General features: G+C 37.6%; 1 protein-coding gene across 4 annotated transcripts; it reads left to right on the top strand.

Moving 5' to 3' along the window:
* The first annotated feature begins 23,191 nt into the window (after positions 1-23,191).
* On the top strand, positions 23,192-69,277 carry GALNT3 (polypeptide N-acetylgalactosaminyltransferase 3). 4 transcript variants are annotated; one of them, XM_087861153.1, is made up of 12 exons: positions 23,192-23,920; positions 41,790-41,833; positions 45,197-45,817; positions 49,716-49,888; positions 54,157-54,306; positions 56,167-56,401; positions 57,104-57,221; positions 58,717-58,917; positions 61,590-61,721; positions 61,930-62,031; positions 66,440-66,592; positions 67,479-69,277. In XM_087861153.1, the coding sequence occupies exons 3-12, from the start codon at positions 45,306-45,308 to the stop codon at positions 67,599-67,601; spliced, it is 1,899 nt and encodes a 632-aa protein (XP_087717279.1). In that variant the 5' UTR covers positions 23,192-23,920; positions 41,790-41,833; positions 45,197-45,305; the 3' UTR covers positions 67,602-69,277. The 4 variants fall into 4 exon arrangements, with proteins under 4 accessions (XP_087717279.1, XP_087717276.1, XP_045636523.1 ...); XM_087861150.1 differs by lacking the exon at positions 41,790-41,833 and adding an exon at positions 35,950-36,075 and having other exon boundaries at positions 23,193-23,920; XM_045780567.2 differs by lacking the exon at positions 41,790-41,833 and having other exon boundaries at positions 23,193-23,604.
* The last annotated feature ends 2,812 nt before the right edge of the window (positions 69,278-72,089 follow it).

Genomic DNA, 72,089 nt, shown 5'->3' with positions numbered 1-72,089 from the left:
GAAAGAAAAAGAAAGAAAGAAAGAAAGAAAGAAAGAAAGAAAGAAAGAAAGAAAGAAAGAAGAAAGGAAGGAAGAAAGAAAGAAAGAAAAAGAAAGAAAGAAAGAAAGAAAGAAAGAAAGAAAGAAAGAGGGAAAGAAAGAGAAAGAAAGGAGGAAAGATCAGCAGAGAAAAACAAATACCATATGATTTCACTCATGTGGAATTTAAGAAACAAAACAAATGATCATGGGGGGGAAAAGAGAGGAAAACCAAGAAGCAGACTTGTAACTTAGAGAACACACTCTATACCAGAGGGGAGGTGGGGATTGGGTGAAATAGGTAATGGGGATTGAGGAGTGTACTTGTCCTGTTGAGCATCAGGTGTTGTATGGAAATGTTGAATCAGGGGGCGCCTGGGTGGCTCAGTCAGTTAAGCGTCTGCCTTCGGCTCAGGTCATGATCCCAGGGTTCTGGGATGGAGTCCCACATCGGGCTCCCAGCTCAGCAGGGAGTCTGCTTCTCTCTTTCTCTCTGCCTGCTGCTCCTTCCTGCTTGGGCTCTCTCTCTCTGTGACAAATAAATAAATAAAATCTTAAAAAAAAAAAAAGGAAATGTTGAATCACTATATCATACACCTGAAACTAATATTACACTGTATATTAACTAACTGGAATTTAAATAAAAACTTAAAAAAAAAAAAAGCAAGGCCTTTAAAATACTATAACCCCAAGGGAAATCAAGCGAAACCAGAGAAAGTAGGTTATAAATGAAAAAGATGGGCAAAAGTGAATAGCTGTAGAAGCTGGGTGATGGGTATGTGAGGATTCATTGTACTTGTTTCTTTGTGTGTACATTTGAGAAAATTCTATAATAAAAGTGAAAACAAAAACAAAAAACAGAGGAAAGAAAGAAAGAAAGAAAGAAAGAAAGAAAGAAAGAAAGAAAGAAAGATTAAGAAAAAAAGAAATTAAGAAAGAAAGAAAGGCAGACAAACACAGAGGAAACAGCTAAAGCCCAAGCCAAAGCTACACACAGACTAGCATGAGAGAAATAAGCACATGGATTCTTCTCTGGCTACTGGATTGTTTACTTTTGCTGTTGTGGCTGCTGGAACAAAAGCTAACCTATTCTGAAAAAGAGAAAACTGCACCCTTGCTCTTCTGCGTATTTGTTTTGGGGACCCATGAGATATCTAGGTTATTTCTGTAGCTTGGGTTTTTTTTTTTCTTTCTTTTTTTTCCTTGAGTGGAAACTCATGAAGTTGAATTTGACATTTTTGCCAAATCTCTTATATCAGTGGTTCTCAAATTTAATAGGCATCAGAATCCCCGGGATAGGTTTGCCAGATTTAGCAATTAAAAATGCAGGATACAGGGGCACCTGGGTGGCTCAGTCGTTAAGCGTCTGCCTTTGGCTCAGGGCGTGATCCCTGTGTTCTGGGATCGAGCCCCACATCGGGCTCCTCCGCTGGGAGCCTGCTTCTTCCTCTCCCACTCCCTCTGCCTGTGTTCCCTCTCTCACTGGCTGTCTCTCTCTCAAATAAATAAATAAAATCTTTAAAAAAAATCTTTAAAAAAATAAATACACAACACACAGTTAAATTTAAAATTTAAGACAACAAATTATTTTTCTGCATAAGTATGTCCCAAATATTGCATGGTACATACTTATACTAAAAATATGTTTTATGTGAAATTCAAAGTTAACTGGAAGTCCTGTGTTTTACCTGGTAACCCTACACAGAGAGTCTGTTACAATGCAGACTAACCAGTTCCATACTCAGTAAGTCTGAAATAGGGCCAACTGGTCCACCAGCTGATTTCAATGTGTCCTGTTCTTTTATTTTTTTTTTTAAGATTGATTTATTTATTTGAGAGGGAGGGAGAAAGGGAGTGTGCATGCACATGCAGGGGGGAGGGGCAAAGGGAAAGGGAGAGAGAGAATCTCAAGCAGACTCCCAGCTGAGCTCAGAAGCAGATGTGGGGCTCAATCTCACAACCCCGAGATCATGACCTGAGCCGAAATCAAGAGTTGGACCCTTAACTGACTGAGCCACCCAGGTGCCCCTCAATGCAGCTTGTTCTTAGACAACACTTTGAGAGATCCTGGTTGAGCTTGGATAATGCCAACTTAGTGTTAAAGAGTAGAAATTCAGCTGAGTAAATTTGAAGATCTAATTGGCTTTATTAAGCAGTTCATGAGTCAGGCAGCATCCCACCTAACAAATAGAAGGGAGCTCTGAGGAACTGTACAAAATGGAAGGTCTTTATAAGAAAAAGGGTGGGACAGGGAAATTAAAAACAAAAGAAAAGAAAGGATTCTTTCAGGCAAGGTCATCTTCCCCTAGGGGGAACGGCAGGGGATCTCATTAGGTGGATCGCCTCATCTTCCTTTGGGGGATGGAAATGCTGATGTGATAGATTACCTCATTGGTGCTGACCAGAACACTCCAGAACGACAGTCTTAAATTCCATTCTTGGAGAGGTTGAAACTGCAATTAGGTCTTGCTACTGTCCTGGGGGTAAGTGACTCTACCTTGGCCTCTAGTTTTCTTCTTAACACTGGGAATGAAAGATTTCATAAGGCCAGAAGGACACAGTGGGGAGAGAAGGTGTGCACAGCTATGGAGAGCCTAGGGAATGCTGGAGGACCTGTTCCTTAAGTGACAGCAGAGACAAGTTTGAGTGTTAGGACCCCAATATAGTAACAGGAGAATACATTCACTGAGCTCCACTGTCGTGTCAAGTCCTCTCAAAAACCACCTGAAGAAAATAACTATTATTATCCCAATCTCATTAGATGAGGAAATAAAAGCTCAGGGTTAAGTAACTTGCCCAAGGTCACACAGGTAGTATTTAGTGGAGTCAGGTTTGATCTGAGACCAATTGTTTGCAGAGTCCACACCGTGCACAGGACGCTTGGGCAATTTTGCCAGTACAACTACTTTTTTCCATTCACGGCCCTTTTCAAATTGCTAAATTAACTAAAGTATAGTCAGGGATGTGACATCTGCTCTCAGAAATCCTCACAAGATTTCCACATTCTGATGTGTAATAGCCAAGGGACCTGGAAGTTTGTGAAAAGCTGAAGGGTCTGAGCTGATGAAAAGTACGGAGAGCTATCAGATAAGGTATTTTTAAGGAAAGCTTTTTTTTTTTTATGGTCTTTTACTCTCAGTATCAGCCAAAACCATCATCCAAAAGGGGAGTGTGTCAGGGGATTCCCTCCTCTGGAGAATAAACCAATAATTTTCTCACCAGGGGACCTAAGATGGCTGAACGGGCTCTAAAAGAGGATGCTAGGTGAGAGCACTAAATATAGGGAACAGATGATGAAAGAATTGGAGCTGATTAGACTAGAAAGGAGACAGCTCAAAGAGACATGACTGCAGTTTTCTAATACTTACAGAACTGGTAGAAAGAAAAGATGATGAGCAAGAACCACAGGTGGGATGTTTGCGGGAAAAGGATTTTGACTCAATAAATACGTGGTAGATTGTATTATCGGTCAAAATATTTGCTCTTTTTCTGTGGGGTGTTTCTCCCCTTTCCTTGTCCCACCCTGGGTTAGGATTTCATGTGACTTTTGTTGCCTAATGAAATGTAGACACCTAGAGTACGGCATGGGATTTGCCATGAACTCTTCCTCTTTTCCTCCTTTCCCAGAGGGAAGTCAAAGTGGGGCGGGGCCAAGCGGACCTGGGGCGGCACATAATGTAAGTAAGAAATAAGCTTCTTTTTTTAAAAAGTCGCTGACGTTTTCAGGCCTTTGTTATTGTGGAATATCTCAGTTATCCTGACCGGCAAAAAAAAAAAGCCTTCTCTAAAAAGAGTTGTCCAAAGATGGAAAAGACTATCTGCAGAAGTGGTAAGCTGCCTGGACAGGAAGCACTCAAATATAGCTGAAAGACCACTTTGCAGGATGTTAAGGAGGGGCGAGTAGATTGCAATACTGGCTGAGTGGTTAGGACCTTAAGCTCCTTTCCATATACAAGATTCTATGCTACATTAATAGTGAAGGAAAAGGAGTGGCAAATTGAGCAAGGCTTTTCCCACATCGTTCTTTAAATTCACTTGAAGAGGAGGAACACAGTGACATTAGGGCAGATTAATCTCAGCTTGTGGTTACTGAAATTTAGAGTATTAACTTATGCTTGTTTGAGAACAGGCTTCTGGAATGTAACTAAGAGGAGAGTTAAATATGTATGTGGTTTGAGATTAACCATAAACGACCTTCAAGGGAGAATTGGAATACAAGAATAGCTAGGGAAAGTGTAATTCAGTCACTACCACGAGCCTCTCCCAGAATCCTGCTGTTAGAGGTACGACGCCAAGCCACATGCATGGCCCGAGATCAGAGAGAGCAGGGACATGGAGTGGGATACTGCCATTCCGATGACCCACAGCCGGAGAAATACCCCGTTGGTATTCATTCCCTTCTCTCCCCTTCCCTGTTTGTTCCCTTCACAATCCTACGGGTTTTCTCTTGGCTCTTCTTCCACCCTTTCATTCACCTCTCACTCTTAGCATTGTCTCTCTGTATAATCTCATCCCTCATCATTTTATCATCTCCATAATCTGATCTTGTTTCCCTCTGCCCACTGACCTAAATCACCCATGAAAGAACTAGGAATGAAAAAGGGTAAAACAAAGCAACATTATGAGGAAAGCTTCTATTCACAAGATGAAGTAAGCAGCCTGTGGTGGTATGTGTGTGCTATGTGCAAGCGCGGCTTTGGGAAGAAAGAGAGCTGTTCCAAACTTCAGATCCGTTGCTTATGACTTGGAGGACCTGGAACAAGTTGCTTAAACTCCCAGTGTTCTCAGTTTCCTAATCCCTTTTTTCCAAGTGTTTTATTTATTTATTTATTTATTTATTTATTTATTTATTTATTTATTTATTATTTAAGCAATTTCTACACCCAACATGGGGCTCAAACTCATGACCCCGGGACCAAGAGTCACATGCTCTTCTGACTCAGCCAGCTGAGGTGCCCCTCAGTTTCCTAATCCTTAAGATGAGGTCAATGACTACCTCGAAGCATTGCTGGGAAATTCTAATAAAATAAATATATGTTATATTGTTAATACATAATGGCCATCAGGTAGAAAGGCTGATATTATTATATAGATTACATAACATTTTAGTTCAGCTTGTATTTATATTTATAGCTTTTATGACTTGGCTTTAATGCCCTAAAAGCTAGAACTATTTTCTGTTTATATTTTTCAGTGTCTACAATTTTTTGGTCACAGGAATGCATAATAAGTGTTCCAAGATTGGAATCAGAATCTGCACATATATATGTTATTATATATATTTATATATGTAATATCGGATATTACATATCTATGTAATGGGTTGGCTGTTTTTTTCCCTCCCAAAATTCTTACGTTGAACTCTAACTCCTAATGCGATGGTATTTGAAAGTAGGGCCCTTAAGAGGTAATTATGTTTAGATAAGGTCATGAGTTGGGGCCCTCATGTTGGGATTTGTGTCCTTTTAAGAAGAGTGCTGTCTTTCCATCGTATGAGGACACAGCAAGAAGGTGGTCAGCTATCTGTAAGCCAGGATATGTGCTTTTCCATCAGACACTGGATCTGGTGGAATCCTGAGCTTGGACTTCTGACCTTCAGAACTGTGAGGAATAAATATCTGCTATTTAAGCCACCCAGTGCATGGGATTTTGTTATAGCAGTTTTGTATAATACCTCTCCTAGTGGTACCACTGAGTGAAATTCAGTGATATTGCCTTAATATATAGAATATAGTCCAGGGGCACTTGGGTGGCTCAGCTGATTGAGTGGCTGACTCTTGGGTTTGGCTCAGATCATGAACTCAGGGTCCTAAGATAGAGCCCTGTGTCGGGCTCCATGCTCAGCATGGAGTCTGCTTGTCCCTTTCCTTCTGCTCCTCCAATCTCTCTCTCTTTCTCTCCTAAATAAATAAATGAAATCTTTTTCTTAAAAGAAGAATATAGTCCACATATCTATATCTAATACAGGATTTGTACTGTCAACAATTTTTGTCATGACCTAAGTCCTATATGTAAGGAAAGGACTAGACACAATTCCAGTCTTTAAGAATTTTACATTCTAAATGATTAGGGCATTTAAACAGACCCTTTTTTGCTCCCTACCAAATATCTGTTCCCCCACTTTCTTCACTGAGAATTTATAGTTCTGTTTGAAATGTCAATATACCCATCCCTGGGCAATGTCTCACAATAATCTAAATCATGAAAATCTTGCTTCCTGCTCTCCCAGCCTTCTTTGAAACTTGTGGTGGTCCTAAGATGTCAGAAGTTGCTCAGGGGCTTCTGGGAAAGCTTTTGCCTTTCTTTTTTTTTTTTTTTTTTTTAAGATTTTATTTATTTATTCGACAGAGATAGAGACAGCCAGCGAGAGAGGGAACACAAGCAGGGGGAGTGGGAGAGGAAGAAGCAGGCTCATAGTGGAGGAGCCCGATGTGGGGCTCGATCCCATAACGCCGGGATCACGCCCTGAGCCGAAGGCAGACGCCCAACCACTATGCCACCCAGGCGCCCCAGCTTTTGCCTTTCTGACAAAAAGAGACAGAAGTAGCTGGGAGCCCCTCCCTCCATAGTATCTTAGCTCGAGCATGCATGTGTTGCTGGCCAGGGGCCCTGAGATGGTAACCAGTGGGGCAGAAAAATAACTGTTACTGATTATATTACTGAGTAAACCAAAGGCAGCAACCACCTACTTCTAGACTTGTTATGTGAGAAAACAAACCTCTGTTTGTTTTTTCTTCCAAGTCTTTATTTAAATTCTAGTTAGTTAACGTACAGTGTAATATTGGTTTCAAGAGAATTTAGTGATCCAAAACTTGCATATAACACTTAGTGCTCATCATAACAAGTGCCCTCCTAATCCCCATCAGCCATTTAGCCCGGCCCCTCACCCATCTCCCTCCATCAACCCTGTTTGTTCTCTATTGTTAAGAGTTTCTTATGATTTGCTTCCCTCACTCTTTTTCCCTTCCCATATATTCATCTGTTTTATTTCCTAAATTCCACATATAAGCGAAATCATATGGTATTTATCTTTATCTGACTGACTTATTTCACTTAGCCTAGTACACTCTAGCTTCATCCACATCATTGCATACAGTAAGATTCCATTATTTTTGATGGCTGAGTAATATATGTATATATACCACACCTTCTTTATCCATTCATCAGTTGATGGACACTTGGGCTCTTTCCATAGTTGGGCTATTGTTGATAATGTTGCTGTAAACATCAGGGTGCATGTACCCCCTTGAAACAGGATTTTTGTATCCTTTGGGTAAATACCTAGCACTGCGATTGCTGGGTCATTGGGTAGTTCTATTTCTAACTTTTTAAGGAATCTCCATTCTGTTTTCCAGAGAGGCTGCACCAGTTTTCATTCCCACCAACAACATAAGAGGCTTCCCCTTTCTCTGCATCCTCACCAACATCTGTTGTTTCCTGTGCTATTAGTTTTAGCCATTCTCACAGGTATGAGATGGTATCTCATCACGGTTTTGACTTCTCTCTCTCTGATGATGAGTAATGTTGAGCATCTTTTCATGTGTCTGTGAGCCATCTGGATGTCTTCTTTGCAAAAATGTCTATTCATGTTTTCTGCCCATTTCCTAACTGAGTTATTTGTTTCTTGGGTGTTGAGTTTGGTAGTTCTTTATGGATTTTGGCTACTAGCCCTTTATCAGACATGCCATTTGCAAATACCCTCTCCCGTTCCGTAGGCTGCCTTTTAGTTTTGTTGATTGTTTTCTTCACTGTGTAGCTTTTTATCTTGATGAAGTCCCCATAGTTCACTTTTGCTTTTGTTTCCCTCTCTTCCAGCTATGTGTCTAGTAAGAAATTGCCATAGCCAGGGTCAAAGAGGTTGTTGCCTGTGTTCTCCTCTAGGATTTTGATGGTTTCTCATATTTAGGTCTTTCATCCGTTTTGAATTCATTTTTGTGTATGGTGTAAGAAAGTGGTCCAGGTTCATTCTTCTGCATGTTGCTGTCCAGTTTTCCAGAAAATAAACTTCTATTTGTTAAGTCACTGCTAGTCAGATTTTTTTCCCATAAATCGTAGCCAAACACATTCTTAATAGATAAGAGATAAAAACATAATATATAGTAGAATTTCTGTTGCTGTGAAATTTCAGAACAAGTAAACACTGGAGTGAAATATCGCTGGTATGGAAACAGTGAGGAGCTCTTTCTGTCATAGCAATACAATTTATTTGAGCAAATAAAATCTTCATTATTTAGAATATTCTTAAAGTAGATATAGTAGAGAACATAAAACTTTGTTTTAATCCTGAAAGGAGAAAGAAAAATATAATATATATGATTTCAAAGCATTAACAAAGAATGCTAAATGTATATGGATATCTGATAATGACAGAAAATTATTTGGAAGAAATATTTTAGAGTAAATATTAGTTATGTGATGTTGGCAATTAACACACTGTTTTACCAGTTGTATCCACATTTGTCAACATCAGGTATTGAACGGTTTAAAGGAAACTAAACATCAGCGTATTTAAATTCTTTTTTAAAGTTTGGTCACCATCTGGTTTCTTATTTCTAACTAATCCTCGCTCACCACTACCTACCATTTTGTGTCTCCACGTGGATTACATTGTTTTGCAGTGCTTACCTTAAACTGCAATGTTCTATTGAGACGCTATTATCCTAGAATAAATTCAGTAATCTTCTTTAGTTTTTCATTTTCAAAAACCTCTGAGTTTTATGTTCTTAAGCCTATGAAAACTTTTAATACAAGCAGATCTTACCACAAAATTTTTTTCATAAAGGTGATTGATTATAGTTGGGCAATTAGCTTCTATGCCTTTCCTGTGGACCTCTTTTGAAACTGGCTTTCCCATATTTGTGATACTTATCTGGTCACTACAAAATTCTCCAACTCAAACAGAACCTTGTGATTTGCTATATTTAGAGGAAGTAGAGTCAAATTCAGAAGTTCCAAAGACATCCCTTCAACGTGGGTATCTATTTAGTCCTAGGAGCAGTTTGTGTTGTGCCAGGAACCAACCTGTAAAAAGTAACCTTTGTCTTTTTGGGATTTATCCCACAGAGTTCTGACATGGAATAATAGGCCTTAAATGTTCAAATAGCAATTTTAATAGTGATTGAGATGAATTTTGTAAATCACCTGTGCTAGAAACTACTATCAAGAAAATGTTTTGCAGGTCTATAAACATAATCAGTGAAGTTCAAATTCATTATGTACTCTATTTAAATAGGAAAAGGTCATTATTTAATACTATCTTAGAACAAATTTTAATAGAATCTCAAATTATTCTAAAGCAAAATGTTTATTTCTGAAAAAAAATCAGAGAAAATAAACCAAATCATGGAAGTTCTTTTCTACAGAGTTTTTGTGCCTATTCTGTGCACAATCATCACTTTAACACTGGTGATGAAGATTGGCCTCTTTCTCTGCCATCAGCCTGTAAGAGTGATGAGGACAGGGAATGGACTGGCCTTGCTCAGCCCAGCATCTAGCACAGTGCCTGGCACATACTGACACCCCATAAATATTTGATGAATGGTCTCACTCTGTACCTCAAAACCTTCAGTGGCTCCCCTTTGTCTAATAATTTAACACAAATTCTTCATCCCTGGCATCCAGGTCTTCTTTGTACGTAATCTGTCCTGTCTCAACCAGGTTGAAATAGAACATAGAGCTTTTGGCTCCAGGGCATGCTTTGTGCAAAATCCTGACTTTCCCTTTTACCCTCCTCAAAAGATTCATATCACCTGCTTTACAAAGAAAGACTCTTCATGTCCCTCTAGCCAAAAGAACTTCTTTCCTTCATGTATCAGCACAGTATGTTTTATATGGCACTTGTCACATTTTGCTTTTGATGACATGTGTTTGTGTTTTATTCTTACCCTCCATCTACACTGTAAACTTCTTGGGGAGAGGGACTGTAAATGAGTCCTTGTATTACTCCCCATAGCACGATGTACACAATAGTCATTTCATTCACACGTAAGTGTATATACCCGGTTTTTGGACCATCAGAATTCTTAGATGTGATAAGGAAGCTACCAATAGAAAACCCATACTATTATTTAGAATTGCATGGTGTGATTAAGGACACAAGCTTCTGTATCAGCCTGCATGGGCTGAATCCTCATTTTGCTGCACAATAGCTTTCTAGTCTGGAGTAATTTACATAATCTTCTAAATCTCACTTTCCTCGTCTATAACGTGGTAATACTGTGACCGACCTCATAGAGCTTTTGTGCAAATTAAATGAAATAAGGTATGTAAAATGCTTAGTACACATAATAAGCATTCATTAACATTCACTCTTTTTTTGAAAAAAAGATTAATGTATTTATTTGAGAGAGGAGAGAGACTATGTGTGTGGGCATGGTGGGGAGAGATAAAGGGAGAGGAAGGGAGAGAGCCAGAGTCCCAAGCAGACTCCTAGCAGAGTGTGGAGCCTGCCTCGGGGCTTCACCTCAGGACCCTGAGGTCACAAGCTGACCTGAAACCAAGAGCCAGATGCTTAACTGACTGGGCCACTGGGAGCCCCTCATTAATATTCACTCTTAATATCATTATTATTTGAGCTTAAGATGTTTGAGTTTTTAGTGGCTGATACATTTGCTTTGCAATATTGGATTATAGATTAGAAAGCATCTTTGCACTGAGTAGCCCTCTATCAATGAAACAATAACAATGAGCAAATGATTTAGGGACCATATATTTTTTTCTTGGCTATCTTAGAAAATTTCTGCAATTCTCCATTTAACTTTTAGCAGAGACCTGTGATATATTTCTTACCATAGTATTTAATGCCAATAATTCCTCATGAGGTTAATAGCAATGATTTCTTATAATTAACTCAAGTTACTCATTTAGTATTTACAAAACATTATCAGTGAATGCACTACCCTACTGGAATGAACACATCATGAAATATCTAAGCCACTGTGCCACTAATTGCAAGATAAGATTTTATAGCTTTCTGGTCCTAGTGCAAAAGATCATCAGGGTACACACACTAATCAGTTGAACACATGAGCTGGGAGGATACCACTCAAGGAACTTTCAAGATAATATCATCATCTGCTTGGCTCTAATTTAAATAATTTGGAATTCTTACAGCATTAGGAAGCTTTGAAAAGTAGGATGTTTACACAAAGGCAGTTAAAAAAAAACCCTTTTTTGGCATTTTACAAAATGTTTCTTCTGAAGAACAACACATTTTTATAGGCCTACACTGATTAAAGAAATCTTATTAGATATAAATGAGAAGCATGTGCTTCTGGTGGTATTGTACCCAGAGGATTTTAGTTAAGTAAAGTCTAAAGTTTTAGAGTATTTGAAATATACCCAGTTGGGCAGTTAATGAACCCCCTTCAACTTAAAGTGGAGGATTGTTACAAGAGAAAATAAAATTTAAAAAAATACAAAAAAATTATGGAGGAGACGAAAAGACATTGAAATCTTTTCCAGTATTCCCATTCTGATGATTTTTAGGAGTTATAGCTAAAGAAGAGCAGCTTTCCCTTCATCCCTGAAATTGGTTTCTTGCATAACACATTATTCTGAATGTCAGCAATCAGCCCTTGGACTTCTTTAGAAGACCAAAGACCAAGATTGAGAATGGAGCAAATGTCTATTTCGGTCCTAGAAATGAAGACATCAGTAGTGTAATGGGAGGCAAGTGAAAGATAAATACATTTGTTTTTCCATCTGTTAAGACATAACTAAAACATTCTTCCAATTTTTTCGTTAATATTTTGTTTCCTGGCAACAAATAACAAAAATTCCCAATCAACCACATCTTTCACAATTCTTGGTTCTTTGAAAAAGCAACACTAGTACTATTATTTATATTTCTAGTATATAAAATTATTTTCAGAAAAGAAATATTTCAAAAAGAGTAACATATAATTATATGTCTGTATATATATATATGTATGTCTATATATATACATATATAGATACACATATATGGTATAGTTCAGTAAAGGAGCATGCCATCAAAACCATAAGGATGCGTTATATAACTATAACCACTCTGGAAAATAACTGGGCATTATCTGGTAAATTTGCTATAACCTAGCAATTTCACTCTTAGGTATTTATCCAAGAGAAGCTCTTTCACGTGTAACACAAGGCAAGCATAAGAATGTTCTTAACAGTATTGTTTGTAATCTCTTTCTCTCTCATACATGCACCTGGAAAATTTTCAAATGTTGATCAAGAGCAGAATGGATAAAACCAATACAGTGTGAAATTAAATAGTAACAGCTACATGGGAAAACATGTATAGATCCCATCTAAATAGTGAGCAAAAAAAATCAAGTAGCAGAATTTTATACATACATTCCTATATATATACATTTCTATAATATATAAAATGTAAAAATGTTCCAGGGACACCTGGGTGGCTGAGTTGGTTAAGCATCTGGCTCTGGATTTCAGCTCAGGTCATGATCTCAGGGTCATGAGATCAAGTGCTCAGTGCAGAGTCTGCTTCAGATTCTTTCCCTCTCCCTCTGCCCCTACCCTACTCATCTGAAACTAATGTAACACTGTAGGTTAATCATATTTCAATTAAAAAAGAAAGGAACTGACCTAGGGGGAAAAATGTACACAATTAACCAGTAGTTTGTCTAGGCATACAAATATGAGTGGCAAACTCTAAAGAAAAGCAAAGGAACGATTAATAAAAAATTCAAAGTTAGGAAAGGGTAGGATCCAAGGGGGTCCCACAGAAGGTATCAGAATAATATTCTTTCTCTTTAAGTAGGTGGTACGTATACAGTTGTTTGTTGCATTATCATTCTTTGTATATTATACGTATTTAATAAATGTTCTTTTGAAACTGCTAAGTAAGTATTTGGTAAAAACAATAAAAAGCAAAGACTGCTGTACAACCATTACCATTATTATATTTAAGAAAAATATTTTGAAAATATAATTTTCAGTCCTTTATAACTCATCTACTTGTGCGTAGTCTGGGACATTATTTTCTGATTTTTGTGAGATTATGATAAGGTTTAATTGCTATTTAAAAAAATGGCAAAACTAGTCGGTCCAGTTCATTATGGCCTGTGATGTTACCAAAGGTCAAATTCCATAAAACAAATTGACAGGCTGTCTCAGATCTTTCGTGTTTGACAATCTTGAGAAATGAAGAGTTATTTTAAAAACTCTCTCATTGAGATGTTGTAAGACATACTTAATGCACGATGATTCTTACTTTAGTCTACCTTTTCACTGATAGCTTTATATTATATGCTCTAGAATGATTTCTTTAGTACAGCCCACACACTGCAATTCCATACATCCGCCTATTGTGTTTATATGGGCTCTAATACAATTAAATTACACAACTCACAATTCCGTTTTTTATATTAATGAATTTTATTGTATCTTCTCAATTCACATTTTTGCTTCTGTCAAGAGATTGATTTAATTAAGGATTATTGGCTCAAAATTCTTCACAAGTGTTTCACTTTCAACTGAAGTTTGTGTATCACTTAAAAGTAAGAGAGACTTATATTTTTATGTCAAAATATCAATTCAGAATATTTTATTTACATTTTTCTAGTTATAACTAGATGGTCAAAATTACACTGTTAAAGAGTACAAAGCATTACTTCAGAGGATTTTATGTTTTTAAATATAACATTACCAGTTATTAAACAATTATACCAGAATTTTAACCACTTTGAGGGGAATCTTTGTTAAAGTTTTACTTGAAGTGTCCAAATGAACAACTCGTGTATCTGTTGCTGAATTGTGGAAGGAGCTGAGATGCCCTTCAACAGATGACTGGATTAAGAAGATGTGTTTGATATATACAATAGAATATTACTCAGCCATCAAAAAGAATGATTTCATAACATTTGCAGCAACATGGACAGGACTGGAGGAGATAATGCTAAGTGAAATAAGTCAAGCAGAGAAAGACAATTATCATATGGTTTCACTCATTTATGGAACATAAGAAGTAGGAAGATTGATAGGAGAAGAAAGGGAAGAAGAAAGGGGGGGTAAAGAGAAGGGGGAATGAACCATCAGGGACTATGGACTCTGGGAAACAAACTGAGGGCTTCAGAGGGGAGGGGGGTGGGGGAATGGGATAGGCCAGTGATGGGTATTAAGGAGGGCACGTATTGCTTGGTGCACTGGGTGTTATATGCAAGTAATGAATTATGGAACTTTACATCAAAAACTAGGGATGTACTGTATGGTGACTAACATAATAAAAAATTATTATTAAAAAAATACAAATAAAATGGAAAACTGTATTAAGATAGCTTTGGGCCCTCTTTTATCCTCCTGTGTTACCTAGAGATTCCTGTGATCCTCAGTGTTCTGATTGTAGAAATTGGTGTATTTGTTTTTTGGTATGACATTGTTTCATAGCATCTTATATTTAAAGGAATCTCTATATGAAACAAAATTAACAATGTTGGATTTAACATATTTGAAGATATTGTAAGATATATATGTGGGAAAAAAAGTATATTGCTTAACTCTTCCATATGTTATCATTTACAAATGAAATAGAAACTGTGAAAGTAGAATTTGTCAATGAATGCCTTAAAGAGAAGCTGAAGATACAAAATCATTCACCCTTGGAAACAGGGCAAAATAATCTTATAACTTTATGACATGACGGGCTTCATAGAGCATGGGTTTTGGGTCTGACAGACCTGCTTTCTCAGTCCAACTCAGCCATGCATCTTTGACTTTGAGATCCTCTTGAGGTCTCCTCACCCAAGAGATTATACAGGGGTTTTGTGGAGGCTAAATGAGATAATGTAGGGAGAATTGCTGGGACAAAGTGAGTACCCAGTAAACGTTCTCCCTGCCCCACATCCCAGCTCAAAGCAGGAAGTAAAATTTTCTCAGTACAAGAACATAAAGCCATCTCAACAGATAATAAGCAACTTCCTTTTCATCCAAAGCTCTCACCAGTGTTTTTTTGTGACATAAACCACAGACCTCAGGATGCCTGCCCCACCGTCTCCTTCCACTCATTTCATACATGTTCCCCAACCACCATTCTCCTTTACTTTTGAGGTTTGGAACAAGAGAATGGTTGTCTCAGGGAATTAAAAAAAAAAAAAGACGGGAAAAAAAACAACTTACAATGGAGGGAAGGAATGGAACTAAAAAGGAATGTGCATCACCATCATTAGAGAAAGCTTATACAGGACATGAATTGTGAATACATACTTCCTATACAAAAAGGCAATACCATCATGCAGTTTTGTAAGGTAAGAGACCAAAGGAAATCCTACTGAGGTTGACCATTCAACATAGATTTCTTTTGCATCAATTCTGTGCTTATACCTATGGAAGGCCTTGTAGTGGGTGCTAGTTTCTGAAGACAGAATCAAATATGTAGGTAGTAAGGAGGGCATGTATTGCATGGAGCACTGGGTGTTATATGCAAGTAATGAATCATGGAACACTACATCAAAAACTAAGGATGTACTGTATGGTGACTAACATAACATAAAAAATTATTATTAAAAAAACAACAAAAAAGAATCAGATATATAAGAAACTATATAAGTTTAATTTCTCTTTCAAATCCCTATCACACCCAGCAGTAATGACTGTCAGTAAGTCTGGGGCTTCCCCTGTTTCATGAAGACCACAACGGCATTCTATAGGTTCTTCCTAGGATATTCCAAGGGATGGGATGGGAGTCAGAAAACGTACGTGTGTGAGACAACTGGCATTAGGCCATCACAGGTATTCAGGCTGTCATCTGCTGATACTACATCCTGGTCCCAATGCACCTTTTAGTCATGGTGAGCATTTCATTTTTGCTATGTGTTATTGCAGAAAATTTAAGTTTTCCCAGCTCTCCGTCCTTCATCTAAAACAAGGATTGGCAATTTTTTTTTCTATCAAAGGCCAGAAATAAGTATCTTGGGCTTTACAGACCACACGGTTTCTGTCACAACCACTCAACTCTGCCTTGATAGCATCAAAGCAGCCACAGAAAATAAGTAAAGGAGTGGGCATGCCTCCCTTCTGATAAAATTTAATTTACAAAAACATCCAGATCTAAATCATTCTCTCCTGCATTGGGAAACACTTTGGGGGCTCTGAATCTTCCTGGGGCACAACAGGCCTTGGGGCTGTCCAATACCCCATTTAGAAATGTTTTCCATTCTTACCATTCTTCAACTTTGGGCAAGAAATAAACCCTGGGGTCTTACTGTGCTCCAGGGTACTTCTTTTTTGTTCTCAGAGTCCCCTCATGGCCTGTTTCTTAGGGTCAAGTGTGCATTCCTGCACATTCTCTTCTATGAATGGTGGCCCAAGTAGTTACGCAATATGGCATTCCTACATGGTGATTTTCCAGAGCTTCTGCTCAGGCATGCTGCGAATGCCCCCTATCTCCAATCCCCCCTGACTCTCTTCTCTCTAGCCATTCTGCACAAATTTTATCAAGATTTGGGGTAGAGATAGAAAGCTGATTCAGACTGAGCACATATTCTTTAAAATATATGGTTTATAGCACATATTTTGTGCAGAGTCATTCAAGGCTTAGACTTTCAAAATTCTAAAAAATCCAATCTTTTGCATCGCAAAACCTTTCTCTGGAGAGTACAGAGGGTGCACAAATGTGAAAGGTGCTTATGTTCTTGTTCTTGTTGAGATAAAAAGTTTAAATGAAATAGTTAAGTAAATTTTTAAAAAATTCCTCCTTAACTTAGTGCCTTAAAACAGCAACGAATTAATATTTCTCATGGTTTTGTGGTTGACCAGGTGGTCCTTCTGCTGGTATTTGCCTGGGATCAGTCACAAAGTTGCATTTAGCTGGTGGTTGGCTGGGGTCTAAGCTCAGCTTGAACATCTGGGACAGCTGGGCCTCTGTCTCTACATGGTCTTTCAATCCAGGCTTCTTCATAGCATGGCAACATTCTAAGAGAGGAGAAGCAGAGGGTAAAAAAATCACTTAAAGCGTAGCTTTGGAAGTGATATAACATCACTTCTACTGTATTCTATTGGTCAATGTAAGTGGCACAGACACTCCAGATACAAAGGGTGAGGAAACAGATTTCACCTGTTTGGACACCAGGTTGTTATGCTGTGCCCTGCATAAAAGTATCCTGCCAAAGGGCAAGTAGGGTTGACGTGCATCCTGAGTTCCATTCAGCCCACTGGATGCCCTGGAGTAGTTTGCATCTACTTCGAGGAAGGGGTCATCCACTTGCGAGCCATGTACTCATGGACTCTCTCTGCTCATGGATGGCATTTTCTAATTCACACAGAACCCTATTTAGGCTAGTAGAGGTCCTGCTAGATATCATCCTACTGTGAATCAAATACACTATCTCGATGAATGCTAAGATCTTTACACAGAGTTTAGCTAATCATTCCAAAGCTGTACAGAGTTTGCTGGGGGGTGGGGAGGGGAGAAGGAAAGAAACCAGATGTTATTCCTCATTTACCTCCTCTCCCTATTGACTCCCAGGAGGGAACCCACATTACCTGGCCTTGGGAGGTTGTGTCCCCAGAGGTTCTCCTTAAGCCTTGAGAGGATGTCCCACATGGGTGATTCCTCTGCCCTCTACTCTTCTCCTCCTCTGTCATTTCTAAACCATTTAACCTCTTTCTATAATATCTCCATTCCCACTCCCCTTTTCTCTATTATTCACCAACTGCTCCAATTGAAATAAACAAACTTCCTTCCCTAACAGTGATCTTTTTCCCCTAGCAGTGATTTTTTTTGTGTGCAGCCCCAAATGTCAGTTGCATGTCAGGAATCCCTGTACCTGAAGCTTTGCAGAAGTGAGGAATGCACTGTGGTGCATTGTTTTCGGCTCAGGTCATGATCTAGGGTAGTGGGATCAAGCCCCGAGTCGGGCTCCACAGTCAGCTGGGAGTCTTCTGGGGATTCTCTCCCTTTCCCCTTACTCATGTGCAGTGCACATGCATGCTCTCTCTCTCTCTCAAATTAAAAAAAAAAGGAGTAGAGAAGGAGGTATGATGATGAGATACAATCTTGGGCAGCAAATTACTTTTCTGTTAATAAATCAAAAATCAAAGATTTAACTAAGGGGCACCTGGGTGGCTTAGTCAGTTAAGCTCCTGACTCTTGATTTCAGCTCAGGTCATGATCTCAGGGTCATGAGATCAAGCCCGGCATCAGGCTCCACACTCAGCCAGGAGTCTGCTTGAGATTCTCTTCCCCTCCCTCTGCCTCTCCACCTGCTCTCTCTCTCTCTCTCAAATAAATAAATAAATAAATATTTTTAAAAAATCAAAGACACTGAAAAAATATAATTTCTTTTAAAATCCCCTTTTCTAATATGCATGAAAAATCAATATTTCTCTCTTTAGTCACAATGATGCTATTTCTTTTGGTCTAATACCTTAGAGCTATTATGCTAAAAGAACATCCCTATCTTCTATGACTTGAGTAATTTAACAAATTATCATAACTTGTTTGGCAACAAATGATATCATGTCCAGGTAGAGTCTCTCCACAATTCTCCCTTTTTGCTACTGGAGTAAGGAGAGGGGGGCAAGGACCAAGGAAGGAGGGAAGTTTACTTCATGCCACTGCACTGAAATTAAGAAATACCAAGGTGATTTGGGCTGGTCCACAAGGTTCCATAGGAGACTCGGGCCTTCAGTGGGCCTGAAGGGGATTTGGAGAAGTGAAGAGAGACATGTAGATTTTCAGACGTGGGAAGGTGAGTGTGCTATGATCAGGAGAAGCTAAGAGATCTTACTTTTCCATATTAAGGGCACACTCTACTTTCCTATTTCTAAAATGATTTTTTAAAAATATTTATTTACTTAAGTAATCTCTATACCCAATGTGGGGCTGGAACTCATGACCCCAAGATCAAGAGTCTCACGTTCTTCCAACTAAGCCAGCTAGACATCCTTCTGATAAGGTTTTAATTTTAATAAGCATGCTTTACATAAAGTTTTGGTAACTAGGATTAATGTTTTTACAAATAGGAAGTGCTAAATCACTAACGTATTTTCTATGATTTGTTTTTGTGATGTGATTATTCTAAATCATCATTGCTTTAGGATCTTGGGTGGCTGATACAAAGTGGCTTAACAAAGTCAGAAGAAAAGCAGTGTAAATGTGAGAAGATAGTGAGCACTAAAGAATGTGAGCGCACGGCACTGTTTGCAATAGCAATATTTGAAAACAACCTTCATTGTCCAATAAGTGACCGATTAAATACATTCATACAAAAAGAAACCATGCAATAATTAAAAACAATGCTGTAAAAAAGTGAATTCATTGACATGGAAAGATATGTTAAGTAGAAAACTCTAGCTGCAAAACAAGATCCCAATACGACCTAGTTTTTATTTTAAAAACATGTCTCTGTCTCCTTCTATATCTTCCATTCCACTCTCCCTAGTTTTTCAAAAGTATCTGGAGAGATAAACAGTAGAAACAGGTCTGGCAGTTAGCACTGATTCATCTACATGGGAGGAATTAGGGTGTTTCCAACGGGTTCCTTCTAGTTTATCTGTATTTTCTGATTTTTCTAAAATAAATATGAATTGACTTATAATTTAAAAAGCCATTTTACAGAAAAAAAGAGATCAATCTAGGAAAGGGTGAGTCAGGGACACCTAGAGTACGTATCTGAGGTCAACATCATGCAGGACTATCACTATCTTTTCCCAGAAGAAATCCTTTGATGCCACCGTCAGAATTTAAAGCTAGCTAGATTGAATATTAGCCTGACTCAGCATGGTATTTCTTTTTGCTCTTATGCTAATGCTTAAAAGCTTGAAACTCTGCACTCTACTCCATCCATTTCATCAAATATTTATTGAGCACCTACTATGCGCCAAGCATTAAGGATTAACAAGACATAGTTCTGTTGCATTTTAAGTCAATAAGTGTACTCATAGAAAATCTGTACCTCTTTTAAAGTCCCAGATGGTTGTTCTGTTGATATTCTTAAGGAGGGGAAAAAACCCTCATAAGCAATCTTCATACAAGACACTGTCCAAAAAAGTTCATACTAAAAATAATCTATTCATGTTTTTACTGTTTTAACTCTTACAATATTTTAAACACAATGTAGCATTATGCCGAATAGTTTAAAAAAAAATACCCACATATTTGTGGCTCTTCACTATGATACCAACACTATTCTCCTTTTAAATCAATAGCCTTTCAATTCTTTTAGTAGAAATTATTTCAATCTGTTTAGTCTTTGAGCCAAACTCTCAATTTGACTTTGAGATCTGACTGGAGACTCCAGTTTCCATATAAGGCAAAGTTGTTTTTAAAGGCTAAGCCAGGCAGGCAGTATGTCCAAGCTAAAGTTGCTAAGCCCTGGGTAATCAACAATTAAACAATTAACAAACTAAAAACATTTAAATGTGCACTTACTGAATCTGAATATTTTACTAGTTACATTATATATTATAATTAATTTTATAATTAAAATTTTTATCTCAGTTAAGTAATTCTTATTCCTTCATCTTTGTTTTCCATTAATTGCTATTCCTATATCCAGAAGATTTTTTTTGCATGACCATTATCTTACCATGGAATTTACATGAATCAGTGTGTAAAGGAACTTGGTGATCACCATGTACCAGTATTTTATTTTGAGGAAGAGGAAATTTCAGCCCAGAAGTAAAGCAACTTGTAGGAGTATAAGTTGCCTTGCATAGTGCTTTTTGAAACATCAGTACATGATAACTGATAGCTATTGTTATTAGATGCTTGTCCCTCCAATTCTTAGTCCATTACTCTTACTTGCCTTAGATTATTTCTCCATACTATTTGGTTAAACCATTCTTTGGACTTGCATTCTGCATAAGACATTATGCATAATGTTTTTGTCATGGTATTTAATGGATCAATTTATTAATTTAACAAATATTTATTGAGTACCTACTAAGTATTAGATACTGGTCTTGGCATTAATTTAAATGTTAACGAAAATTATTAAACAGTGAGTATTATTTTAAATCTATACAAATAAGCATTTTTATGGCTAGTTCTCTCTCTCTGTCCTTCCCCCCCCCGTGTGTAGATAAATATGTTTCTTCTTTCCTGTGTGAAATCCTCTTAATTTTTTATTTTAACTGCCATTACATGCCAAACATACAGTATTGAAATAAGCTTGTTTCTGAGAAGCTTACACTGTCTACACTAAGTCTCCTGGGTTTTATTTTATAAAGAAATACTAATTTCCCAATTATAACACAAATTCTTTATTTCATAATCTTGAATAGGATGATACTTTCGAAAATTCTTTATCTCATTGGATTTAGGGCATTAAAGATTGCAGCATAATACTTTTCTTCTGGGCCTGCAGCATTTTGATTTTATTGTTAAGTAAAAAAGTTTTATTAATTTTAAGACTTTGCTTTCAGAATGAAACAAAATATTGCATATAATGCTGGTAGGTATGCCAGACCCGAAAATACTATTTTCCTTGTTTAAATTATCTGTCTCTATTGTAAAACTGGCAGTCAATTTTTAGTAACTTCTGATTTTTATATTTTTTCTGTTCTTTTTTCACCCCTCATGCAGCATTTTGATCCTATTTTCTTGCTCTCTTTTTTAGGTCTGCCCTAGCTTCTTTTTCCAGCTATTATTTGACTTTACGGGTCTTACTGTCAATGAATCTCAGTCCTTGGATTCCAAATTGCTATTCTATATCCATTTGCTCTGTTTTGCTCTTGTCAGCGAAAATTGTTGTTCTTTGCCTAGTGGGACCTCAAACCTCTGATAATCTTTGGCTCTTGCCTCATTCAGAGATGGGTGATGCAAGACAAGGGATACAGACTCTGTGGTTATACATTCAGGATCTCTCCCAAATTTCCCAAAGACTGAGACTCTAATCTCCATCTACAGGCAAACAACAAAGAAAGTTGCAGAACCTCAAAAAAAGGGGTGGGGGAGGTGGATTTGTGTAGGTAGTATTTTCAGCTCTGGACCTAAGGACAAATATTATCAAGTTAGTATGGTCATACATATAAGTAGCTCCTGAACTTTTTGCAGGGGAGAGAGAGAAAGCTTAAAAATTGTTTGTAGGTAGTGATATTAAAATGTCACAAACACAAAAAGGTTCCATGATGCTTGCAAAATAACTACAATACAAACAACTAACCAAAGTTTTATATCTGATTCATAGACGGGGTATGAAATAGTACTGTGGATGGGGTCACCTGGGTGGCTCAGTCAGTTAAGTGTCTGACTTCGGCTCAGGTCATGATCTCAGAGTACTGGGATGGAGCCCTGCATCAGGCTCCCTGCTCAGCACAAGTCTGCTTATCCCTCTCCCTCTGCCTCTCCCCTCCACTTGTGCTCTCTCTCTCTCTCTCTGTCTCTCTCTCTCAAATAAATAAATAAAATCTTTTAAAAAAAGGAATAGTACTGTGGATGCTAAAACCAATGTCAGACTAGCCAAGTTCTAAAGTTACACCTATTGATACTATACTAACCAGTATTTCTAAATTTTAGTTTTAGGTCACACATAGCACTAATATACCAATAAATAGAAACCATACGTGTATGTGTCAAAATGCAGGAGGAAGATCACAGCTAAACTTTATAGAAAAACCTACCACCACGTAATTAAGCATGCTACAAAAACATTTTAGGCTATTTTTCTATTTATATTCCTATGTACATTGAAGATAGAGCCAAATAGTGAATGAGTTTATGGGACGGTATAAAGGTCATTTTTAAGTCCTGCTTTTGGGTGTGTCAATGTTTTGTCATAACAGCAGAAGGAAGGTTGAAACAAAGTTGTAAATATCATAAAAGGAAAAAAATACTGTTGAAAAAATTCTGTCTTTAAAAGCAGTGGCAAACCCCCCTGTCTCCCTAGAGTCTGCATTGTCACCCTCCCAATAGATGGTGAGCTTTCAAGCAAACCTCTCCAGGAAGCCAGTATCTTTCTAAACAAGGACAGCAGGTTTCTCTCTATTGTCGCTGCTTTCTCTCTCGCCTGGGAATTGGTTTGCCTTTCGACAGCAACCCAGGAAGGGGTGGTGCGCCCCAAGTTAGCATGTCTCTGCCAAATACCAGAGGCTCTTCTTTGGAGGAGGGAGGCTCCTCCTTTGGACGTGAGGCGCCCCTACCAGAGCGCGCGCTTACAGAAACGGAAACCACTAGCTGTGCCTAAGTGAGTCAAGTGATGAAATCAAGACTAGCACATGGGAAGGAAGCTCACCCAATAGCTCACGAACCTAACTGGTGACAGAAGCTGCTGAACCTTGCTCGAGGAAACCATACGAGCCAACAGTTGCAGCCGTCATGAGGTGGTTCTCGGGGGCACTGGGTCCCCCAGGCTCCGGGCAGTGCAGCCCTTCATTTTGGCGAACCGTAGAGAAGGGAAGAAGTGTGTGAGGGAAATATAGACCTTCTGGTTCCCCAAGGACCCAGACTGAGTTCTGGTTACAAGGTGACCACTGCCACCAGGTCAGGGCAGGACTCCTCGAATGTAGACGGGCGGAGGCGTGCCTCGCTTGGAGAACTAGCCTCACGTCCGCGGCGAGAGAAGGGGCGCGGCGGCTGCGCTCCGCCCGGACGGCGCCCCCACCCAGCGCGCGCGGCGCTCGGTCCTCACCTGGAGCGCTCAGGTAGGGCTTGGGCGGGGCAGGAGGCTGGCGCGCAGGCGCGGGACGGGGGCCTCGCCCCTGCCGACGTCGCAGGCTGGAGCTCACCTGGGAGACTCCAAGAGGAAGCGGAGCCTCGGTTCGGCCTCTCCTGGCAACGCAGGAGGCCCAGCGGGAAGGCAGGAGGCGGCGGCGGCGGAGGAGGAGCTGGACTGAGCGGCAACTGTAGCGACAGCAACCAGAGGCGCCGCCGCCGCCACCACCTGCACCTGGCGCCCGGCCCAAGTCCAGCGCCCGCCCGGCCGCTGCTTCCCGCCGCCCTGCCGTGCCCACCCGCCAGGTAAGCGGGCGGGCCGGCGCTCGGGCCGGGGGCGGGGGACCAGTAGACCCTGGGCAGCGTCGGAGGGGGCGGTGGGACGGACTCGGAGGTTCACGTGGTAGGGAGAGGGGTACGGTCCCAGTAGCCGGTTGGAGGTGGTCTCGAGAGCAGTGTTTCAGTTGCCCCTCCCGAGACGCCGAAAGGGGCGCCCGAGGCCGGGGCAGGTGGCGCTCCGGGGGTAGCCCAGTCGCCCCTGGCAGCCTCTGTAGGGAGGCTCCCGAGGAGCCGGACCCAGGCAGAAGTCCTGGTGGTCCGCAGCTTGACCCTGGAAGAGTCTCAGAGTGGGGGTCTGAGGGACTGGGCTAGCCGCGAGACGGCCGCGTTTCCACGCGTGCTAACAGGTTGCTGGGCTCCTCTTGTCCCTGTACGGGGACGGAGGGGTGGGGAACAAGTCCGCGACGGGAAAGGGCATGGCTTTGCCCGGCAACTTTCCCAGCCGGACCCCAGACAGTCCTAGGCTGGAAACCGCGGCCGCCCGAGCCATTTAAATGGTTTCCGAGTGGTTTGGAAAGCGCTCTGTGGTCGGGACGCGGACATCCCTCTCTCTCTCCCTCTCTCTGGTCTCTACACTTTTCCGGGTGCACTCCCTAAGCCAGAGCTGCGCCCACTTTCCGGTTTTTTCGAGAAGAGTTATTTTCTTCGTGGCAGGAAGAAATCCAACTGCCACTCACTAACCGCACACCATCTCGTTAAAGGACCTGTTGACTTAAAGACCTGTATATCGTGGCTCTGGTTTGCCTGTGGCATATGACTCAAAGGTTCAGAAAAACTTTGTTTCAGGATCCTGCCACGACTGAACCTGGGTGTGCCAGGCCCAAATTCCTTTCCCTGCCTAATTAGGCTTTTCTGAAGCTTAAGAATTGAGGGTGAAACTGGTGCTTACCTTAGCCTTTTATTTCCTTCTCGAAACTCATCAAAAACACTTCACTTCAAACTCATCAAATAACTATTTCTGTTTTTAGAACCCCATAGAGTTAACAGAAAATGTTATTAAGCCAGTGTAACTTGCTATAAAAGTTATACTACATAATGAAGACATTTACATTCAAATTCCATGGCTAAAAAATAAGAAAGTTGCTGCATTTTCATTTGAGAATTTCTGGTTGTGAGAAAATCTGTTGCTTCTTTTACTGTATACATTTTCTTTCAGTCTGTGGCTAAAAGACATGAAGTTAAAGTCATACACTACAATTAGAATTCTTTTTTTTTTTTTAAGATTTTATTTATTTATTTGACAGAGATAGAGACAGCCAGTGACAGAGGGAACACAAGCAGGGGGAGTCGGAGAGGAAGAGCAGGCTCCCAGCAGAGGAGCCTGATGTGGGGCTCGATCCCATAACGCTGGGATCACGCCCCGAGCCGAAGGCAGACGCTTAACCGCTGTGCCACCCAGGCGCCCCTACAATTAGAATTCTTTAAATTTAACTTTTACTTTTAATATCTGAAGTCTAGCATACATATTAGTTTAAACATTCTGAACAGTTTATTTGTACCAAGCATCTTTCTTTTTAATATCGCTTTAACTATAGCATTTTTACATAGAGATTTCTAATAATAAATGGCAATTCCAGTGCCCACATTTGTTTACTTCTATATTTGCTGATTTTTAAAAATATTTTTTTAATTTCACACTTAACAAAATGCCTTAGGCAAATCCTATAGTTTGCTGTTGTTGTTTTTTTAAAATGATATTTATTTTGTTATATTAGTCACCATACAGTACATCCCCAGTTCTTGTTGCAATGTTCCATGATTCATTACTTGCATATAACACCCAGTGCACCATGCAATATGTGCCCTCCTTAATACCCATCACTGGCCTATCCCAATCCCCCACCCCCTCCCCTCTGAAGCCCTCAGTTTGTTTCCCATAGTCTCATGGTTCATTCCCCCTTCTGTTTACCCCCGCTTCATTCTTCCTTCCTTCTCCTACTGATCTCCCTGCTATTTCTTATGTTCCATAAATGAGTGAAACCATATGATAATTGTCTTTCTCTGCTTGACTTATTTCACTTAGCATAATCTCCTCCAGTCCTGTCCATGTTACTGCAAATGTTGAGAACTCATTCTTTCTGACGGCTGAGTAATATTCCATTGTAGATATGGACCACAGCTTCTTAATTCAGTCATCTGTTGAAGGGCATCTCGGCTCCTTCCACGATTTAGCTATTGTAGACATTGCTGCTATGAACATTGGAGTGCATATGGCCCTTCTCTTCACTACGTCTGTATCTTTGGGGTAAATACCCAGTAGTGCAATGGCTGGATCATAGGGTAGCTCTATTTTTAACTTTTTAAGGGACCTCCACACTGTTTTCCAAAGCAGCTGCACCAACTTACATTTCCACCAACAGTGTAAGAGAGATCCCCTTTCTCCACATCCTCTCCAACATTTGTTGTTTCCTATCTTGTCCATTTTTGCCATTCTAACTGGTGTAAGGTGGTACCTCAAGGTGGTTTTTTTTTTTTTTAATTTTTTTTATTATATTATGTTAGTCACCATACAGTACATCCCTAGATTTTGATATAAAGTTTGGTGATTCATTAATTGCGTATAACACCCAATGCACCATGCAATACATGCCCTCCTTACTACCCATCACCAGCCTATCCCATTCCCCCACCCCCCTCCCCTCTGAAGCCCTCATGTTGTTATTTTTATTAAGTTTTTTGTTTAAATTCAATTTAATTAACATATACTGTATTATTAGTTTCAGAGGTAGAGTTCAGTGATTCATCAGTTGTACAGAACACCCAGTGCTCATTCCATCAAGTGCCCTCCTTAATGCCCATCACCCAGTTACCCCATCTCCCCACCTCTCCCCTCCAAGAACCCTCAGTTTGTTTCCCATAGTCAGGAGCCTCCCTCTCTCATTTTTGTTTTATTTTTTTAATTTATTATTATTTTTTTAACATTCATTTAAAGGTAATAAGTCAACCACACACACAGGACATAATTATTAATGATGTTTTCAACCAATGCTTTCTGCTTTTGTCAAAAGAGCGTGGCCGGCCCTCCTAATCTTATCTCCATACAGAGAAATACATATGCTAAATACCATTTAAAAATTAGAAGTAGGTGTTGTTCCTCAAGTTTAGAGTATAAATTAAAACTTCATTGATGATTGAGCCAGATGTTATTAGATTATCTTTACTCTTAAGAAATGTAACATGTTTGCATTAGCTAGAGTAACAGTGTGCCTCAGTTAAACTATCTGTAAAATAGAAAAAAAATAATACTTCCCTAGATTAAGGTAATGAGGCCTTAAATCAGGAAACTCCTCTTGTCCTCTCATTATCAGAATCCCCTTCTCACTTTGGATATTCAGTCAATCCATACAGTTTGTAATAAACCAAAGCTGAGAGAGATATTTTAACTTCAGTTCACCCAGCAAGTTAGTGGTAGACATGGCATTATTATTACCAGAGACTTGACTCAAGGTTCATGTTATCTTTTCACCACCCTTAATCCCGTTTATCATACGATGTTTATCTCTTTGTCTTTCATATGGTCTGGAAGGCCTTTATGAGTACAGAATAGTCAGTTGTTCTTTGTCCAGCTCTGATTTACCCTAATTTGTCCAGATGATGCCTGACTCCATGAGAATGAGTGAGTATATCATTCTTTTACTGTGGATCACATGTGTGTTAAAGATGCCATGTGGATTGAGATGTTTAATCCTTCCTTGGTATTTCAGAGCCACAGTTAATTTTTTGAGTCAACACGGACAACATAATTTAGTCTTCTGATCTTTTATTGTATTGGCTTAAAATATATTTTATGAGGCAGCAACCCAGGGTCATCCCTCCATTGGCAACACTCAAGATTTTTGGCTGGCAAGCACACTTCTTCAACATTAGTATTTTTAAAACTTCTTTTTGGACTGCAATCCTTAATAAGAAATGTGTTCTATGCTTCAGTGCAGTACACTCTGTGTGTGTGTGTGTGTGTGTGTGTGTGTGTGTGTAACAAGTCTCACAAAACAAAACAATATTTAACCTTACCCAGGTGGATTTTCTCTGTTATTTTAAAAATACTGGTCTCAACACACTGGATTGATTTTTATGACCACAAATGGGCTAGAACCTACAATGCAAATAATGGCATCCAATTGAATTTGCATTTTTAAGTCTGATTTTTCTATTAGAGTACTGTGTCATATGCACACACATATTTAAAAGAAAGAAAACCAAACTGTACATTTTTAAAAATATACAATTAACTCTAATCTGCATTAAACATTTAGGGCTTGAGACTCTAGGACCTGATGCTAGACTAACTCTCTCAAACATAGGAACTGCATGAAACTTCACTGTACATTATTGTATTTTAAATGGATCCTTCAACATAGTGTAGTATGTCTGGGGACCGGAAAAACCAGAAAGGTTTTTCTGAGGGGATTTTGATGGTAACAATTATCAAGTGAAAGTTTGAGAGAGAAAAATAATTCTGTCCAGCTCTGTTCTAAGTTCTAAATTTTATGGTTTGCTAATAGTGCTAGATGGGATGTTAAAAAAATAATTAGAGTAAACATAAGCCAGTTTATTGTTGGTTTGTAGTCTGTTAACATTTTATATATTTTTTTCTTTTGCTATGAAACAGATATAAGAGACAAATTCTAGGAATCAGACTCCTAGCCCCTAAAAAGACGAGATTGAGAGATTGGATGAGGTCCCTAAGTGACCTGTAGGGATAAAGGCTTGGAAACTCTGATCGATTGATTAATTAAACCTTTCATAGAAGCTTTTAATTTTAACTCCTAATAGAAGGAATTTTTCTCCAAAAGAAAATTAGTATATTTAATATTTTGCAAATGATCAATACCCAAATCGTCTTGAGAACATATTCAGTTCTCGGGTTCATAAAGTGTAGAAATGCATTTGTTATGACATCTTTTATGGTTAGAAAATCTGATTGAGAAGGACATATTTTCAATCACCTAATTATGCATCTAGTTAATATCAGAATAATTCATTTTCTATAATTTGGGTAATTTTAACACAATTAATGTACTGCTAATAGCAACATTGAATTCAAATCAATGCCAGCAATGGCAAGAGACCAAAATGCATAAATTTATGTGGTAAAGCAGAGACAAGTAGGTCTCTGAATTCTAGGTCATTAGTGACTATTGACAGATGAAGTTTCCTTGAGTCATTCTCTGAGTTGAGCTTATATTTTTGGCACCAAGTAGAGAATATTTCCCCGAGTATACATTTTCCCTATAATTGTTTTAGTTTCAAACTGCCCCAACTAGTTTGTTCAGCTATCCCATTGCCCGCTGGACATCTTTAAGATGTCATAATTATCTGAGATTATACCTGAGTAAACCAGAAGATTCATCCCATCAAAGACAAAAACAAAAACAACCTGTTTTACTTCCTATATTTTATTTATGAGTGTTACTACATTTAACATTTGTTATCCACAATAACAGAACCAAAAAAAAAGAAATCCCTGAAAACCAAAATGTTTTTGGTAACTCATTTGTCAACAAAACTTGAACTCAATTTGCAACAAAACCTAAATGCACTGTCAGGAAGCTATTTATCATCTATTGCACTTGATGGGATGTGTCTTGCTGCAGATACACTGCTACATTTGATTACCTGATACTGTTCCAGGCACTGCTGGGAATACAGTGTTATATCGGGTATGTAAACCATATCTCCTTTCTAACATCCAAAATATTCTGAATTTTTAAAAAAAATATTCTGAATTTTGAGACATATTTGGCTCCAGGGATTTTGGAGGATGGCTTATGGATCTGTACCACTATCCAGCTGTCATGGCAGAAATCCAGAGGTCATTTTTTTACTCTCTTTTCTTAACTTCCATGACTATCAGATCACTGAATCTGCCCTTCTTTTCCCCACAAATTCTTCTACTTCTGCTCTAGTTCAGGGTCTCATCAACTCTTAACTGGGGTACCATATCCACCTGCTACCTGATATCTTAGCAGATGGTGTTAAGCTTAAATTCATCCTCAGCGGAACCCCTCAGCTGATGATCTCTAAAAATGTAAACGCAAATTTCTCTCTCCTCTGCTTAAATCTTTTAATAAGATAGCTCAGGATAGCTCAGGATAGAACCCGTGGTCCTTAAAATGGTCCCACAGAATCTGACCCTTGCTTAACTATGCAATTGTACTCCATAAACCAAAATTTTATTTTCCTACAACAGATTTCACAGTTTTTTCCTGTCTGCTTTTCTCTTGTTACTCCCCCCTGCTGAGGTACCTTCCTTTTATCTTTACCTCTATAACTCTTTCTGGTTCTTAAGACTCACTTGAGTTCTCACCTCACTTAGGAAACTATATCCCTTCACACACACACCTCCACATACACATGAGCTGGGGGGAGATGTCCCATGCATACTTCTATCATGCACTTTACGTGTATGATTTAATATAGTCTGCTTTTGTGCCCGTGTGTATACACACACACCCCCACACACCCCTTTAGATGTTTGCAAAACGTGGAATATTTCTCTTTCCTCTAAGCCTACTGTGAAGTAAAAATATTAGGGTAAAAGTGGCACAGGGAGGGGAGAGGCATCGGGCAGGCAGTATATTTGCTTTTTTTCTGGGCAGCAGCCACAGAAATTGAAGAGTTAGGAAACCTGTTTCATGTACTTAATTAGTCTATTGAATTTAGATTTTTGCTATTTCCATCTTATTTCTTTGAATTCTATATTATTTTTGTGCCTTTTAGTTTTGTTCCAAGACCTGGGTTTTACAGTTTAGAGGCAAAGAGTTAACTTTGTGATTGAAATGTCTTATAGTTTTTGTTTATGAATGTTTTACAGCTGAGTATATTGCTATTGGTGAGGAGTTAAGGGGGATTATATGGTTACTTAAATCATATAATCAGACTAAACCAAAAAAAAAAAGGCATTCTGTCAGTTTCACCTCTTCAAATCTATCTACTTTTCTCCATTCCTGTCACTACCATCATCTCTTGCCTGGATTTTTGCAAATGCCTCCCTATTGATTATCTGAATTCTTCCTGGCTGGTTCCCCGTGCTATACCAAGAGGGATATTTTCAAAACATTGAAAAATTGCTTAAAGCCCTTCATTACTTTAGGATAAGGCAAACTCCTTGACTCAGCCTTAAGGCCTGGCACGATTTAGCTCCTGTGTGGTGTGCACACCTCTGTCATGTTACTCTCTGTTCCAGCTCTGCTAGCCTTTTTTTATTACCGTGTTCCTCCTGCCTCTGTCTTTTCAAGTGTCATCGTCCCTGCCTGGAATTCTCTTTCCTCCTCTTTTGGCCTATCTAGCTAAAACTCATCCTTCAGATTCCAGTTTGAGCTCCCCCTTTCCAGCACTAAGTAGAATTTTTCAACAGTCTTCCCCTCCCCCACCTCCACCACAACTATGGATTAAAGTGAAGACTGTAGTCTCAAGAAATAAAGTCTGATTTAATACCTGGGAGTGTTAACTTTGTGAGTTTTCTCACAAAGGGAACAGACTTTAATATGTGGCTCATGTTTTTAAAATTAGATTTTAGTTATTAATGTCTTTATATTTTTATTAAGTAACAGAAGTTAATATTTGTTGTCTTAATAAGTATTAGCTCTTGTTTACTATTTTACTACTGAGCACTTATGTGCCAGGCATATTTTAAGCAACTTACATGAATTAAACATTTAATCTTCAAAGCCACTCAATGAGGTGCATGCTATTTTTCTATTTTAGAGACAGGAAAATTGAGAGATTAAGTAATTTGCCTCTGTCTACGAGGCCAGTAAAATGTCAGAGCCAGTATTCAAATCCAAGCTGTCTGATTCCAAATCCTGTACTTATATGTAAATAAAATTAGAATTATTAAAAGGCTCACAACAGCAAGAGCAACAAAAATCCAGTCAACTCTTTTTTTTTTTAATTTAACTTATTGTGGAGATAAAACTGATGCTTTAATGTGCAGAGTTACAGGCTATCATTCTATTAGCATACTAGCATATCTGTGGGATCCCCAGGATCCCAGTGTTGGGCTCCCTGCTCAGCGGGGAGTCTGCTTCTCTCTTTCCCTCTGCCTCCCCCCTCCTGCTCTCTCACTCATTCTCTCAAATAAATAAATCTTTTAAAAACATTAAGAATAAAAAATAAAATCCAGTCAACTCTCATCTCCCCTGGTCCTGCTGCCTCCAGGCAACAACTTTAACCTCTTTTAGGTGTTTCTTCCAGTATTTGCCTTTTGCAATCATATTTGTATACTGCTATTTCTTAATTTATCAATATTTGATATTATCTACTGATTTCCCATTAAAGTAGATAAATATTTAGCTCTTTTACACACATAACCCTTGCTCTCCCTTCTTCCGCCTCCTGCTATAATTCTCACATTTTAGTATTTACTTACGATTATTATGTACATATTGTTTACTGCTGAGCCACGAAAGCGTACTGTGAGTCGAAGTAAAAAATTTTTTTAACCATGGAGTTAATAATTAATTCATTTAAGAAAAAGATAGCTTAGTTTTTCCACCTATCAATTTCTATTTTTACATACTCCCACATCTTCTCAGTGTGATTTTTCCACATAATCACACTGATTTATTGGTTTCTTCTGAAGCTCTCTGTCCTCTTGTTCCAATTTGGATTGTTGCTTTCTAGACCTGTTCCACAGCAGTTGTTCGGGATTTTTCTTTACTGACATTTCTGATGGAGTCCCTATTTCTTAGATACAGATGATTTTGTTATTTATTTACTTTCTTGTGTAGATGGAATACATTCCCCAGTAGCTTCTTGAGAAATGATGAATGGAATTAAGAAATTTGAGATATTACCTGTCAGAAGATCTTTATTCTACCTTCAGTTTTTTTTCTACCTCATTTTTTAAGTAGTTCACAGGGCCCAAAATTTTTAAAAAGTAAAGAGGTGTATATGATAAGTTTTCCTTTCACTGTTGCCCCTTACACCTGGTTTTCCTCCCTATGAGCAAACAATGTTCTCTTTATATATATGTGTGTGTGTGTGTGTGTGTGTATATACATATATATACATATATATATAAAATAATATATGTAAGTTGCATACATAAAAATGCAAATGAATTTTGTTTCTTTTTTTAACTTATTGTGGAGATAACCTCATATCAGCATATAAAGTACCTTGTTTGTTTTTAACCTGGCATAACATTCCATCATATGACCCAATCATAATTTATTTATCTGTTATAATTTATTTTCCTACTGGTAGAGTTGTTGGTCCTTCTAGCATTTTGATGTTAAAATGATGCTTTAATGTGCACAGTTACAGGTTATCATTCTATTAGCATATCTGTGGGATAAATTTCTAGAAGTTATCCTTACACCTGATTGATACATTGATGAGGCGAATAGTATGACACCTTGCAGGTTTGATAATTTAGAGTCCGATGAATAGGGTAAAGGGTAAAAGGACACCTGGTACTAAATACCTGATGGCAGAGTGGGTCCTTCTGGGGGACAGTTAATAGTACGGAGAGGACTTCTGATGCAAATTATTATTTTCTTTGTTTTATTTGAGCTTTTTGACCATGACTTGTTTTTTCAGATGTGACCCATCTTTTTGAACTGATTGATAACTTGTTGCTGTCATTACCTCGGTCTCTCTCATACGCTTACCCTCTATCATGACCTCTGTTGCATTCATGGCCTCTTGCCCTATTATGTGAGCTCCAGGTCTTCCTCTGCAGATAATCTAGAACAGAGAGCGCTCATTAGCTGGTCTTTTTCAGCAAGTCAAGAACCCATCTTTACACACTTAACCATTTAACCACCTTCCCAACCTCCACATCGATTCATTTACTGAATTCAGCTAACCCTAACCTCCAGATCTCTTCCCAAGCCTTCACACCCCTTCTATTCAATCTCTCACCTGGATTACTTTTAATAGTCTCCAAATCACCTTCAATCTCCTTTCTGGCTTGCCCCCCACCAAAAAAAAAAAAAAAACAAAAAAAAACAAAACAGGGAAGAAAAAGAAAAAGAAATCCATATTCATCCCAGCTTCAAGAGTAACCATTTTGAATTTCAGTTGTGGGATTAGGTCATCACCTTACTTAAAATCCTTCAGGCCCTCTCCCCTTTGCCTAGAGAATTAAGTACAAATCCCATGGAATTAGGTACCCATCCCTTCTCTATATGGAGCTTGGCATTCAGCATTCCCCTAGGCCTCACTGTGTGGTAATTGTCTGTGTATGGTCCCGAGGAAAATTATCCTGTTTGAGGTTGGTTTTGAGAGAATTAAAGTTTAGTCTGACACTGGTTTATTTCTAAATGAAACAAAGACATTTTCATTCTTTCCCCATGAGGGGTGGGTGATGCAGGAATTTCAGATGATGACTAGGTAAGTGGGGGGATATTGAGTGTTTCAAAATAGGTGCAAATATAGCCTAATCTTAAAGGCAGATGTTGCTTTTATGCCTGTTTTTTAAATGATATTATGGATTTGTGAAGGACTATTTGGTTCTTTTACATCTGAGAATGTGGAAGCTAATGGAGACTGGGTAAGTACAGGGAAATATATAAATGTTCACGTTGAAGCCTTTTTGGATTTCTAGACCAGGAGTTGGCAAACTACAGCCTTTGGACCAAATTCTGTCTACCACCTGTTTTTTGTAAACAAAATTTTATTGGAACTAGCTGTGCCCATTTGTGTGTGTATTGTGTATGACTGATTTTGCACAACAAGAATGGAGTTGAGTAGTTGTAATAGAGACCATAAGTCCACAAAGTAAAACATATTTACTATTCAGCCCTTAATAGAAAGTTTGCTGACCCTTTTTCTGGAGAGGAATGGAAGCTGAGAGGTGGAGGATGAGTACCATTGAGTTGTAGATAAGCCTGTAGAAAGGTGAGTGCGAAGTGATAGCAGTTGAGCAGCAAGCAGTCCTACTCACTTGCTCCCCCATTCCTCTATCCCTGAATATTCTGAGGCCTCAAAAGGGAGAATGAGTGGATAGAAATTGTCTACTACTTGTGACTTTTGGGACTCCTTCATAAAAGGAATGTTCACTAAACTTGTTGTATGTAACCTGCATGCCCCTCCTCCAACTATATTCCATGACAAGGCCCAGTACACTCTCCCTTTACTAAGATATTGAGAAAAACAGTAGTGAGGGAAGTCCCTGCATGAGTGGGGAAAAAAAAAAAAAGTCTGTGATTGCTCTCCTCTGTAGTCCATTAAGATTGGCTCCTTGGTTTCAGTGGAGATGATGGGATTCCATAGTAGCAGAAGACAAGTGGTAGCATTTAATCACCAAAGACAAAGAAGGGATATAAATAATAATGGAAATCGGGGACAGAGATGTAATCAGAAGGCATTGTTTTGCAAATAGAATGAATGAAATAGATGGGCAATACCACAGTATCACTTTGTGTAAATACCAGAAAAAACTCCAGGCCTGTGGCAAAAACACTGACTTTAGCTGCCAAGGTTGAGCCGCATTACCTCTCACCCAGTTTCCAAATGTTAAGTCAATTCACAGGCCCAGAGCCCTTTGATTGAAGTTGAGGCTTAGTCTTGAGGAAGGCTGCACAACTGCTTCAAGCATACACCATGGATCTTCCTCAACAGCCTTCTCCAGAGGGACATGTAGCCATGCTCTGGGGAAAAGAAAATACTCAGACCTTTCATACTAATTCCCAGGGAGCCAAAATACCATTTGTGGTCCTCTAGTCATAATGGGGAATTGTAGTAGTTAAGTAATAGATGGCGTCTTTGCTCAAGTCTGACTCACAGAGGGCCCAGGTGTCAGCAGATATGTCCTGTGCTAATTTCCCCATTTCTTAATGTATAATTGGAGAGTCATAGATTGAGGACCATTGTATAGGAGAGCTAACTGGAAGACCTTAGAATTTCTCCTCCTTCAAAGATAAGAGATCAGAAATAATACTGTATCCCCAAGGGAATTGTTAAGATCAGTGCCACCATCAAAGATTTGAAATAAGACTTGAGATATCTATCACATTTCATTTAACTCACTTATTTGGCCTGTGCAGAAGTTGGATGAATCTTAGAGAATGAATGGACTATTGTCAACTTAATCCTTGGATGATTCCAAATGTGCTTGCCGTCCCAAATGTGGTATCTTTACTTGAAACAATCAACACAGTCTCTGGCGTTCGGTATGTAGCTATTGACTTGGTTAATTGCTTTTTCTCCATGTCAATTTACAAGGACCACCGTAGGCAATTTGCTTTTATCTAGCATAGCCAGGGCCAGGTCAACTCTCCTGTCCTAGAAATCTTAATTATCCCAACAACCCACAAAAATATCACATTGAGGGGCGCCTGGATGGCTCAGTCCTTAAGCATCTGCCTTTGGCTCACGGCGTGATCTCGGTGTTCTGGGATCAGGCCCGCATCGGGCTCCTCTGCAGGAAGCCTGCTTCTTCCTCTCCCACTCCCTCTGCTTGTGTTCCCTCTCTTGCTGGCTGTCTCTCTGTCTCTCTCAAATAAATAATAAAAATAAAAATCTTAAAAAAAATCACATTGATTTACTATATTGATAATATTATGTTGATTGTATCTGATGAGCAGAAAGTAGCAAGTACTTTAGATGTCTTTGTGAAGTATACGAGAATCGGAGGGTAATTGGACCCACAAAAATTTGGGAGCACTTCAGTAACATTTCTGGGCATTCAGTTTTCACTATACTTAATAAACCCTTATTTTTGGAGACAACATTTTCTTCTCTCCTTCCCATTTTATTTTTTTAAACAAATTACATTGAAGTTGTTAGATATTAAGTTTATAATTTAGTCTTTAGGTAATAAAATATTAGGTGGGATCGTGACAGAATTTGAAGAGTAATTTACATTGTCACAGTAATGGATACAATGGCTGTTGGCACTCTGCACCTCATTTTGAGGTTTCCTCTTCACTTGTAAGCAGGATGCTTGCATCTAGTTAGGTGGAATATAGAGTTATTTTGTTATTGCACAGGAGTTCAAATGTGTGAGAAAGTGTGTGCATACGGAAACTGAGTAGTCAAAAGGGTAGACTATGCTGTTACCAATTTATTGTCTCTCGGTTCCAAATTTATTCTCTTCTGCTTTGTAATAATGGAGCAGGGCCCTGTAAATATTTCTCCTTTGCTGACTGGCATTGATGTTAAGCCTTGTCATTAGAGGGCACTGGAGGGACACTGACAGTAGAAGGTGCTTCCCTTCCTGGTTTCGGGGTAGCTTCCTGGTTAGGCTCTTTCTGGGCATACTTTTTCTCTACTTCTCAGCCTCCACATTGTTTTCTCCAGTGTTAAGTAATTTCATGGTGCATCTTTCTCTAGAGCTGGCACATCCTTGCCCCCTGCACTTTCTCCAGAGCTTGACGTGGGCAGCAGTGTTGTACCCTGGAGTCAAAGACATCATGGACCTGTTCCCTAGCCTAGGTCACCACTCCCCACACTCTCTGTTTAGCCCCACACATGTGCACACTGGGGGCCTCACAAAACTGGGTTGCTAGGGAGCCTGCTGCCCAAATTTCATCCCAGGCACCAGGCTGGCGCCATATTGGCCCAGGCTATCCATGAAAGTACACCAGACTCCTGTAAAGGACAGCTTCTTAACTCCAGGCACCATCAGCACCCAGAAGCCAGCAGTTATCCTCAGCACTAGCAAGTTCCAGGGTGTGACACTGCCCTATGAATGGCTTCTTCTGGGACTCCAGAGGGCAGATTTTTTTGGCAGGTCTCACTAGTGAGACACCTCTGTCACTTTTCCACCACCAGGGAGCCAACACTGTGCTCTCTCTGTAGAGATCTCTGGATCTCAGCGCTGGTGTGGGGAGGGCTCTTCCTTGGGCCTTCCTCTCAGCCTTGTGGGTAGTGGTTGCCCCTTAAATCTACTACTGTATTATTTAGAATTTTCTTTTCCTCACTAACCAATTCCCTGTTACTGCAGTCCTTTCTTAATAATAGATTAAACTTTCCTTTTTCAAATCACTGTGTAGTTTCTGTCTCCTTACTAATCCAAGAGCCTTCAGTTGTGTTTACAAGATAAATATACAGACAAATCTTTTAAAATATAGTACTTCTGCCCAGAGGAAGTACTAGTTAAGTAGGTAGTCTGTGGGACCACTCAAATCACTCCTCAAAATTTCTCTACTGTCTAGTGTGCCATAAACTATCAGTCTGTATCTTCTACAGCTCCAGTCATTCACAGTAGCTGAAGAGTATGTGAGCTCCCCTTTACCATCACCCTACCCTCTCCCCAAAGGGTATTATAGTTCCATAATAACTTGTTTGCTCCAAACTGTAAAGATAGAATCAGCTGGTCCACAAATCAAGATCCTGTTTATAACCTTTCACCTTCAATGATAATAATGCTGATGGAGATGCTTACCTGACCAGGTTTCGCTGCGACGTTGGATGTTTGACCACACGCCTTTCAGTATTAAAACCTGTGCGTCTAAGTTGTTGGAGGTCAACTCTGTCACTAGGCTATTTGTCACGTAACCCGCAGATACTACTGTTCTGAAAGTCATCCTACTCTATGACAATTACATGCAGTTAGTTGTCTGCTGATGGCAGTTTCCAGCCAGCCAGAGCAACTCTACTTTGTCTTTAGCGGGGGTCCTTGGGGTATTTCTGCCTGCTCCTCCTGTGACACAGCGTGTAGTCATCTCAGTGCACTTTGCTTTGCATTCAGTGTTTGTCACCTGTCATACATCTACAAGTCACTTCCTGCTCAGAAGAATGCAGGCAAGGATGTGGACATAGACTTCAACATAATCAAAACTAACAAACCACAATAGCAAGTCACCGTGAAATTTGATTTTACCAATGAATACAAGCAGAAGTGACTTCCTGCCACTCCTCCCTTTCCTAACCAGCAGATGAGAGCACTTAATAAAATTTCTGCCTGAGCACATAAGGTTTATTATTAGGGCAAGTTTGTTGTTGTTGTTGTTGTTGAATTTGATTAGGAAATCTAGATGATAATGTGTGGCAACAATCCAATATGTATCAATTTTGCAATGGTATACTTTTCTTAATCTACAATCTACGCTACATTTTAGGTATATAGTTTTGTAATGTTTTGCTTTTTGTGATTACCCTTAACTCTTTATAGCATGCTTTAATTCATGCAGTAGCAAGCAGGTTTCATATACCAATTAGGCTTTGTGCCAGTTAAAGTTACCTGGAACCAGACCTTAAATCCCTGGGGTTGTAAAGATTTATTGTCACGAATATAGGAACAAGAAATGGAAAGGACCACTTTCCTCTTATTTTATTAAACGTTACTTTGATGTGCAGTTATGAAATGTTCTGCTTTACAAAATTACTTCAATTGGAATTTTTAAATTAACAACTAATGTTTTTGCAATGTGTCCTTTTCCACCTGGAAGGGACAACAGAGACTAAAGATGGATCTTATCTTGATCTTTTCCCATTTGAATCCATTTAGAAAACATCCTCGGGTGATGCACTGTCACACTAGAGTTTGAGAAACTGTAGTCTACATAACTGGTAGCCACGGCTTTGTGGATAATTTTAATTTGTGGTATTTCAATTCTTTCTGTTCAGAGAGAAACATATTTTCCCCCCTGAGAATAATCCATTGATTTTGACCCAGTCTCACAGACTGTTAGAATTATGCATATTGTTTTAGCCTTTTAAAATATCATTTTGCGGATATTTTTATTTATTATTAATGCTCTCTTGTAATTTCTACATATAAACTAGCATATAGATTGATATTCTTTAAGACCAGAGGCCTCTGAATTTTAATTTTTTTCTAATTTTAGACACTTATACCTTAGAATTTAGAAGGTCTTTGAATTTAAATTAATTTTTTCTTGTTTTAAAAAACAATTTCCTGGTATTCCTATCTCCTGTGAATCTGATGTTTTATAATTAGCAAATGACCATTTTAGATAGGGATATTTAAAGGTTTAGAAGAAGTACAATAAGAACAAGACCTTCATCTGCTAGTCGTTTCTATATCCTGAATTTGCTGTTGTGCTGATTTTTTGTTTTTTCATCTCTGAAACTTCTAAGTATTAATAATTGGAAGTTGATTCTAGGAGAAATTTGTTTTGTTTCACTGTTTTTACATAGATCTTCAAATTTGGTAAATAGTGAGGTCTAGGAACATGATGTTATTCCTAGGAATGGGAATTAAGAATCCTGATTTTCTTTAACTCATTCATTTATTATGTCGGATTATGTGTTTTATTGTTCAGAGTCTGGGTTTTCCATCTTTATAATGGGAATAAAATATTTTAAAAATGATTTTCAACACTGTAATTTGCAATAAAACCCCAGTGCCTCATTTATATCAGCATTAATCTCTAAGCCTTTTCAGGAAACTTTGGGTCATTAGTGCTTTGGATTTCATCTAATCTCTCCAAGTCAAAGTAACTTTAGCTCACAGGCACCTGGGTGGCTCAGTCGTTAAGCATCTGCCTTTGGCTCAGGTCATGATCCTAGCTTTCTGGGGTTGAGCCCCGCATTGCATCGGGCTCCCTGCTCAGCGGGAAGCCTGTATCTCCCTCTCCCACTCCCCCTGCTTGTGTTCCCTCTCTCACTGCCTCTCTCTGTGTCAAATAAATAAAATCTAAAAAAAAAAACCAATAACCTTAGCTCATTTCATATCAAGAATCTATTTTGAAAAACCTGTCTTTGGAGTATTAGAAATTAGTTGTGTGGTTGCCTTTGGATAAAGTCAGTCCTTTTCTTATCAGGTGCTAGTTTTGATTTGCCTAAAGTCTTGTGACCTAGACCAGTGATTCTTAGCACCTGCTGCCCTTTAGAATTATCTGGAGAGCCTAAAATAACAACAAAAATGGGCCGATGTATGCCCTGCCCCTCGGACAATTAAATCAAACTCTCTAGAGGGGAAGCCTAAAGCACTCTTTTTAAAGAGCTTTCTGCTAATGTGTATCCAGAGTTGAAGACCACTGATAGAGATGCTTAATGCTGAGTGTAATTTTCATTAATGGAAGCCCGATATTGCATATTAGCAGCAAAGGACAGAAAAGTCATATAAAAATCCCTGGGAGATTTATGTTGGAATCTTCAAGTGATCAGCAATTGACAAAGAAGAATCTGAAATAATCTGAAAAGAGAAAAGCCTCCTATTTCTACGTTAGTAGACTGCTATGAAAGGTCTCAATCTGTTAATCCTCCATTGTTAAATCCACGATCTCATCCTCAATCTTTATTTCTAAAAATATGCTCTGAAAACAGTTGTGTGTTCTTTTTTCCTTCCCTTTTTAACTCATTTGTTCAGAAAACCTTACCTGATATGAAGCTATGTGTAGTTCTTTCCGTAGGTTTTCCCCTTATCTCCTTACATGTAGAATATCAATTCTTTTTTTAAAGATTTATTTATTTATTTTAGAGAGAGCGCACACACGAGCAGTGTTAGGGGCAGGGGGAGAGGGAGAGAGAGAGTCCTCCCGCAGACTCCGTGCTGAGTGCGAAGCCTGACTGGCCTCAATCCCAGGACCCCAAGATCACAACCTGAGCCGAAATCAAGTCAGCCGCCTCACTGATGGAGCCACCCAGGCGCCCCTAGAGTATCAATTTTTGACCCTTAAAGATCTTATTTCAGATAACTTCAGTTAAAAGCTTAGTAATTTAGATCAAATTTGAACACAGGAGAATGCTACCCTTCCACTTAAATGAATGGCATTGGCCAAGCCCCTTAATCTGTTTGAGTCTCAGTGTTTGCCATTAAAATGGGAATGACTTCACAAGATCGTTGGAGGACTAAAGGAGAACCTGTGTAATGTTCAAGTATCAGGGACCTAATCAACATTTAACAAAAATGAATTATTGTTTTATTATTTCTAATAATAAATGAAATCTTGGTCCTTCTTCTTTCCTTTTCTAGTCGGCAAATCTTTATTGGGTGTTCACTGTGTCACACATATTCTGGTAAGTGCCAGAAAAACAACCATGAATAAGGGAGACACTATTTTTGTCCTTCATGAGTTTTCCTTGACCCCCTCATTGGAGACATCCTAAACTAAAACCTATTAATTGAGGGACTTCCTTAGATAGACACACACACACACACACACACACACACACACACACACACACAATGATAGGATTATTTGCCCTATTGATGAAGAACTTCTCTGGTTTCTAATTTATTCTTAAAAAAGAACTTTCTTCCAACTACCTCATTAATCCCATCCTTTTTTCTCATTCCCTGCCCTACCCACAAATATGATTTCTGGCATATAATGTCTTGGGAAAACCATCACTGTTACATAAGTACCTACTTCTGTCATCTCCTTTACTCTATACTTTCCCCAGACCCTTTCTTGGTTTATGTGTGGTTAAAACATCCTAACGAGACCAGTTCATTCCTCCTCAAATTCCTAATCTAGTTTACACCTGGCTGCTCAGGAGATCTAGTATCACTAGCAGCACTGGGGAAGGGAGTTTTTGGTGGTTGACTCGGGCAGGAAGGAGGGTGAACATAGGTTGATTTACATCTAATTATCGAACTTAAAGGTGATCAGGTAGTATTTCATAGGTGACTATTATCCTATGAAGCCTCAGGTTTTGCCTGTTCTTATCTTCCTAGAACCTCTTAGATCAGGTTGTTGCCCTATTAGTCTGAATGCACCCTAGATCCTAAGCTCTAGATCTTGGAGACAAGACTATACATAATTAGTGTAGTGGATTCTCTGCCAAGGGTCATTCCTGGTCCTGCACCAAAGCCCATTGGACTAGGTCTAGTGCAGTTTACTTTTAAAGATGACCCAACTGCCAAAGAATTAACATCTCTCAAGTGTAAATGGCAAGTTGTAAAATCTATATCCGCTTGACATGGATACTTTATCTGTTAACCTGTTTTCCCTTGACCATCCTCTATTTTGTTTTCATATTCCCCCTGATCTTTCTTTCCGGTTTATCCTTTTTCCTCCCACCCCTTAAATGTAGCTATTTCTCTGCCCTCTTCACTGTATATACTGTAGGTGAACCCTTCTGTACCCCCAAACTGACTCCCACATTTTTATCTCTAGCACAGAGCTTTTCCCTGATTTTCAGTCCTATATATCTTTTTGCTCATGAGAACTCACCTTGGAAGTCCTATCAGCATCTCAAATTTGTCTCCCAAACTGGACGAATTATCTAATTCCCACTCCAAGTCTACCCTTCCTTCCTATATTCTCTGCCGTTGTTAATCACTTCAGCCATCCACCCTCCGTTCTTCCCTTTCTCTCACCAAGTCCTATCTGATTCTACTTCCTGGACTCCTGAATTAGTCCTCTCCATCCTTCCTACCTTCCTCATTTCTTATTCATCAACATTACTGGTGCTGAGGAATCTGTGATTTGTCTAAAACATAAATATGATTATGATTCTTCCTTAAAATTATCCATTTCCTTCCACTCAGAACAAAATTGGTGGATTCCAGACTCACTTTGTGTGCTGGTCTGTAAGTGACCTCCCAGCGTCTCCCTCCTGCTATTTCCTATCTGTGTCTTCCACTTCTGTGGTACTCAAGCTCTGCGCACGTCTTGTCTTGCTCTTATGTCTTTGCATCTGCCATTCTCTCTCTCTCTTCTCTCTTGTCCATCTGCCTAAAAATTGCTTATCTTTCAAGATTCTGCTCACCAGTGTTATCTTTGGGAAAATATCCCTAACGTTTCTCCTTACCTCCCATATTGCTTTCATAGTCTTCCATCTTAGCACATGTCACACTGTTTTGTGGTTGCATGTTGACATGCCATGTTTCATACTAGTCTCTGCTCCTTGAAAGTGAGAGCTATCTTTAATTTGGTAGCCAGAACCTAGAACAAAATCTGATACATAAGAAATTACACAGCAACAATTGTGTGGTTCTGAAACAATTTATCTTATGTCTTCAAATAATGTAAAAAGCTTACCAGGTCATTTTAATTCTTACATGAGGCTCTTAAAGCAACCAAAATTCAGAAATATTGAAATATCATTTTTATGAGCAATATACATTATAACTGAGTTATCTTTTGAAGACAAAGCGTCTATTCCATACATGCATGTATATATACATACATATATCTTTCCAAATAGAAGTAGTATATAGAACTAACTATTCAAGTTCTGCCTATTTATTTAACTTAAAATGTCTTACTAAAGGCCAGAGAATCCATCTTAGAACTTGGCTTTTTAATTTTAAATTTAGCAATATCTTTGGAAGAGAAACTGAATAAAGTGTCAAACATAGTTTTCACTTCTATAAATTAAATTTGACTTAAAATATGTTTAGGATTTAGGAAGAAAGTCATTTTCCTTCCCCTTTGCCCCTGCAAATTTGATTGAGTGTAATGGTACATGGTATATAATTATATACTGAAACCCCTCATATTACCTTTTGTAAAACATCATCATAAAGAAAACCCTCACTGTGACTCAGGCTGTCATCAATGTTCTTTTTTCTTTCCTTTCTTTCACTTCTGGTGGCCCATATTAGAGTTTAATAAACATGTTGCTCTGTTCTTGGGGTCAACTGCAAGCAGTGTTTTATTAAACCAAATACTGCTTTTGTAACTCAGTGATCTCTCTTGCCTCTTTAGAGTCACTTCAAGTAAAGCTTAGTGCCATCTTCTTTTTGCTGTTAGATTTTGTATTTGTGTGAGCTATTGAAAATAGCTTTGGTATAACAACGCAATAGATGCTCTTATTTTTCTAGTCTATTTCATAGGTTCTGTCAGGATTCACAAGTATTATCAGGTGAACAAATTTGAGAGCATGCCAGTTTAGGTGTTTTTGAAGCTGTTTTATAATCTTAACTGATTCAGTTGGAGTAGAGGTTCCTAAGTTGAGGGCAAATTCCATAAAATAAAAGCCACTATTTTAGATGTATGCCTGACAGTACCTGACAGTATACAAATATACTTTTGTTTTCTTGTGGATTTCCCCCTTTCTTTATAATCAATTCAATGAAGTCCTTTGGCCCCTTGGTCATTGAGTTAAGATACCTTTTTAAAAATAAATTTGTTTATAAAAATAATTGTATGCCTATCATATAGTAGATATTAGCTACAGTTTACAAGGTATTTTTTTTTTTACAGTAGAGAAATCCCTAACATTTTATCACCTCAATAGATTATAGCTAATTATAGCAATGTGTTCTTCCAAAAGTGTAATTTTCTTGAGGGCAAGATATCTTTGTGTTTTTTGTTAACCATCAAAGTACATTGTTGATAGCTTACGTTTTGTTGTTGGTTGAATGAATGAATGGAGCCATGCCTATAGGAATGAATAGGTACTAATGCCATTTATCATTTCTGTTTATAGGTATTACCATTTAATGAAATCTTCTTGCCAGCAAATCTATGATAAAAAATATAAGTAACAGAGGAAACTATAACTGTTATTTTTCAAGTGGCAAGCTTTTAATGTCAGAATGACTCACGTAAAGCGACTAGTAAAATTACATCTTAAAAGACATTATCATAAAAAGTTCTGGAAGCTTGGTGCAGTAATTTTTTTCTTTATAATATTTTTGATTTTAATGCAAAGAGAAGTAAGTGTTCAATATTCCAAAGAGGAATCAAGGATGGAAAGAAATATAAACAAAAACAAGATGTTTGATTTAATGTTAGAAGCTGTAAACAATATTAAAGATGCAATGCCAAAAATGCAAATAGGAGCACCTGTTAGGCAAAACATTGATGCTGGTGAGAGACCCTGTTTGCAAGGATATTATACAGCAGCAGAACTGAAACCGGTTCTTGACCGCCCACCTCAGGATTCCAATGCACCTGGTGCTTCTGGTAAAGCATTCAAGACAAACAATTTAAGTGTTGAAGAGCAGAAGGAAAAAGAACGTGGAGAAGCAAAACACTGTTTTAATGCTTTTGCAAGTGACAGGATTTCTTTACACCGAGATCTTGGACCAGACACTCGACCTCCTGAGTATGTTGAAGAATATTCGTTGTTTACTGTTTAACATTAGGATTTCTGGGGAGGGGCATTAACTAAAGAATGTGCTTGTGCTTCAGCCACGCTGAGGTAAAATACCAGCAATTGCTGTTTAATTTGTTTAATTATGTTTTTGCTTATTATTGAGACTATCCATATCTGTGCTTGATGAGGCATTGCAGATGTGAAAAGTTGTTACCTTACAAATTGGAAAACTAAATTTTAGATCTGACTTGTGTAGAACCACAAAGAAATCCTTTATTCTTAAATGCTTTAGATTTCTAATCTATTAAGTAGGGAATATGGGGTCGTTTTTATGGGAAATGTGGGAGGCAGAAGAGCTGTTTCAGTTCCTCTGTGTATTGCTATAGAATAAATAGAAATGTTTTAAAAAGTGCCAAGACTTTGGAGCTATTAGATAAGAATATTATATGAATTAAGTCACAGAACTTTGTGGCTTCTTTCAGTACTGTGATTGTATTTCACAATGCCCTGTAACCTTTTGTAACCTTCCTTTAAAGGAACAATATTGTTAAATTGCTAATTCAATTATTTTTTTTCTCGCTATAGTTTTGTTGAGTATCATATGCATATAATTGTCTCCCTTTAGCTTCTGAGAGGCCAACATTGTTTCTTATGTCACTCTGTTTACATATTATCTGAAGTACACAGCATTTTTACTCTGGTTTCCCTCCAGATCTTACTATGCTCTCCTTAGTTAACCATTTTGTTGTCTTTGAGGTAGTGTTCAAATGCTCTATTTGACTTCAAATAGCTAAAATAAATTCTACCACTCTAAAACCACCTGTTGATTTGTTGAAAGTGTAAGATAGACAAAATACAGCAAGCGATGCCTACATATTTGCTTTCTGGTTATGATAGAATTATATTAGGAAGTGAACCTGAAGAAAATAACTTTTATAGACTTAAGTCTGTGGCTTCACTCATATTCCTCTACATTTATGATCATGAATACCTGTTCTAGCTATGAATCCCTCAGTATTGAAGTTGGGTAGATTAGACTTCTGTCTCTGTTCTAATCTGTGTGATTCAAGGTTAAGGTGCTCATCATTTTTAAATGAATGTGTGAAGAAACAAATGAATGTCTATAAAATATTCTACCTTTTTAACAGGGCACAGAATAGTTCCTTTCTTATGTTAATAGTTAAAATGCAGTATTGTATTTGACTGATCTGGGGAGAGCTCTTGACTGAAAAGCTATCCACATCACAAATCAAGAAGCATAATTTTTATTCTTTGACATGACAGTCAATGTCAGCTCAAGATGTTTCCCCCCCCCCCAATATAGCATTAAGGAGCTATGATAATATTCACTAATGAAATTATTGTAAGTGAAAAACAACTAAGCACTCAAAAAACCTTTTTTGGATAGGAATTGGATACCTAGAACTTTGAAGAATTGGTGAAGATTAAACACTTTCTTACTTTAAATTTAACCTGTATCAGCAATGAACACATTTTCTGAAGAATTGCTGATCTTTTCCATGCTCATTAAAAATATAGATCCAGGGTCTCCCAAAGGCAGATGTTCATGTAATTGATAATTTAAGCTCATATCTATTTGCCAAATTTTACGAAAGTTTGGGAATATGCAGTCAGTTTGGCAAATTATTTGATTTCACTACTTTAAATGATATGTGAAAAAATTTCTAAAGCAGAAGTTTAACATGCTTTTTTATTGTTTTAGAATAATTGGGGTTTATGAAATCATACTGTGAAATTTTATTATCACTTGCATTAATGATATAACGCCTTTACTTGGTATTAGTAGCAGTTAAGCAGATAAATCCTAGCTTAAACCGAGGGAAAGCCTTATAAGATTAAAGTGATCATATTTTATTTATGTGAATTTTTGTAAGGTTTTATATTTAAAATTTCAAAACCTTTTTGTAATTCTCAATTAATATATTAATTAGCCACAGGACAAATAAATGTAGGGGAAATTTTTTTTAATCCCCAAACTCCCTCCCCAAAATGCTTATAAGACAATTAAGTCACAAGGTTTTGCTTTTTTAAAAAAAGGAAAATAGCATGGAGTTTTTAATAATTTTTACTTTTAATTTGTGTTGGCTTGTAAACCTTTATTCTTAAAAATACAAGCTTATAGTTAGTCATTTATTTCTGTGTTAATTTTGAGTCAAGGGTAATTATGAATAGGTAGTTTCTGTTTGGACTTTATTTCTAATTGGGAGTTTATCCAAAATTCAATCTAAAATAAATCATATGCTTTCATCTGTCACTGAGGATGAATGCGATTATTTGCTTCTGACTATGCATATATATTTGAAATCATGCAGGCAGGAGAGAGCAAAATCACTTTCCCTCATAACCTTCCTCTCCTTTTCTTACTCAGCAGTGTTGGCACACTCTGTTAATACTTTACCCTCAATCTAATTCCTTTTTTATCACTACAAATATTCCACCCTAAAGACCTCTTCTCAGGAAAGGATCTGAAGCACATTCATACTGAGGTATGGCCATGAGAGTGATTAATGAGAGTTTGTAGGATCTCTCTCTTAGGGTGGCTTTCCTAGGCCTCTGGTATCATACTGGGGGCTCTGGTTTCCCCATTGACCCTCACAGAGCATTTGAAGTGTGCTAGGCTCTTATCTCCGTATGTGAATGATTTACTTCCTTATCTTTGGGTTTGAACAGCACTGTTTGATTGTTCACACACTGTATTTGTAGTGCCTTTTGACTGTGTGGGAGGATTTTATACTCTGTCGTCTAAAATTGTACAACCATTTATGATTTTTAAGTGAACTTAAAGATATTTATTTATCTTTACCATAGACCACACATATTTTGTGTCCCAGGGTCACTCTGTTTGGTTTTGCAGTGGTCCGAAGACTTCTACTATACGTTGTTATCTTTTGATCTTCGCCTCAAGTCAGTAGGCAAGGGACTGTGGTCAGCTTCAGTCTCAAAGGCTGGAGACCATACAGATCCACCCACACCCAACAGCTTCATATGAAGATTATTTTCTTTGAGGAAGACGTTATTATAAAAGTGAATTCAAGATCAATTTGTGACTAATGTGTTCAACTAATGAGTAGTACCATTAATCAGTCAAAAACTACTTAGGGTGTCTCTCCTTGTGCCCATTAATGTTTCATAAGGCAACGGGATCACAGGACTTTTAACACGGATTTAGGATTTTTAGTTAAAATTCTTAAGTATTTAGTATTTTAAAATGCTAGGTCTTATTTAAATAAACTATGGATCAGATTATTGGAGCAAAATCTTTAACACAGCGTGGCATATGGTAGCAACTTCATAAGTCTTGCTGAATCATGAGCATCATAAAAAACAGATTTTATGGTAAGCCATTTTTTCCCTTTTGGTTCAAGTATAGATTAAATTGATTTTAAAAACTTGAAAAGAATTACATACTTAGGAAAATAAGAATCTCTGCAAAGATGAATATTCATTTAATAAAGTTGCACTGTTTAAAAAATTGCCAAGTAATAAGAAAAATGGATGATTTCTAGAAGGAAGGAGAAAAACTTGGTTATTATTTGAACAATTACAAGTATTTGCCATTTTTACAGGTTGTCTCACTTGTAGGTTTTTTTTCACTTTTTAAAATGTTATTTGTGTTTTAGAACTATATTGTTGAGAAAACTTGCAATAGCATATTTTAATGCTTGGTGTGTTATCTGTATCAGTGGACATGATCTCTGTGTAAAAAAAAGTTGTTGTGATTTATTTATATTTACATAGCATTAAGATCTACTTACATAGAAAAAATTTGTCCACTATTGTTCCAATGGTGATAAAGGTTAAATAATGATAATTTTAGTAATGACATAGCTGTGAAATAAAGTAATAAAATTCATAATTGTTCTTCTACTTCTTTGACTTTTTCTAGATGTATTGAACAAAAATTTAAGCGCTGTCCTCCCCTGCCTACCACCAGTGTCATAATAGTTTTTCATAATGAAGCCTGGTCCACGCTGCTTAGAACTGTCCACAGTGTGCTTTATTCTTCCCCCGCCATACTGCTGAAGGAAATCATCTTGGTGGATGATGCTAGTGTGGATGGTAAGAAAGCACATGCAAATTCGATTGTTTCCCACGTAAATCCATGTGATGTTGTCCAAAGTCTGTTTTATTTTATTGTACTCTCTGTGTGCCACCTCAGAACTTGAATATAATACCTTGAATGGTAGGTATGATGGATGAAAGTAGACCCTAAGGGTGTCCAATGTCTAAATATTTTAGAGTTCAGAAATGTATGAAGTGCCATGATTCATAACTTTGAAGTACTCAATGTAAGACTTTTATTGTAAGGCATAATGGTTAAGAATACAAACTTGAGCCTTGACTCAGGCTGCCTTGGTTTGAATCCCACTCTGGTCCTAACCAGCTGTGTAACTAGGGCAAATTCCTTAATCCCTCTATGCCTCAGTTTCTTTCTCTGTAAAATGGGGAAAATGCCATATTTCATCAAATTTATTGTATAATGCATCGTTAGTTTATTTCCACTTGAATAAAACCCCCCACAGCCAATTAAACAAAGATGCCATTGATTATAAGTATCCAATTGGGCAGCTTAAAATTGAGGAAATACATAAGTAGCGCATAACTGCTAGGGTTCTTTTGAAGATTAGATGAGTTAATATAAATAATACATTAATTAATAATATAAATGAATAGTTAAAAATCATTGCAGAATCACTACATTCTGTTTTATTTTGGCTACTAAATATTCCAATATTGTTTACAAAGTTAGCTAAAGTCTTTAATGCATTTATACTTAAAATTATAAGTCAATTGTCAGTTACTAAATTATACATTTTAAATTGGAATCACAAGGCCAATCAGACAAATACCCTAAGTTGTTAAATTTTCAAACATTACAAGTATTTTAAATACCAATCAGATACAGATTATTTCAATGATCACAAAATTTATTCCTGAATGAGTTGAGTTTGGATCCAAATTCTTCAAGGTCAGATTCCAACTCCAATACTAACTAGCTGTTTCCTCATCTATAAAATGTGGATAGTAACACTCTTTCATCAAAATCCAAAGCAACACCTATTTTAAGATAAACCATTACTTTATGTACTATGAAAAAAGAAAAAAAAGATACTGCTTATTAAGTGACATGTCATCAATAACAAGATTTATCCAGACTTAAGAAATGATAATATGTGACTAAAGCACAAAATTATTAACCTGGCTTATTTAATTATTTCTACATACAATCCTAAATATTTCTATAATTTCAAAATATCATGAGTGAACTGAGATTATTTTTTGAAGTTACATTAACATCTAGGTGCAATAAGGTTGCTTATCACCAGAGATTTTTGACGTGGATGTGAAACCTATTCACCAAATGGGCAAGTTTTATAATTCGAGTCACCTCCTTAGGGGACCTAGGGGATCTGCATACAGATCTCTGACTTGAATTTCTAGTCCTCTTACCCAGGTTATATCACCACTTAATTATAATCAACTAATTTATTTACTGCTTAAAATGATCTGAATTTTTTCTGATTCTTTCTACTTTGTCTGAAGTCCATAGAGTTTTAAGTGACATTTGATTAAGTTCTGCATGTCTCTCATAGGTTTTGTTGTGTAAAAAAAAAAAAAAAAAAAAATTCCTGCTTTGGTTTTGTGAGCTTTCTTCTCAGATGATTTTTTATTTTTTTCAAGCAGTGAGAAATTAGGGCCACAGTAAGGCTACTTGTAGTAAGACTTCAGTTAAAGGTGACTTCTATTATTGTACAAATAAAATTAATAGACTTAAGAAAATCGGAAAGAAAAGTGGTGGCCCTGGGTGGCTCAGTTGGCTAAGCCTCTGCCTTCAGGTCTGGTCATGATCCCAGGGTCCTGGGAAGAGTCCCGCATCCGGCTCCCAGTTCAATGTGGAAGTCTGCTTCTCCCACTGCCCCTCCCCCTGCTCGTGCTCTCTCTCTCTCTCTCTCAAATAAATAAAATCTATTTTAAAAACTAAATTGATATCCAATTATAATCTTCCTATTTCATTTTAATTTTTCTACTTCTCTCTTCATCAGTCTAAATAAACATGTTTATCTAATTATATCCATGTCAGAAATTGATTTTGAAATCCGACATTTTCATATAATATTATTAGCTCATTTCTTTTACCTTCAGAACTTTATTTTTGATGATCGTGGTGGACTAGATGCATTTTATTTAACCGTTCACCTTCATTCACTCCACAGTGTTAGTATATATCCCACTGTAATGAATATCCTTGTGTTTGATATTGTCCTCCATTTGAATTGTATCTTTGGGTAAGTTAAACTGCTTGTTCAAAGGGTCTGGATATTTTTATAATTCCTTATAACAATTAATAATAAACTTGCAACAGTTTTCTTGGTGAGGGATATCTTTGTATACTAATGTAATTAATTTGTCTTATTGAATAAATGGTCTATCTAATGAGTACCCACTGTGGAAAATGTGTCTCTAGTCACTGTAAAGGAGTATGTGAAGTAGAAACTATAGTCCCTGATTTCAATTGGTTTAGGGAAAAGCAGCAAAAATATGAGGATAATCAAGTGAAGAGATAGGTAAGTCCCAATGATAGTAAAACTAAAGATAATCAACATTTTCAGAGTGTGGCCATGTGGGAAGCCCTGTCTTAAATGCTTTATTTGTTTAGCAATCTTTTGTTTTATCCTCCCAGCAATGCTGTGAGCATGTTATTATCCCCATCTTAGATATAAATTGAGATACAGGTAAAATAAAATAACTAAAGTCACGCAGCTAAAAGTAATTGGTGCTATAAATAGATAAACCCAGGCAATCTGATTTCACAGTTATGTGCTCTTAACCTCACAAAAAGATGGGTACAGATGGGGACTGAATTTAGGGGCCAAATAAAAATTTACAGGAAGTTCAAAAGTTGTGGGTAAATAAAAAATTCCTTAACGGATCAAACAGTGGGACAGTTTACTGAAGGAATATGTAGTGACTCCATTAAAAAAAAGAAAAAGAAAAAATCAATCCCCATAAAGCGTTTGAAAAGTTTTTATATAATATTCTATTTTACAAGTCAAGTCTATGGTGAAAACAGGAATATCCATGATTTATATTTAAAGACAAATTACAATCCTGCTTGTCTTTCAGAGAATTAATTCTGAGGTACTTAGAAGGTATTAAAAAGTTAGTCTATTACTCTGTGGAAACAATGTTTAGATTTATTTTCCACAGAAGTTGTTCCTGGACTCTCACCTCCTTTATGAATGTTTAAGCTTTGAACAAGCAACTCATTTATCTGTACCACTGGAGAATAGAAAAAAAAAAACAAAACAGGACCATATCTAATCACAGATAAAGTCATCTGTACTTGCTTCTCATATCTGGCAGAAGCAAACATCTACCCTAGCACATATATTGATGTTCTCAGCATTCCCAGATCTTTTTAAGGCTGTACTATGGGCCTAAGAAGGCCACCTGAGGAGCTATATTATATACTCGACAAAGACTCATGAATTTAATAGTGAAAAAGCAGACTTAAGAAGTTGTTTCAAGATATAAACAACACCTAACTGATATGATTAATGTGTTTTCTTTTACCTACTGTTTTAACTCTTATCATGTCTCTCATCCAAATTGGAATGTTGAATATCTTAAATTATATACCCATTAATCAGAGTTAGCCCATTTTTAGCTTCATTCCTCACTTACATGCTCCTTTCTTCTGTCATATTTTTACCAGAAAAAAGTTGTGTGTCAGGGGACTCTAGAGCTTTCAAAAATTTTATGCTGACTCTTTGTAAAAATATTTCCAAACTGCTGTAGCCTTGGACTTTCCTATTTGCCATTTTCCTCAATGTTTTGGTTTTAAATTATTTTCATCACTCCCTAAGTATCAGAGAATCCTTTTGATACTTGTCATTTTACTTTAAATTTCCAGATTTAAATCCCAATTTTAAAAAGTGTCAAATATGTTTTTGGCCAAGTTCAGTTTCCCTCATTCCCTTAGCTGATATTCTTAGACCCCTAAAAGTGTCTTTTTAATCCTGTGGTCTACTCCGTTTGAAGTCGCTGCTTTCCCCCAAATATATTTATTGATATTGCATGTACAGGATTAGTCTGTGTTATAACGTTTTGTGTTACAGTAGTTTAGAAGTTAAGATTTGCATATATAGCTATTTTTTTCATTAAAGAGCTAAAGATACAATTTTCATCTTAATGGAAGAATGTGTGCAGCTGTTAAGATGACGAATGTGGAGATATCATTGCTCTGTGGTTTCTTTATTAGCTTCAGTGTGTTATATGAGAATATAAACTTAGGAGGAATTAATCCTGATATTTTTTTCTTACAGAGTACTTACATGATAAACTAGAAGAATATATAAAACAATTTTCTATAGTAAAAATAGTCAGACAAAGAGAGAGAAAAGGTCTGATCACTGCAAGGTTGCTAGGAGCAACAGTTGCAACAGCCGAAACGCTCACATTTTTAGATGCTCACTGTAAGTATATATGTATAGACATAGTTGTAACATTTTCCCTCTGCTTCCCTCTAATTTAAAAAGTGAAGAAGCCTTTTCTTTAAATGACTAATTGTATTTTCTTTAACATCATTTTCAACTGGTGATTATAGCAATGACAGCCGAAGCAGATTACAGCTTGAGTAGGAACCTCCTTTAACTTACATGGAGTTCTTACCTCCTCTGTGTTTTAGGCTCCTCAACTCCAGTATCCTTCAGTGACCAACTTCCCCAGCAAGTTATCCTTGCCTGGGCTTTTTTTCCGATGCTCTTTCTGTCAAAAAAAAAAAAAGTGTTTTTCCTTATTATTGTTGATTCTTACAGTTTAAAATAAGTCAAAGTTTTAAGTGCAATCAATTCTATCTTTAAACTTTTTCCTGGTCCTGATACTTTGAATTTTTGTATTTGAGTTCTTTTTTCAAAGATTTGCACACTGTTCTTGTGGTACCCCCTTCCAATTTTTTCTGGCATTTTTTTTCTATGAATATTGTCAATTTTTGTTTGTTTTATTGCTACTGTTTTTTCCCCCTTTCATTTGTAATGGTTTTGTTCTCCAGTGTCAATGATTTTAAATAAAGTGTGTAGCATAGAACATTTAGCATTTTTAGAGTCCGTGTTTAAAGGGCATGTTAGAGATTACTAAAATGTCGCTTAGTCCCTCAGCTGTAAATTTAGTGGGTTATACTCTTTGTATGAGTATTTAGTTTTGAATTGAATTGGCTAGCCCTTAGATTATGCTTGACCTGGCAAATGGTTTTGGTTATGCACGTGTTGTTACAGAGGGCTTTGGGATCTGCTTGAGTCTCTTTAGAGCTGTCATATCTAGTACTCTCTTTATACCTGGCTCTTAAAGGAAGAGAAGTCTGAAGGTAATCCAAGAGAGGTGTTTTAAACAGGAAATGGTTCATTCTCCTATATTTGCTCTCCTGGTCTAAAATTACAATTATGTCAGACTGGGCATTCTTCCTCTCAGGTGAATGTATCTGATGGATCTCCTTGATGCCAAGTGGTCCTCCTAATAACTGCCAAACTCTGCCTGATGGGGAGACCTGGGTAGGACTGAATCTCCCGAATTCTGTGTGTTAAGTGAGCCTGGCCAGGCCCAGACTTTTTTATCACATTCCTTTGCCCCCACTTTCCAGTAGGGCTGGGGCAGTTTGAATGGTTTTTCTGCAACTGCTGAAATCAAAATATTCTGATTCCTTGACTTACTTTCTTCTAAGATGCAGTCAGAGAAATGAGGATTTTGATTACTACATCTTATTCAGGGAGACAAGTTTATGGAAATCAGAACACTTCTGGGGTTAGATGGCACGGATCAGCAAAAAGTTACCTTTGGGGGGTGCCTGGATGGCTCAGTCTGTTGAGCGTCTGCCTTCGGCTCGGGTCAAGATCCCAGAGTCCTGGGATTGAGTCCCACATCAGGCTTCCTGCTCAGCAGGGAGTCTGCTTCTCCCTTTGCCCCTCACCCCGGTCATGCTCTCTCTCTCTCTCACTCTCTCTGCCTTTCTCTCAAATAAATTTAAAAAAAGTTACCTTTGACTCATAGCCTGTTTCAGAGGGAAACATATCATCTGAAAGTTAAATACTCCAGCGTCATTTTACTTCCTACGGTTAAAAAAAAAAATCATCTTCTGTCAAACTTTCCTAACTATGCTGAATCTTGCTTCACCCTTTTCACTCTACCCTCATCTCACCATAAGAAACCTTGAAGAAATCTCCTCAATGTTAAATAATCAAAACACAATTGACTCTTACTCATTTCTCTAAACTGTCTCCAAAAAACAAAAGAGAAAACCCTCAGTGTTTTCATTGGATTGATTAGAATTATGTTCCTTCTAGGTGAGTGTTTCTATGGCTGGTTAGAACCTTTGTTGGCCAGAATAGCTGAGAACCACACGGCCGTGGTGAGTCCGGATATTGCATCCATAGATCTAAACACGTTTGAATTCAACAAACCTTCTCCTTATGGAAGTAATCACAACCGTGGAAACTTTGACTGGAGTCTTTCATTCGGCTGGGAATCACTTCCTGATCATGAGAGGCAAAGAAGGAAAGATGAAACCTACCCAATTAAGTAAGATGATTGCTCTCAAAGTCTTACATACAGTTCAGTTATTTAAATACGAACGCACTCTTTGCTTTTTACAGTTTTTGCCTCCAAGGTAATTCACACTCATGAAATAAAGAACACACACATTCTTTTTTTTTTTTTTTTTTAAAGATTTTATTTATTTATGTGACAGAGAGACAGCCAGAGAGAGAGGGAACACAGCAGGGGGAGTGGGAGAGGAAGAAGCAGGCTCACAGCAGAGGAGCCCGATGTGGGACTCGATCCCGGTACGCCAGGATCACGCCCTGAGCCGAAGGCAGACGCTTTAACGACTGCGCTACCCAGGCGCCCCAGAACACACACATTCTATGTAGGGAATAGAAAGCCATTTATGTATATACTTACTTATGCATGATACTACCGAGTCGGAAGTAGAAGTGAGGTTTTTTGTCTTCCTCGTAATCATTGCTTCAGAATCTTCAGGCTTGGTTAGAAGACACTTCATAATTTTGTTCTGCTGGGAAAGGGTATTTAAACTACTTCCCTTTGCCCCTGCAAAACTTGACTCTGAAGATAACATTCTTAGTTTTTATTAATCTATGTAAAACCTTTGAAATTGTGATCTCTCTTTAATTTGTTTGGGGATTTGATTCAGTTGCTTTTTAAATAAGTTCTTTTTTCTTATTTAATTTTTATAACAAAGTTTGACAATGGATTATTTTTCAGAACACCCACTTTTGCAGGAGGCCTTTTTTCCATATCAAAAGAATATTTTGAATATATTGGAACTTATGATGAAGAAATGGAAATCTGGGGAGGTGAAAATATAGAAATGTCTTTCAGAGTAAGTTTATAAATATAGTACATATTAAACAATAAAATACACATTTTATTCTAATTGATACAGGTTATCATAGATGTATGCAGTCTTTACTTTTTGTGCTTCCTAAAATTTAATTGCTAGAAATTTTAGAATAAAGGTATTTCTTTTAAAATGTAACTTAATATATTTACTTTTGCTGCCAATGTAACAAGAGGAACTGGTTAAACGCCTGTGTCCCGCCAATAGCACCAATTAATGCACTTGTAGCTACTGAATTCCAGCCAAGATAAATATAATTCAATCTAGTGCTTCAGGAAATGAGTTGATTATCAAGGGAGTCAGAATGGAAAAACATTTATGTATAATTTTAAAAAGGCATTAACTCTTTGCATTAAATGAGCTCTTGTTTTCCTATGCGTATTAAAAGTTAATATGAGAAACAAAGCAAAAACTTTGGATGATCTCCACATATACTTATTTGATTTCATGAGTTCATTTTCTGCAATGACTCTGTCATTCACTTTTCATCTTTTAGACTGGAATGTAGTGGGAAAAGAACTGAACGAGGAGTTAGAAGATTTAAGTTTTAGCCCTGGCTCCATCACATAATGGCAGTGATGATCTTAGCCAAATTTGACCTGCTCAAGCGAGGGGTCTTTTTTTATTCATTTAAGTATTCCCAACCCCGAACACATGTTAGATTTCAGGCACAATTTGTTGAATTAAAAATACCACTGAGTTTTCTCATTTGTTTAAAAAAAGAGAGAGACTATGACCTCTTGCGCTAATACTAGCACAGACTATTAAACATGTCTTCATTTTAGATTTTTTGCTTAGTGACTATTTATGGCAGAACTGATTGCCAAGATGTTTAAGTGAGTAGGTATTGATTTAATAATTTTCCATTTTATTTAGAGTTAATGCAAATAAGTTTTTTGACCCTCTATCTCTAAATAGGTATGAGGTTTTTTTTTATAGTGACCAACTACTTCACGAGATTGTACTTGGGTATTATGTGGAATTGTTTTCTTAATTACAAAATTGAATATATGGGGGGTAAATAGAGTCTGACTTACTCCAAGACTGCTAGTTCCTGCCATAGAAGAGAGAATCTTTGGTTCAGGTGAAGTGGCCATGTAACTTGTATAAGAAGATAGAAGTCAAATACGAAAGAGCCTTTGGTCTTTGGTATATATTAGAGAGCTTGCATAATTGTTTGCAAAAAAAGAAATGTGGGGCTTTGTTTTTATGAAAAGATCTGGAAATGAAAGATCACTATTTTGTTAAATTACTTTCTGAAAACATGCCTTTGTTCTTTAGTTTTTGTACTATTTCATTAAATTGTTTTTTATATTTAAGAATTTAAGTTGAACTGACAGGGGACAGAGACTATTTGTGGTTATAATAAATTTCTTTTCTATATTTTGTTTTTATTAGTATCTTAAAGATGAACTTAAAAGCAACACTTTGGTTTTTTAAATATACTGTAAATTAAACAAATATCATTAATTATCAGGTATGGCAATGTGGTGGGCAGTTGGAGATTATGCCTTGCTCTGTTGTTGGACATGTTTTTCGCAGCAAAAGCCCTCATACCTTTCCAAAAGGCACTCAGGTGATTGCTCGCAACCAAGTTCGCCTTGCAGAAGTCTGGATGGATGAATACAAGGAAATATTTTATAGGAGAAACACAGATGCAGCAAAAATAGTTAAACAAGTAAGTTAGAGCTAAACAGTTAAATTACAATAAGAATCCACACCAAATTCTCATATTCTTTTACTTATTTGAGTCAGTTCAAGGACAAAAAATTGTAAAAAATAATTTTTGAAGTTGGTTTTTTTAACTCAAATATATAATTTATTGATGCCAGTTTTTCCTCTTCTTAAGGAAAAATCAAGTAAACTAGTTTTTTAAAAAATTAGGCATTCCACTTGATGTTACTCTTTAAATATGGAAGATGTTTAGTTTTTGTAACTGCCTTGGTTCAGGATTTTCCTCAAAGTAAGATTAAGTGGAACCATTTTTAACTGGTTTTAGGTGATACGATTAACACCTAAAGAGAGGTGCTAAGTGGCATTTTGAACTGGGGATGGAGACAGTGTCAGAATGTGGCAGGAAAATAAACCAGGAATATCAAGTCTTTTTTTTTTTTAATTTTTAAAAAATATTTTATTTATTTATTTGAGAGACAGAGACAGAGAAAGAACATGAGCAAAGGGGAGAGGCAGAGGGAGAAGCAGACTCCCTGCTGAGCAGGGAGCTTGATGCAGGGCTTAATCCCCGGATCCCTGAGAGCATGACCTGAGCCAAAGGCAGACACTTAACCATCTGAGCCACCCAGGCACCCCAAGGCTTTTTTTTATTTCAAGTTCTGGTTCCACTGCTTGCTGGAGGGGTTACCTTGGCAAAGCCCCTTTGAGACTGTAGAATGGGATGACACTTCATAGGGTGGTTGAGAGGTTGGCCCAACATGGGGTGTGTGTTCAGCCAACCTTCTCCCTGCTTCCTGGGCTTGAGAGGTGAAATACTTGCCTATCTACCGGAGTATTTATGAAATAAAGAAGTACGGGGGCTCCTGGATGGCTTAGTTGTTAAGCGTCTGCATTTGGCTCAGGTCATGATCCCAGGGTCCTGGGATCGAGCCCCGCATCAGGCTTCCTGCTAGGCAGGAACCGTGCTTCTCCCGCTCCCTCTGCCCCTGCTTGTGTTCCCTCCCTTGCTCGCTGTCTTTCTCTCTGTCAAATAAATAAATAAAAATCTTAAAAAAAAAAAAAAAAGTACGTGTTCACAAATGTATGGCACTGTTGTTACGGACCTGTCACAGATAAAAGCTCTTTCGAATTGTGACGCTTAATACATTGGCCATGAGGTCCAACAGGTTCAATATTGTTTGTGCTGAATGAACTAGATATTCTAGGAGTAGGGCTTCAGTGAATGGCTCCTAACTCTTTGTAAGAAACAGTGCTGATTTTCAGGGGGTATATATTGAGATTAAAGGGCATCAACATTCTGACTGTTAAAACAAAAGGTCTGGTTACCTCTTTCCAGCATTTCTTTGGTCTCCAGTGTCTCCCTGTAACATGTTAGTAAGATGCAAAGTCAGAGCAGTACTGGATTTGATCACTATCTTTCTATCTAAGGTCACCAGGACAAAGTGGGCAGACTGTGTCCTGCACACGGGAACTTGGCTAAGCAGGGAGAGGGCTGCTAACTGCAGCTTCTACTCCCTTGTCACCAACAAAGGGGCAAGCGAGCCAGTAAACCCTTCTTTTTACCACAGGGCAAACAGATCTTGTGATAAAATGCGTAAGTTAGCCAGAAGTCCTTTAGAGCTTTACACTTCTTGCTAAAACCCCTGGATTCAAGACAGTGATGTTGGCAGAGAAAATATTTACCTTAATTGAAATGGTAAGCTTGAGTGTTTAAACTTTTTATTTATCTAGTACCAAATATAATTTTTCTTTAAAATTTTGCCTATAGACCAAATACCTTTTCAGTTTAATAGTGTTCTTCAAAAAAGTTTTTCTTAGTCTTTTTAAAATAAAGGGAAATAAAATGCAATTGATTAAAAACTTGCCTTTTTCTACTGATACATTGTTTTTGTTAAGGAGTAAGTAACACCCTTAAAACTAGAAAAAAAAATATGCCTGATTGTATTGTCTTTTGTAGTCTTGACTAGAGAAGATATAAATTACATTGTATTAGCAACTCTTTCTTTTCTTTCTTTCTTTCTTTCTTTCTTTCTTTCTTTCTTTCTTTCTTTCTTTCTTTAATTTTTTTGAAAAAGAGAGAGAGTGCGGGGGGGGAGCGAGGGGGAGAGGGAGAATATATATAAAATATATAGAAAGTTTAAATACTTATGCTTATCATTTCAGTTACGGTAAATATTTTCTCTGCCAGCTTCAATCAGTGCAGAGCCCAAGGTGGAGCTTGATCCCACGACCCTGAGATCATGACGTGAGCTAAAATCAAGAGTCATGCTTAACTGTCTGAGCCACCCAGGTGCTCCAGCAACTGTTTATACCTGCTTCCTCACACCTCACTTCACAGATCATTTTTGGCTGTAAAATTAGGATCAATTTTGGATTCTCCCACTACCATTTCTCTAGAGATCTTTGCCCCAGTAAGGGAGGTTTGGTAGCCCAAAGAAAGAATAAAATAGCAATATGTCCGCATCCACAGTGGTAACTTGATTCTCTTTCAAGGCAGAAACAAGCAGGGGGGCGTACTTGTTGCCTGAATAAAAGGTGAATGCAGTTAAATTGCATCTTGCATTTTGGCCCAGAGTTCTTTTTAAGACCCAAATATAAATACAAATCATAGCATTTGAATGCCTTTATCAGTGCTGTTTTGATTAAGCATTCTTTCTACTTCTCATCTTTCTCCAGAAATCATTTGGTGATCTTTCAAAAAGATTCGAAATAAAGCATCGCCTTCAATGTAAAAATTTTACATGGTATCTGAACACTATTTATCCAGAAGCATATGTGCCAGACCTTAATCCTGTTATATCTGGATATGTGAGTATTTTCCTGCTCCTTTTTACTTGGTATATGTCTCGCCACAAACATTTACGTGGTTCGGGGAAAATTGCTGGAATACTTGCTGGTTTATGGCTTTTGAGATTTTACATTACTACTTATTAATACTGCTTCCTGAAGTTAATTGAAAAAAAAATATCAACCACATAGATTAAATTTTTTTTATAACTTGACAATTTTCCTTTAGATTAAAAGCATTGGTCAGCCTCTGTGTCTGGATGTTGGAGAAAATAATCAAGGAGGCAAACCGTTAATTTTGTACACGTGTCATGGACTCGGGGGAAACCAGGTGAGCCCTGCATTAAAAGTCCTCTCTTCTGGACTGACACAAACACAAGTAGGTTGTCAGAAGTCCCAGACCAGCTTTGTATTCAAGTAAATGGCTGTTTAAAATGTTTTAGGTTAAGTTTGGCAATTAATATTAAAGTTGCTGAGTACTTGATATTGACTTTCATTCTGGCTCTGAAGACCCTTTGAAGTGGCTCACCCACTCAATAGAAAGGCAAATGAGAAAATAATAGAATAAAGCCATTTGAAATTAAAAAACGGGACCTTCTATGTGGATCTTTGATGTTGGAGGACTACTGGCAAGGTGATTTTGCAAAATTATACATAAAGGCTGTATTTACTTAACTGCATTCAATAGCAAATTATATTAAGTGTTAATACCAAAAGAGCAGTATTAGGAGTTATCTTTGCGGGTCATGGTATCTTTTCAATATGCTGTTAAATAAGGGCATGTTCTTGATTATCCTTCACTGATGATGTATCTGCTTGTTAGCACTCTTTGACTGTTTCAACAATCAAGACTCAAATGTCAATGTCACTATTTGGCCTACTATGGGTACAGAACTTATGAAAATATCATTTCTCATATTTAGCTTCCTTGCCTTGCCTTTTACAAGTTAAGAACTCCTGGGAAGATTGGACTCTCTCATTTGTTCGTTCAACAAATTTACTGAGTGACCCCTGCATGCCAGATGGATATTCTGCTGAGTTCAAGCACTTTAGATCCTAACTCCTTCAGGAAATCTACATTTCAAAGCCAGTGGTTACAGTCAGCATGACAGGGTCTGGGCTAAAGCATTCAGAGTGCTTCAAGAGTATGAAGGAGGGCGTCTACATGAATTAGACTGGGTGCCCATACATTTTCCTCGGAAAGAGGTCATTTGAAAACATTTTCGGGAAAGGTGCACAGGAGTTAAGTGAGGTGGCTGGTGGGAATGAGAACAGGATGAGAAGATTATGAAGAGGGGGGTACAAAGGAGAGGAGCCGATATGTCTTTTTTCTGTGAATTGCAGGTATTTTAATAGAGAATCCAAGGTGTATGTGGAGGATTTTTGCAATATTAAATGTGATGTTCCTATTTTAACAGGATGGAACTTTGGTGATGTCAGTTTTAAGAAGAAAGAGTCTCCTCTTTCTATCTCCTGGTCTGTCCTCTTCCATGTTTCTTCCTAGTCATTAGCCTCAGCTTAATCTAGTTCCAATCCCTGCTCATCCAAATGAACCAGTCTACTGAGGATAGGTGACGCAGATGCCCAGAAGCCATAGCTAGTGAACAGGATCCCTCACTGGGGGACTAAGGTACAATTCTGAAATGGGATGGAGATACACACACACAGGTATATACACATGCATATATAGCTATATACCTAGATACATACATCTCTACATATATGCATGTGTGTGTGTATACACATACATATATATTTTAAAATTTCCTTCTATATGTTAGAAAAAAATAATTATATAAATAATCACATTCTTTTGGAAATAACACTGGACTATGCTAGTTAAAATTAAGTTTTTGGACAATGAGAAATTTTTTGTCATTTGTAAAAATCTTATCCCTAAATATAAATATTTACAGATTTTTCTCAGGCTTCCTCTAGCATGACATTTATTTTATCATAACAGTTGAAAATATCTTATATGTCATTTTTTATGTTTTTCTCTAGTCATTGCCATAAAGATGTTTTTATAGTCTTGTCTCTAAAATAATTTGTAAATTATAAATACAATATAGCTGTCTTTTAAAAATTCCCTTGGGAATGAAGAAGTAGTTCCCATATTCTTTCAATAAATATTTGTTTGGCGCCTATAATGTCACTTGCACTGTTACAGTAGTGAAAAAGGCAAAATCTCTACCTTGTGGAGCTTGTGTTCTTGAAGGAGAACGAAAAAAATATGTAATTTTGGGCATAAAGAAAAATGAAGCAGGGTAGGTGGATAATATGAACATGGAGAGTGGGAGAGAGGTTTGTGTTCGGAGGTTCAGGAAGACCTCTTTGAGAAGGCGACCTTGGAGCAGAGGCCTAAAGGAGTTGGAGAGGAACGGTGTTCCAGGAGAGGAGCATCCTGGCAGAGGGGTGCAAGGATAGAGGCCAGTGGCAGGTCAGTGGAGCAGTCAGAAAGCCAGTGTGGCTGCAGCAGAGTGCTCTAGGAAGACAAGGCGGGAGACAAGATCAGAGACATCAGTAAGAGGCCAGGTCATAGAAGGCTTTGCAGGCCTCCCCTAGGAACTTGGATTTAGTTCTCAGTGTGATAGAAACCATCTGAGGGATTTGAGCAGGAGAATAGTATTTCCCAGTTTATATTTTAAGAAAATGACTCTGATTTCTAGCACTGTAATACAGCCATCGATTTTGTTTTGGTTTATTTCCTTTAAATTTTTTTTCAGTCAAGCACTGCATTTAAACTGCTTTGCAAATTTTAGTTCCTTGAGTACTAAACGTTTTTGAGATATCATACAACTTGACCATTTCTTTATTGCTTCCTTTTACTGTTTTGACCAGATAATATTTGTGTAACATAAAACTCCATTGTAACAGTATTTGTATATGCCAAGTAACAGTAATATTTTGATAATGTGATTATATTGACCGATATGCTGGTGCAGTGCAGTGCGAGTCATTATGGCTTTGCAACACTTAATGCTTTGCTTCTCTGCCTTCCTATTCCAGAGTATTTGTCCTGGTTCTAGATTATGTCTCTCTGTTGTTCCCAGCTAGCTAATTATATATTCTTTTTGGTTGCCTAAGTATCTTCAACTATTTCATATTCCTTATAACTTGCCTTTTAATGATTTTTAAAAAAAAAAACAATGTGGGTGAAGTAAAATACTGGACAGACTTTCCTACAAAATGCTGTTCTCGTGATCTACACTCATTTTCATTCAGTGTCTCCATCTGAAGAACTATGAGTTATATAAGTGATGGATATATTTGTGGAAGGAGCTAAATTAAGCATGAGGCCAAGACCAGGGGAGCTCAAGATTAATTCAGCTAATGTTTGTGGAGTGCCTACTCTAATACACACAAAGGGTTTAGAACAGCCCCTGCTTAGCACATAATAAGGGCTCAATAAATATTAGTGCTAAGACTAATTATTTCATTATTGAAAATCCATTATGTTCACTTATTTTATCTTTGGAATGTCAACATTATGGAATATTTGATTTGTAATGGATGTTATTACTAGATATGCTGCCTGACTTTGGTCTATGGTGAAGCCAGCTAGCTACACACACAATTCCAATAGAGTGCTATAAAAGTTATTTCTGATGTACTATAGGAACCCTGAAAAGGTTTAATTTTGTTCAGTGGGAGAAGCTCAGGGAAACTAAAGAAGCAAAGTAACATTTGAATTGGCTTTTCAAGGATAAAAAGGAATTAGCTAGGTGGGGAAGGATCCAGAAGGATATTTCAGGCAGAGCACAGTAAAGGAGTCTTAGACTTATGGATGCATGTATTCTACATTGGTTAAATTGTGTGAAAAGAGCATGGTGTACAGTTCGGGCAGTGGGTGATGTAAGATTGAAAAAGGAAGAGTTCATGTACTAGTTAAGGAGTGTGAATGTCCTCTTGGCAACAGTAGCGACTCACTCAAGTAAGGGAGGGAGGACATCGAATCAGTGTTATGAAAGACTAACTGGCAGCAGAGTGAGATTGCAGGTAGCTGGAATGTATTACAGTAGAGATTCTGAGTGCTGGAGTAAGAGAAGTGAGGTACAGAGCAAAGTGCAATGGTGACATGTGGGAGGGAAATTCAGTAGAACTAAGGGGCTAATTAACTGGACATATGGGGAGAGAGAAACATTAATCCTAGTAATAACACCTAAGATGAATTAAAAGCTTATCATGTACCAGTTATTGTTCTGAGTCTCTTATATCTATTAGCCCTTTTATCCTCATAACCCTCTGGGGTAGGAAAACTATTAAATTACCCATTTTACAGGCAGGGAAACTGAGACATGGAGATTACCTCATTTCCTGTTCCTAGTGTGAACAAAAGTGCCACGAATTGAGATGAATAAGAGAGAAGGAACACTTGTGGAGAGGAAGAGGCAGTTACTGTGCCTCTTGCTAGAAGTTTCCAGGTCCTTTTCTGCGGCGTACGTATCCTAGCTAACTTCCATTCCACCTGATAACTTCCCATTTCTGAATGGGAGGAAGACAGTACCTGCTTACATAACTACCTGCTGCTGACAGGCTGGAAGAGAGTTACAGCATCTTCTGTCGTAAAAGCTCAGCTTATATTTCTAATACCTGTTTTTATCGTATTATTTTGTTGAGTGACTTCATTATTCAGTGAATTGCTGATTTTTTAAAAATTATAATTATTGGACCATTATTTTGCAGCTGAGGATACAGGGTGAGGATACAGGTCAGTAATAGCATTCTTCTTTTCACAGTATTTTGAATACTCGGCTCAACATGAAATTCGGCATAACATCCAGAGGGAATTATGTCTTCATGCTGCTCAAGGTCTTGTTCAGCTGAGAGCGTGTGCCTACAAAGGTCACAGGACAGTGGCCAGTGGAGAACAGATATGGGAGATCCAGAAGGTACCTCAGTGCAATTAATTCACCCCTTTCTGTAATTATTTTGATTAGCTCTAATTGCTTATCTGGGAAAATGCATGAACCATAGCATCTTATTGTTATATCCATCAGAATTTCTCTGTCTTGGCTGACTTTGTTCTCGTGCACATCTACCGAGTTGAGGAGACAATGTATCTATGAATTATATGCTCTTAGAAACTAGTTGCTTAATGAAAGCCTGATTTATATAGATCAACACTTTTGTGAATTATTAATAATAGTTGCTCATATTTGTCTTTTTAGAGTTTCTTACAGTGCTTCTGGCAACAGTCACATTTTTTTTTTTTTTATCATGGTAGGGAGAAAAAAAATCATTATCTTTTTCTCACCTACAGTGATTCATTTCTCCTGTTTTAGTACTTTTTTTTAAAATGAATTTAGAATTGAGAGAATACATAAAAGATCTTTTCTGTTTTTAAATATACGTGTTAAGGCTTAGCTGGAACATAGCAATTCTCACCTAAAAAATGTTTTGTGCCCTACTGGAACAGTAAAGGACTGATTTTTATTACTTATACTTTTTCTAAAGAGTTTGTCACTTATGAATATACCAATGGAATGGTTCTTATTTGAAAACTTGATTCAGACCTTACTCTCTATACATCTCTTTATTTATATAATACCTCCGTGAAGTAAACAGTAGTGGCATAAATGGTATTGTTTACACCGGAAACCAACAAGATTTTATCAGACAAGTCTGATCTGAGAAAGACTGAAAGATAAGAACTGTGTACATTTGGTGGGTGAGTCTTCTTTAGCTTCGATGAGACCATAATGTAGTTTTCCCGATATTCATCAGTTAACCATGAGCCTTGAAGTTTAATTTCTGTTGTGTTTCCTTTTATTCTAGGATCAACTTCTATATAATCCATTCTTAAAAATGTGCCTTTCAGCAAATGGAGAGCATCCAAGCTTGGTGTCATGCAATCCATCAGATCCACTCCAAAAATGGATTTTTAGCCAAAATGATTAAGTGTTCCTTAAAATTAAGGAGTTGAAAAAGGAGATATTCTTTCTCACAAAACTGTGACTAGGCATACACTGTAGTTTTTGAAAATTATGCAAAAGCAGCTAATTGTAACTTATTCCAAGTGCATTTTTCTTATTTATATCTTAAAATGTCTATGTAGCACTGCTACAGAAATCTTTTAAGTTTCCGTTTCAAAGCACAATAACTAATAATACCAAAGACTATTTTGAAATGTCCAGATGTAGGGGAAGAGATGTTTACAGTATGATGAAAATAATTTTCTAAGTAAAATGATATTTGTGTGTTTTGTACACTTAAAGATATGCATAGCTACATTCACACACTCACAATTTAAAATATTTCTTCTTGGTTTCTGGGGGGAGGGAGAAAGATTTGATACCATATTTTTTTAACTACATAGAAATGGATCAATGAAGGTCAAGCATTGGCCTTTGTGTACAAACCAGGAAATTTTTATAGATCTAGAATTTATTATATAAAAATACAAGTAAACTTTTTTGCCTTTTATTTACTTATCTGTCATACGTTTCCTTAAACATGAAATTAAATGAATAAGGAGAATATTTTTAACACTTCAATATCTTGGCAAATTTTAAAGTATTTTTTAGTCTGAAACCCACTTGACTTAAAGCACTTAAATCTTGCTTAAAAGATAGTTCTTAAATAACTATACTGTGTGTTTTCCCAAAGCAACTAAAAAAAAAAAAACAACTATAAAGTACTATCTGTTGAAAAGGTGTTTTTTTCCTTTCTGCTAGTCCTTTCTTCTTACCAAAATTCACTAATCTTGAATGTTTGAGAAATTGAATTTCAAATGCAGAATACTTGAGTCATTTAAAAGCTAGATTTTATTTGTTACTGATTCAATTTAGATTGTCTTTGTAAAGAATTTTTTTCATCAAAAAACCTATGTGGAAAACACAATAAAATGAATCCTTATCACTGTTGTAATTATTTGATTTAAATTTCTTTCCTCTTTTGGATAAAAGATATAATTCATATTAGATGTGGGAAGCATGAATTTATACTTGGTTTAAGTACCTATTGTAGAGCCATCAGATACTTAAGGAATACTCAAGTATTTCGTGGTAATGGCATTAAAAATGGGGAATGGAGAAGATTCTATGTTAGATATTTTGAAAATTTTGTACTAATTTCTGATATTCTTTGAGCATCTGATAGAGTAATTTTAAAAAAATGTGGTGCCTACATAGATATAACACTTTTCTTTTTGGTCCATGTTATATAGAGAGCTCTTGTGTTCTTATAAGAAGTGAAGTATGATTGGCTTCATATTTTACATGTTGCTGAGCCTCAGTTGTACAAAGGAAAATATTTTTAAATTATTGGTCCCATCACCTCATTGTTGTAACTTTGAATTTGCATTAAAAGACCCGCATTCTTGGGGACTTGGGGTGCCTGGCTGGTCCGTTAGGTGACTGACTCTCGGTTTCTGCTCGGGTCCTGATCTTGGGGTTGTGATCTCCGGTTGTGAGGTTGAGCCCAGCATTGAGCTCCAGTGTCAGGCTCTGCACTCAGTGCAGAGTCTGCTGCAGATTCTTTCCCTTCCTTCTCTCTTCCCCTCTGCTCCTCCCCAACTCACATGCATGCCCTCTTTCTCTCAAATGAATAAATGAAATCTTTAAAAAAAAAAAAAAGACCTGCATTCTTTAATTTATTACAATGCCAACATTTATTTCAATTCAACTAACATTTATTGTATGTCTAACTCGTGCCCAAAGCTATGGCAGGCAGAATGAGTCTTATATTGCCTTTGAGCTTAGATCTTATGGAGCAGAAAGACAAATAATTTTGAAATAATAGGGGCACCTGAGTGGCTCAGTCAGCTAAGCATCTGCCTTTGGCTCAGGTCATGATCCCAAGGGCCTGGGATCCAGCCCCAGGTCGGGCTCCCTGCTAAGTGGGGAGTCTACTTCTTCCTCTCCCTCTGTCCCTCCGCCACACTTGTGCTCTCTCTCGCTTTCTCGCAAATAAATCTCTAAAAAACATTATTTTTGAAATAGCATAGTAACAGTATGATTTCTATTTCATGATATGACAGCTTATTATTCATATTTGGTATTTCTTTAATAAGTAAAGATATTTTTATTACTATAGCTAAATATTAATATGTACTGTGAAATATACACTGATGCCCACTCACATGCACCATTTCTGTTTCTCCAGCTGTTACTGTAGAGAAAACATCCAGGAGCAAATACTGCTCTTAGATTTCATTATATCTCACAACAAATCCTCAAAGATGTTTTGTAAATGAAAATGTATAAAGCATATTTTTAAAAAAATTCAAGTGCCCTCTGTGTATTAGGCATGTGTTCTCATGTCAAGACTCAACCAAAATCTATATAGATTAGTTGGTTTTCTTATGGCTGTATTAAATGTATTAAATGTATTAAATGCAAAGGCAGAGTCCTTCTTACCTGATTTGGGAGCCTCAGGCTGTTGTTCACGTGTCCTATAACTCATTTCATTAGGGATTTACCCTTCCAGATAGAGGTAGTATCTTTTACGTCTGAGTTTTGAAACAATGCTAACAGGAATCTATTTATGGAGTCTGGTTGCCATCTACCTGAGAGATTTGAATACACATAAGTGTGAAATTGTGGATCTCTTGCTCAATTTCAAGTGACCATGGCAAATGGTCTAATTGCTTCACAAGACCTGGCATGTTGCCTTCATTCCAGAGGACTAAGCCCTGAGAACTCTAGATTGGTAAGCTACACTGCCAGACCTGCTAGGGTTAACCTGACGGGTGGTTCACTTAGAACCAGATGTGACTAGCCACAAGAGAAAATACATAATATACTAAAATTACAACCAGTAATGACAAACTTTTAAGTCCCTATATTGCCAGATAATTGGCCTTACCATTAGACAACTTAATTAAATACTATGTAAGCCATCAAAATATAATGTAGAGGGAGCTGTTATTTTTGAGAAAACAAAGTTGAATGCCTTGGGATAACAAAAAAAGTCATTTTTCTAAAAATCCTAAGTTATGTGTGGATGAGAACTATACAAGGAAAAACATATCTCAGAAGATTCTGCACTCGAATTGCTTCCAATTTACTTTTAAAACAAAACAAAGGATCTTCAGACAATGCATTTTTAGTGTGGTTTGTGCAGGAAAGATGTTGCGTAATTCTCATAAACCAATTCATACTCAAAAGGCCTTGGCCTTTCAATGGAATGTTTGTGAAGAAATTAATATACATACAATGTAGGAATGAATGTGTGTGTTTTAAGTTAAAAGTGTTGGAAACATATCTTCCTTTTATGGCTTTCTATTTTAACTACATTTTTCAAATTATCAGCCGCTTATCAGTCCAGCTGCATTGGAGAAGAGCTTTTTCTGCACACACGTGTAGTCACTATTGCTCTTCAATATTCAACAATATTTAGGAAATGTCGTTTGTGTTTTTGTGATTGTAGTAGGCATCAGGGACTAATGATACACAAAGTTGTCCTTCAAGGAGTTTACGGTCTAGTAATGATTGACAATGATACTTTGGAAAGAAATAATGCATGATGAGTCAACACGTCCAGCCTGCAGTGAGTCCATAGCCAGGAACGAGAAGAGAAAAAACAGTGCCTTGTATTTTAGAGGTAAATAGCTGGAGTAATACTTCTTAAACTTTATTGTGAACACTGATCTTATTAAAATGCAGATCCAGGGGCGCCTGGGTGGCACAGCGGTTAAGCGTCTGCCTTCGGCTCAGGGCGTGATCCCGGCGTTATGGGATCGAGCCCCACATCAGGTTCCTCCGCTAGGAGCCTGCTTCTTCCTCTCCCACTCCCCCTGCTTGTGTTCCCTCTCTCGCTGGCTGTCTCTATCTCTGTCAAATAAGTAAATAAAATCTTTAAAAAAAAAAAAAATAAAATAAAATAAAATGCAGATCCAGATTCATTACGTCTGGGTAGAGCCTAGGGTTTTGTACTTTTTTTTTTTTTTTAATTCTGTATTTCTGGTAAGCTCTTAGATGAGGCCAAGGCTGCTGGTCCTGAAACTATACTTTGAGTAGAAAGGCTACTCATGGAACCAATGCCTAGGATTCCTTGAGATCATCACAGTGACTTCCATTATGCTTTACATCCGTGATTACTTCAGGCATCACCATAAAACAGTGCCCTCTGTTATCCTCTGTTGCCATTGTTCTCTGGCAATTCCCACATCTTGGCCATTCCCTAGCTCCGTCAATTCTCCTACCTTGTCCATCGCCTTCTACTCTGCCAGCTTCTACTCCTGTTCTTTGATCAAAAAACTCCCTTGTGTCAACAGCCTGATCTCTGAAAGTTCTTTTGTCTGTCTTGCCTTAACTTAAGCTGGACATCTATGGATACTTCTTATTCCTATCTAAGCATTGTTGTTTTTCGTTTTCTAACATTCTTCTTGGGCTTCAAACTGAGGATTTGAAGTAGGTGTGTCCTTTCTACAAAAATGCCCCATGA

The sequence above is a fragment of the Ursus americanus genome, chromosome 1 (assembly GCF_024610735.1).
Source record: "Ursus americanus isolate L20-20 chromosome 1, mUrsAme1.1.p, whole genome shotgun sequence".
NCBI lineage: Eukaryota > Metazoa > Chordata > Mammalia > Carnivora > Ursidae > Ursus > Ursus americanus.
This window is presented reverse-complemented; position numbering and strand designations above follow the sequence as displayed.

Bases quoted from the DNA above. Each gene is read 5' to 3' on its own strand.
- GALNT3 (XM_087861153.1), top strand. From the start codon at position 45,306: ATGACTCACGTAAAGCGACTAGTAAAATTACATCTTAAAAGACATTAT. The intron at 45,818-49,715 runs GTATGTTGAAGA...GACTTTTTCTAG, and splicing joins CCAGACACTCGACCTCCTGA to ATGTATTGAACAAAAATTTA. The intron at 49,889-54,156 runs GTAAGAAAGCAC...TTTTTCTTACAG, and splicing joins GGATGATGCTAGTGTGGATG to AGTACTTACATGATAAACTA.